The sequence below is a fragment of the Mus musculus genome, chromosome 6 (assembly GCF_000001635.26).
Source record: "Mus musculus strain C57BL/6J chromosome 6, GRCm38.p6 C57BL/6J".
Classification (NCBI taxonomy): Eukaryota; Metazoa; Chordata; class Mammalia; order Rodentia; family Muridae; genus Mus; species Mus musculus.
Window position 1 is genome coordinate 124,542,693 of NC_000072.6, and position 52,467 is coordinate 124,595,159.

The 52,467-nt window shown below is 43.7% G+C and overlaps 1 protein-coding gene and 1 pseudogene across 1 annotated transcript; both read left to right on the top strand.

Moving 5' to 3' along the window:
• Gm18840 (predicted gene, 18840) lies at window positions 18,430-21,053 on the top strand (annotated as a pseudogene).
• Window positions 27,738-38,352, top strand: C1rb (complement component 1, r subcomponent B). The gene is made up of 11 exons (NM_001113356.1): window positions 27,738-27,766; window positions 28,664-28,889; window positions 30,521-30,713; window positions 31,565-31,711; window positions 31,809-32,005; window positions 32,214-32,361; window positions 32,546-32,667; window positions 34,315-34,393; window positions 34,684-34,839; window positions 36,935-37,009; window positions 37,559-38,352. Coding segments are annotated over exons 1-11 (2,121 nt in total). The 5' UTR covers window positions 27,738-27,764; the 3' UTR covers window positions 38,335-38,352.
• Window positions 38,353-52,467: the final 14,115 nt, after the last annotated feature.

Here is a 52,467-nt window from a genome sequence, read left to right on the forward strand (position 1 = left end):
GAAAACTAAACTCAGAAAGTCCAACCCTCTGTGTGATTCATGAATCAAAGGAAGAGAGTCATCAGAAGTAGAAGCCATTGTCTGGAGGCTCTAGGAGGCAAGATAGCTCAGCTTAGAAAGGTACCTACCTCCAGGCAGAAAGACATGAACTCTACATCCCCTGGGACCCACATCATAGGTGAACCAACAGTTCCTGCAAGCTGTCTTCTGAGAACATGCCAATGCAATTCTTTCTTTAATTAATACATAAATGCAACTCATCCTGCCTTCGAGACAATTTACACCTAGACGGCATGTGCACTCAAAGTTTCTTCGTCCCGAAAGTCCCATCTCAAGGCTGGGCAAGGTGGTTAATGCCTGTAAGTCCAGGAGAAGAATTTCTGAGAATCTGAGTCTAGCCTGGACTACATAGAGAATATCAGGCTGGCTAGTTCTGTATAGTACATTTGTTTCTTGTTTAATTTGATGCACAGCTATGACCTCAGTACTTAGGAAGTGAAGCCAGGAGCTATCAGAAAATCAGGGACAGTCTTTCTTTATATAGTCATTTGGAGGTCAACCTGGGCTACCTAAGATCCAAAAAGGCTTGCCTAATGTTGTTTCTCCAATTCTAATACATTTGCCCTCAAGCATCATTCTAAGTCCATTTGGAAATTATTTATTAACAAAGACATGAAAAGATGGTTCTGAGGTGAAGAGCACTGCTGTTCTTCCAGAGGACCCAGGTTCAAGTCCCAGCACTGGCATGGTGGCTCACAACATTTTTTTCTTTTCTTTTTTAAAGATTTGTTTATTATTATTATATGTAAGTACACTGTAGCTGTCTTCAGACACACCAGAAGAGTGCATCAGATCTCATTACGGATGGTTGTGAGCCACCACATGGTTGCTGGGATTTGAACTCAGGACCTTTGGAAGAGCAGTCAGTGTACTTAACCACTGAGCCATCTCACTGGCTCACAACTTTCGATGTAATTCTGGTTCCAGGAAACCTGACACCTTCTGGTCTCTATGGCCACCAGGCATTCATGTCGAACACATACATATATGCAGGCAAAATGCTCATACACATAAAATCAAATAATTAAATCTAAAAGAAAAATTTTAAATAGTAATGAACGTTGCTCTTCCTCCTCCTCCTCCTCCCCCTCCCCCTCATACACAGAAAGAGAGACAGAGAGAGACAGAGACAGAGAGAGACAGAGAGACAGAGTGAGACAGAGACAGACAGACAGACAGACAGAGACAGAGAGACAGAGAGAGAGGGGGAGAGAGACAGAGAGATATGGGGGCATCATCCCCCCATTAGCACACTGCCCTTTGGCTACTGAATATCATTCTTTAAAAGAAGGGTATCCCTGGGAAGAAACATGGAGGGCTATGTATCTCTAAACCTGCTGCCAAGCCTGCAGTAGGGCCCACTTCATCCAGCTCCAAGTGTGGGACAGGATGGGGCTCATGGGCCTGCCTGTGGAGTTAATGTGCTCAAGTCCTGGGAGAGCCCAAGATGCTCATGCCTGCGTTCAAGGCGGTGGCCAAGACCAAGACCAAGCCACAGATAAAAACTGCTAGGTCTTCACACAAGAAGAAGAGACTACCAGCGAAGTCCTAGTCACAGAGCTCTCATGGTGGGACCACCCTGGGAGACATGACAATGTTAAAAACAGAGACTCTTATGACAGATCACAAGGACAGCAATGGCTGTTTCAACTGAGCGACCTTCCTATGCCTCTAAGCTCCACAGGTAGGCCTTTCAGCCACCCCACCACCACCACCGCCACTGCCACATGCTTGAGAGGCAAGCGTCCTCTCTCTGAGAGCTGGGAGATCAGGGAAGTCGGTTTCCCTGTCCAGTCACTGTGGAAGAGCTGGGGCTTGCACACTTTCATTTTCCCCTCTCAAATACAGTACAGTAGAATCCTCTCCATCACCCACAGCCCTGCCCCCATCCCAAACCCAGTGTCCAGCTGGAAGCATGTTCCTGCCACAAGGCAGCCATCTAGTGTTGAAAATTAAAACATGGCTTAAAAAAAAAATGCTTAAAAAGAATCTTGCATTTCTTGTAACCTAGGTTTTACCTATCAGCCCTGACCCTATCCAGTGCTAGGAAACGCAGTGTCCTCATTCGGGGTCCTGATCCACCAAAACGAGTACCTACAGCTGTGACAGACACTCAAACGTGTCTCTTCTTTGAGAAGCCCACACCTTTCTCCTTGGTGTGTCTATTTCCTTCCTCACTGCCGCTTATACTTAAAATAAGGGTTTACAAACTTTTTTTACTGTTTTTATTTATTTGTTTATTTCTTGTTTTTTGTTTGTTTTTTTCAAAACAGAATTTCTCTGCGTAGACCAGGCTGGCCTCAAATTTGGAGGAGATCTGCCTGCGTCTGCCTCCCACTTGCTGGAATTAAAGACTTGTTCCCCACCACTACCACCACCAGGGTTTGTTTTTTGTTTTGGATTTTGGGTTTTTTTTTTTTTTTTTTTTGAGTGTTCTGGATTCCTTCCTCTGTCCCTCCCCTTACCCTTCTCAACCAGGCTGCCCCAAACTCAGATATCCCTGTGCCTCTGCCTCCCACAAATCTGTGGTTAACCACCAAAATGAGCTTTAAAAAGGAAAAGAAAAAAACCACTTTTCCAAAGAACTCCGTTTCTATTTCCTGCTGTCTTGAAATTCTGATCCTCGGGGGCTCTGAAGCCATCCCCACCTCCATGGACACTCTTGGGTGGAACTTTTTGGTTTCTATTTTAACCTGGAGCCCAGTCCTCAGAACCCCATCACTGGTTGGGCAGCTCCACCTCATAGAGCATCTTCTACAAAAGAATACTCTCTTTTTTAACCTTTATTTCTGTGTGAGTTTTATTTATTTATGCCTTACCTTACTACATACATTTCAGTGCCTGAAAATGACAGGAGAGGGCAGCAGATTCCATTGGAGTTAAATAGCCTGTTGTGAGCCTCCTTGTGGGTGCAGGGGAATTGAACCTGTTTCCCTGGACGGGAAGCCATTGCTCTTAACATCTGAGCCATCTCTCTGGCCTATTGGACAGTCATTCATCGACTCTTTCCAGGTATTTCAGATAGGCATCTCTTTTGTGACTCCTACCAATGACTTTCATAAAATTACTGTTTTAAAGCATTTTCCTCCTAGGGCAGTCTTACACGCATTCTCGCGACCGACCAGGAAAAACGCAACAAACCGGAATCTTCTGCGGCAAAGCTTTATTGCTTACATCTTCAGGAGCCAGAGAGCAAGAGAGCAAGAGCTCTATTGCTTACATCTTTAGGAGCCAGAGCGCAAGAGAGCAAGAGAGAGGGCAAGAGCACAAGAGCGCAAGAGCTTTATTGCTTACATCTTCAGGAGCAAGAAGCAAGAGCCAGAGCAAGAGAGAGAATGGCGAAACCCCGTCCCTTTTAAGGAGAATTATTCTCCACCTAGGACGTATTACTCCCTGATTGGCTGCAGCCCATCGGCCGAGTTGTCGTCACGGGGAAGGCAGAGCACGTAGGGTGGAAAACTACCCTTGGCACATGCGCAGATTATTTGTTTACCACTTAGAACACAGGATGTCAGCGCCATCTTGCAACGGCGAATGTGAGGGCGGCTCCCCACAGGGCAGAAAGGCTTTCTCTTGGACTTCATGCTTGTCGGGTACAAAAAGTCACCAAACAGGCACTTTTTGTTTTCGTTCTAAGACAGGTTCACATTTATTCCAGGCTAACTTCAAACTCACTATTCAGGAAAGGCTCGAAAACCTTCGAAATTGTGATTCTCCTGCATCTTCTTTTGGGTGCTGGGATTATAGGTATCACCAGACCAGACTCTATTCTGCTTTTTTATTTCATTTTTTTAAACGAAAAGAAACTTACTTTCTAGTGGGAAAAAAAAGACAAAAAAAATTGTGTGAAAGTTTAATGATAACACAATGGGTTTTATTTTCCTGTGTATATGTGATTAGCTTTTCAATTTATTATCTTCTGGAGAAGTAACCATCTGGTTTGCTTCTAAAAGTGAACATATTAGTCAGTTTTTTATTTATTAATTTATTTTGCTAGCAACCTTTTCTTTTGAATGCACAAAACAAGATGACATATATAGTGGATTTTTTTTTTTAAAGTTGACTGCAGGCTGGGCTGGAAAGATGCCTTAATGGTTAAAAGCACTGACTGCTCTTCTAAGGAAGAGCTGAGTTCAGTTCCCAGCAACCACACAGTGGCTCACACTCATCTGTAATGGGATCTGATGCCTTCTTCTGGTGTGTCTGAAGACAGCTACAGTGCACTCATATAAATGAATATTTTTTTAAAAATTTTGAGCTAGGTGGGGTTTTATTTTTTGTTAGATGATATTGTTTTGAAACAAGATCTCACTCTGTAGCCCAGGTTAGCCACCAGTTCCATGGCAATTCTACCATCAGCCTCTTGAACACTGGCATACAGGTGTGTCGCCACACCCAGCAGTTTTTTTGTTTCATTTTGTTTTGTTTTATTTTGTTTGATTGGGTGGTTTGGTTTGGTTTTGGGTTTTTTAGTTTGGTTGGTTTGTTTTGGCTTGGTTTGGTTGTGTGGTTGCTGGTTTGTTTGTTTGTTTGCTTGCTTGCTTGGGACGTTGTTTGTTTGTTTGTTTGTTTGTTTGTTTGAAACAGTGTTTCTCTGCATAGCCTGGCTGTCCTGGAACTTGTTCTATAGATCAGGCTGACCCCGAACTCACAGAGACCTGCCTGTGTCTGCCTCCTGCATGCTGAGATTAAAGGCATGTGCCACTATGCCTGGCTTTATTTCTTTTTCATGAGGCCGGGTCATGCTACACAGCCTTGAACTCACAGTCAGCTTACTGCTGTTGTTGTTGTTGCTGTAGTTGTTGCTGTAGTTGTTGTTGTTGTTGTCGTTGTTGTACTGTGGGTTAAGTGTTCAGTTTTGAACGGGCTAGACATGTGCTATCCCACTGAGCCTGTATTCACAGGGTATTGGGCCACATTTTATGATGCTGTGTATACATGACAGGCCACACCTGCGCAGTGGGTATGTGGAGGTCTGAACACAACTTGTTGCAGTCAGCGTTCTCTTCCATGTCTACACCAGATCTGGGGATTGAACTCCAGTTCCGTCTTGTATGATGAGTGGTTTCCCCTCAGAGCCATCTCTGTTCCCTCCAGCCATCTTTGTACCTGTGTTTATTTCCAGACAGTGTCATGCTAAGGTTCCTGGGTAGGTCTTGATTCTGTAATCCTTCTGCATCAGCTTCCTAAGTATCTGTGATTAGTGGTCTATGCTTCCAGGCCCAGCTACAGGAGAGAGGTGGGGAACATGGGGGGAGAAGAAGGTGAGGGGGAGGAGGAAGGAGAGGGAGGAAGAGTGTCCTGAAATGGTACCCCTGTGGAGGTCTGTCAGAAATCGGCTCTCTCCTCCTACAGTGAGTTCCAGGGATCAAAGTCAGACCATCAAGCTTGTGGAGCAAGAGCTTTTATCTGCTAAGCCACTCACTGGCCTTGAGGTGGCTTTTCAATGTGCCCTAAACTCCTCCTTTGGTGACATGGAGTTTATGTCCTCTCTTCCCTTGAAGATGGCTGGGGCTCTGATCCCCACAACCAGCATAGAGTACAGTGGACTCTGCAAATTGCAAAGCCAGGTGGGAAAGGGACATCCTGCAGCCACAGCCCTAAGCGCCACAAATAATGTCTCCGAGTGCTCTGAAGGGCACTGTCCTGTCACTGCAGGCTTGCTTGCTCTTCTTTACATCTAGTTCCATCCTGTGGTCGGTTAAGTTACAACACATTTGAACTTCACTGTCCTAATGTCTCTTCTTCAACTGAACATCTTGACTGGTGGGGGTGTTTGGGGGTGGTGTGTGACTGGATTCCATTCTTTACAATGAGGCCACCTGAGAAGGCCTTCCTAAAGCACTGACACCAAGCCCCTAAATTCTGATGAAGCATCTCCCCTGTGAACAGGCACACTCAGAGTCAGAGTCTTCATTTTATTTGTGTTTTTCCAGATAGGTCTCTCTATGTAGCCCTGGCTGTCCTGGAAGAACTCACTCTGTAGACCAGGCTGGCCTTGAACTCAGAGATCTGCCTGGTGAGTATTGAGATTAAACGCTTGTTGTACCACCCCCACCAGGCCTTCACCCTATGTGTGTGTGTGTGTGTGTGTGTGTGTGTGTGTGCACAACTTGCAGGAGTGGGCCCTCTCCTTCTACCATGTGGGTCCCAGAGACTAAACTCAAATAGTCACGCTTTGCAGCAGGAGCCTTTCTCTATGAAGCCATGGCACAAGCCCAGGGGCTGCTCCACCCCAGCCTTCCTGCTTCCACCTAAAGGATGACCCTGCTGTTGCGATCAAGCTTTAACTCCTATGGTATAAAACAGGGGCTTTCCAGGTTGTCTTTAGGGACCAGGGATGCATTGTACAAGCAGTGTTGAGCTCCATTTTGAGTTCAAATGCAGAAGCAGCATAACTCTGCACCTGGCTATGCATATAGACATCACCACCTGCCCAGCACCACCCATAAGGCACAGGCTCATAAATTCATTCCTCAGAGTTAAAAAGGCACCACGCTATAATCTTATCAAAATCAATGGAACCATATGAACATATCAAGAAAAACAGGCTAAGGAACTGAGCAAACATACCAGCCCTAAAAAGAGTGACACACCCTCATCTGGCACCCATAAGGAAAAGGACTCCCAACCTCCAGGCCAATGGCCCTAAAGGACCTGTCATCTGATTAGCTGGAGACCAACAGGCAGACAACTGATTGTTCCCTTGGCTTCTGCTCAGTTGTGCCTACAGTTGACATGACTGAATCAAATTTCCACCCATCCATTTGTCCATCTACGCAATTGTTTGTCCTTCTGGAATGGTCATATGCTTTGTCTCTGCTGGGTGACTCAACCCTGATGTTCAGCTGAGCTGTAAACCTGCAAATTGCAAGTTTGGTTCCTTAGCAACCCAACAGTTGGTCATCTGATTGCCAACCATTGAAATTCTTGTCATATTACTAGGGTAGGGCTAAATATGTATGAGTGTGTTTGTGTGTGTGAGAGAGAGAGAGAAAGAGAGAGAGGGAGAGAGCATGCAAGCACTAAGGTTTGCATTTACACATGCATATGAAAGCCAGAATTCAATGAGTCAATGTCAGATGATTCCGTCTATTTCCTCCATTTATTTCTACTTTTTTGTTTGTTTATTTGATTGTTGGTTGGTTGGTTGATTGGTTGGGTTTTGGTTTTGGTGGTGGTGGTGGTGGTGGTAGCAGTGTTTTTTATGGTAATGGAGATGGTGGTAGTGATATTTTTGGTAGTGGTATGTTGGGGCCGGCCTGCGGTTCTCATGTCTGGGTTCGAGCCTGGGATGCATCTTGGAACTGAAAGAAAAGAGAGAATCTAGGTGGGTAGAGAAAGAAATGGATCCAAGACAATATTTTGATCAAGGTTTAACTTTAATGTCAGCAAACACACTTTATAAAGAAGAAGGGAGGCCCATTCCTAGTCAAGCAAAGTTCCTTTGAAGTTGTCAGATCAGCCTTTTAGTAGGAACCCACAAAAATCACAGTTTGCAGCTAACTCCAGAAGATCTTGGAGAACCAGTTCGACCTCAGGCAGGTAGCAGGTAGTGGCACATCAAAGGAGAGGGATGAGAAGCAGCACAGCAGGTAGCTCTGCCTCAGTGGCTGATGGTCTCAGCCAGCCTAGCTAGGCTGGAAGGAGGTTACATTTTCCCCCCTTTAAATAATATTAAACAAAACTGGACTGAAGCATAAAATTTATTTATGCTCTAAAGGCCTGCCTGGGAGTTATGGTGGCTGGCGGCTCCGCCTGTCTTAGGATCTCAGATCCTACCAAACCATCCAATACCGTCCTGGAGGCTACGTGCAGCTAGTTTGTGTTATATTTCACACAAACATGGCTCTGTGGTGTATTATCAACAGCCACGGCCTTTTGGCATGTACCTCTGTCTTAGATTGGCATGATTTTGTGATCTGGTTGCCCGTGGCTGACTGTCAGGCCCTCATAGCACACCATATTCCCAATTCAGACCAAAGCCACAATATGTACTAGAATGCTTCTTGATGGACAATAATAATAACTGCCACCTACATTGTTGGAAGCAAGATTTTACTCTTGCTGCAGTCAGGCTGACCGGCGTTAACTGACCTGCTTGAAAAACAAAGGTGAGACAGTAAAAAGCAACAGTTTAAAAGCTTCTTTGAAGAAATCTAGGTACTCTATTTAGTTGCAAATTAGCAATGACCAAGCTCAGGCTTTGAGCTCCCGGTGTGGGGGAGCTGGCTTTGAGAATTAGCAGAAAGGCCAGAGATCCTCTGGACATGGAGGCTGAGCTCTAAATTAACTTTGCTAGGTAATTAAGAATTTTAGCTATCGTCAATAGGAATCTCTAATATTGGACTTATTACTAGACCAGTCTAAGATTGAGTTAGAATAACTGGTCACATTGAAGAAAAGAGAAAAATCATTATGACTATATTATATGACTAATCTTTCTAAGTCAGAATATACAGTCTCTGGTGTTCTTTTAGCCATAAAGTTTAAAAGCTTGAAGCAAGGCAGCTTCACTAGTCCAAACTGGAAAAATGGCAAGTAAGGATGGATCAAAAACATGTACCCAATTTAGCTGCCTTGTCACTTCAGTCAGGGCACTGAGCCAACTCACCTGCCAGCTTGTCACACGAATTAGCCATCATGCTTCTGCAGTGTTCTGTGGAGAGAACCTATGTTTTTTCCTTCCCTAATAAGGTAGCGGTTCAGGATCAAACCATATGCCAATAAGTAGATCCTTTTAAGATACTATAAGGCATTTATTAAGTTCTTTGACATCTAAATTTCAAAATTCTAAAATAAAAATATGATTTAAATAATGTGCATGGGAATACATTAAATAATATGCACAGGGATATAATTTCCCCCTTTTTTGTCTTTTAAGAAGTTAAAGTTTTAAAGTTCCACAATACCTTGTCCTTGGGAATTAATAATTTGTTGACAAAACATCTCAAATACTTGACTGTTATAGTCAGTATTAATGAAACATGGGCAGTGACTAGTAGCACTTTCAATTGTTTCTCTTAAAGAGTGGTTGTAACTAGAAAGCTTGAAAAGTTATTAATAGTCACATGTGCATAATTTATTTATTTATTAACTTAGAAATAAGAGCATTTATTTGTAGCAATTTATTAAGTATAAGTCCTCAAGAATTACCACTATTATGTGGAAACAAGTAGTAACTGAGGACGCTAATAGCAAAGAAATTGACATGCACAATTTCCAAGTATATTAAAATATTATCTTAAATCATAACTGTTTTGAATATATAAAGAACAGGATTATATATCCAATCTATCTTATATGTAGTAACTATAGATTGTCTGAGATATAAATCTACCATGGCATTGCTTTAAGATGTCCAGGCAATCCAGAACAATTTATTAAATGTCTAAAAACAGCCTTCTTAAAAGGACAGCATTTTTTTCCTTATGAGTTGTATATGCATAAGCAATCTCAAATTTGAGAATTAATAGCATCTGAGGGACGAACAATCTTAAGCAATTGTGAGCTCTGAGATATAATATTGACTAATAATATATAAATTAAGGTTTGATTGTTCAGCATTTTAAAACACCGTTTACAGCACACAACTTAATTATCTGTGCTGAAGCAGGGGGAAGCTCAAAAGAATAAGCGTGTAATCTAATTCACATCTACTTATTTCCCATAGAGGGGTTGTTTTTAAACACAATAATTGGGATGCATGCATGCATGAATTTATAGAAGATACAGAAGCATGCATAAAAACAATTTTTAACTTATCTTTGAGATATTGATTGTCAATCTTATTTAAAATGATGGTATGTTATAGATCAATTATTAATATTCTGTAATAACCAAATTAAATGCTGTTTGGAACAAGGAACAGACATTTTGTCAGGTTCCTAAGGCACAATTTTTATTATAGGTTTTCCAAAATACACGAATATATCTTACAATTCTTTATTAGCACCACAGTAGTTTTAATAGATTTTTGAAACTGTGCTTTGAAGAGAGTGTTACCTCGGCCCCGCCCACTTGCCTTGTAGTGGCTCAGCAGTCTAGGGCCCAACTTTGGCCACTCACCACCATGGCGTGCGGAGCCACTCTGGAAAGGACTCTGGGTTTTAACCCGCTGCTGAGCCCCGCATCTCTGAAGGGAAGGCGGTGCGCGCCTGACAGGTCCTCCGCCACTGATAGCACACCGCCGCGATATCAAACGGCAGCTCTGTGGCCCTGGCACTGGTGGCAGAGCACTCCCGAGTCTTAGCAGGAAAACTACGGCTACCCCAGCGGAGACAGGCGGAGGCTCATGGGCCAATGGCGAGCAAGGCCCTCCCCTGAGTTTGTTACAAAGCTGCCTGCTTTTTGGAGGCTTCTCGCGTCACCACGCCTAGGGAAAGCTGCGCAGCCCTGAGCCAAAGAATACAGAAAATAAAGGAGGTAGGAAGTCACAGCAGGCAAAATACTTAGAAGTTACCTGACTTGAAACAAAGGAATGACTTTTAAAGGATTAACATGAACCAGATAAATGTTTACAGTAAGGATAAAGCGGCTCTGCTTAAGGTTAGCTGAATGAGAGCTAAGGTTTTAAGTAAACTTCCCTTGAGAGGCATTAGCTAATAAAATACTTTCTACTTAGAACACAATATACACTGAAAGATTCAAACTCTTGGCTTCTTGTATAGAAGCAGAAATGATAAAAATTTCTCAATTAAATGTAGATCTATATTTAGCCATACCTAGAGGCAAAATTTTCCAGTTATTACAAACTCATTAGGAGCAAAACCTTTACAATTATTAAGATGCAAAGGAAAAAAACAAACTTTTGGATCTGTAATAACTATATAAAAAGTAGGCAAGCCAGATTATAATGCCTTTATAAATTTTATAGCCCAATTGGCTTTTTTATAAATTCTGAATTAAAACATTATTTCAAACATCTGGATAGATCTGCAACAATGTTTTATTAGGTGAAGGGAATTTACCCTGAAGGCAGGGAGGGAGGAGGTTCTCATAACTTCCCTAGTCACAGTTTACGATACAAAGGAGATTTCGCACCAACTTCCCCGAGACTGCTCTGAACTTGCATTAACTCAAACATAAGAAAATTTTTCCAACACGAGCATTTTGGCCCTCCTGTAATGAGGACAGATTTTTAGAACTACTAAGTTTCTTTTGCAATATTAGATTATAACTACAACCTTGGGAAAGCAAAACCCAATTTCAAAACAATTTATCACCTTAAGAGTCAATATTAGAAGCATTACTATCATATTATGAAGTTTGGCTGACAATTTATACCTATGAATACATGACAGTGCAAGCTTTAATGCTTCATTAAAGAGACATTGCTTAAAATCTTATCTTTAAGTTTACTTTCTAGGATAAGAATCACAATAAATATTATCTCAGCTAGAAGTAACTTAGGAGGCCCAGTTTTTTGGACTGCTTATGCCACGTGTTTGAAAAACTCCTGAGTTGCCACTTTAAGGCTAACCCTCTTTTACCAATGTAACAATTATTTAGTCATAACCAATAATTTATGAGCTAATTGTGAAGACACACAGAGCACAATACCAGTAAAAAACCCAATGAAGCAGCTACACTTAGAACAATCAGAAAATATTAATTTTTCTAGCTATAATTATAAAATAAAAAAGCACTTTGTAATTAGCTAAACACAATAATCATGAATGCAGAGAATTTTCTTGGGAAAAAAGTCATCTATCAGCATTTTCTGCCCCAAAATCATGAGGCTGCAGACTCTCCTTTTTAAAAAACATTTTTTTCCAGCAGGGGCCCTCCTGCTGTGCCTGATTCTTGGCTAAAGCATGTGGCCACTCTCAGCTTTGCTATACCAGCAGAGAAAGTTTTAGTCATCTTTTATCTTCCAACATGAAAACACAGAACATTCATTCATTCAGAATAGACACAAACATATGTGTATTGAACACATGAACAGACTGGTGCACCAGACATTAGACAAGACCTTAGACAAAAACACAAGGAGGGCAGAGAACTTCTGCTGTAGGGCCCAGAGAGAACAAGGCAGGGAGCCCCTAAAATTTCTCTCTGTTTCTGGGACATTTTCCTCCTGCCTGATACAGTTTCTGACTGCCACCAATCCACCTAATTATTAAATCCAAACCCTTTTATCTCTCTCACCTAAGAAACAGCTTCTGGAACCTGTGGCCAACTGCTTGTTACGTTCCTAGATTCTGATACTCTCACTGCTGAACCTAAGTGAAACCAGTGCGGGGGTTTAGCGCTGTTCCAGCTTAGACTGTACCACACCTGGCAACCTTTTTGCTTGTTACTTGTCATGTTCCAGTACAAATTTTCTTTAACTATTTTCTTCCATGAGCTCCAAACCAGTAGTGCTTCTTCCAGTGTCCTCTGCCTTTCCCAGGCCCCACTTTAGGCGCCAATTTGTTGGGGCTGGCCTGCAGTTCTCATGTCTGGGTTCGAGCCTGGGATGCATCTTGGAACTTAAGAAAAGAGGGAATCTAGGAGGGTAGAGAAAGAAATGGATCCAAGACAATATTCTGAACAAGGTTTAACTTAATGTCAGCAAACACACTTTATAAAGAAGAGGGGATGCCCATTCCTAGTCATGCAAAGTTGAAGTTTGAAGTTGTCAGATCAGCCTTTTAGTAGGAACCCACGAAAATCACAGTTCGCAGCTAATTCCAGAAGATCTTGGTCTCAGGAAGGTAGCAGGTAGTGGCACATCAAAGGAGAGGGATGAGAAGCAGCACAGCAGGTGGCTCCGCCTCAGTGGCTGATGGTCTCAGTCAGCCTAGCTAGGCTGGAAGAAGGTAACAGTGGTAGTGTGGTGATTATGATGGTGGTAATAGTGTGTTGTTGGTGTTGGTGTTGGTGTTGTTGTAGGTGGTGGTGGTAGTGGTGGAAGGCATGGTAACCACAATTTGCTTTTGAGACAGTCTCTCACTGAGACCAGAGCTTGCTGATTTGGCCAGACTGGCTGTCCTGCAAGCTCCCAGGATCTCCCTGCCTGAGACCATCTCAACAGTACTAAGATTAAAGAGGCACACCACAGCCAGGCATAGTGACACATGCCTTTAATCCCAGCACTCTGGAGAAGAGACTGCTGGACCTCAGTGAGTTCTAGGCTAGTCTGGTCCACAGAGCTATTTCCAGGACAGCCAGGGTTACACAGAGAAACCCTGTCTCAAAGAACAAAAAAATGTGCACCACCACCCTATTTTTTTTACATGGGTGCTGGAGATCCAAACTCAGGTCCTCTGGCTTGTACAGCAAGCATTTTACTGACTTAGCTGCCTCCCTAGCCCTCTTTAGCATTTTTTGTGTCCTTATCAAAGTAAATTAGAACCACACGGCATATTAAAATCATATCAAGAAAACCAGGCCAGAGAACTGATCAAACATACTATACCTAATTAGAGAGCCATGCCTTCATCTGTATCCCATAAAGAAAAGGTCCTCCAACATTGTGATGGCAATGTCCCACCCCAATGAACCTGTCACCTTCCTTCCTTCCTTCCTTCCTTCCTTCCTTCCTTCCTTCCTTCTTTCCTTTCTTCCTTCTTTCCTTCCTTTCGTTCTTCCTTCCTTCCCTCCTTCTTCCCTCCCCTCCTTCCTTTCTCTCTTCCTTTATACAGGGTCCTGTATATCCTGAGAACTCGCCATGCAGTAGCAGATGGTGTTAAACTTCTAATCCTAGGCTCTCCCTTCCAAATACTGGGATTCCAGGCATACACAGGGAAATCAGGCCCATTCTCAAATGCTTACCAAACACTGTATGCTCTGAACTACACACCCAGGCCCACTTTTTGGAGCCATTTTATAACTTACATATATATCTGCAATGACCATCAGGTACTGTGTGATCACAAAGTTAATGTTAGTAATTAAGATTGAGTTCAGTTTTTTTTTCTTTCTTTCTTTCTTCCCCTCTTCCTTCCTTTCTTTCTTTCCTTCTTTTACACAGGCTTTGTTTCTATAGAGCCCTGGCTGGCCTGAAACTCACTGTTTAGACCAGACTGGCTCTGAACACTCAAATAGCCCTCTGCTTCTGCCTCTCTCTGCTGCCTCTGCCTCTGCCTCCACCTCTGCCTCCGCCTCTGCCTCCTCCTCTGCCTGGAGTACTGGAATTTAAGGGGTGGGACACAGTGCTCAGTCTTAAGATCAGAATTAAAGTTCCTGTGTGTTTTTCAGTAACTATCTATTATGGAAAATTGGGATTACTTGGCAAATGGCATTCAACCAAACCCAAGTAGCTTGTAACTTTAGTGTTAACAAATATATTGTGATGTTGTTCACATTCAAACATGTCTATCTGTTTCTGGGGTAGCCTCACTCAGGACACCTGCCTTGCTTAAGGAAATGTCAACGACCTCCAAGAAGCAGTTGCTGGGCAAAACAATAACTAGCTCTTCCAAGTCACTCGATCACTTCTCTCTGTGTCTAGATCTATATAACTCTAGTCCCAGTAGTCCTAAAAGGCAAAGTCCAAAGGAAAATCAAAGAGAAGATACACCATAGTCTACAAGACCTGAAATCCCAGAAACAAAGGAGGCTAAGCAGCATGACCCTGGGAATTGAAACCAGTACAGACAACATGGTGTGACTCAGTATCAAAACTAAAGAGAGGGGGTTGATTGTTGTCTAACTTATATGAACAGGAAATCGAAGCATCATGTGCAGAAATAGATTTTGAGAGTATAGGTTAACAGCAAGAGACACGTGAAGGGGAACAAGCCACGTGTATGCTGTAGGCTCACAAGGAGTTCTGGGCTCCATGCTGCAGGGTGTTGCAAGTACTCCAGCAGTTGAATGAAACCTGAGCCACACAGTGTCCCTCAGGGAGTGAATCAGTGCTGGGTATGATGCTACTGTGGATGTGAAGACTGCAAGTTCCAGCCTTTACTTCCCTGCAATGACCACAGACTGGGATCATGAGCTAAAATCAATTCTTTCTCCCTGCCTTAGTTAGGGAGAAGGCTAGGACTTCTGTTGCCAAGATAAGATGCCATGACCAAAAGCAACTTGAGGAGGAAAGGGTTTATTTGGCTTACATATTCCCAACACAGTCCATGGAGGGAAGCCAAAGCAGGAACTCAAACAAGGCAGGAACCTGGAGGAAGATATGGAGAGGGGCCACTTACCAGCTTGCTCCCCATGGCTTGATCAGGCTGCTTTCTTATAGAACCCAGGACACCCAGTTCAGAAATGACACCACCCACAATGGCCAGAGCCCTTCCCTATCAATTACTAATTTAAAACATGTCCTCCAAAGTTGCCTACAGCCAGATCTTCTAGAGTCATTTTTTCAGTTAGGCTCCCTCCTCTCCAAGCTTGTGTCAAGTTGCCATAAAACTAGCCACACTCCCCTAAGTTGCTTTTGGTCAGGGTATTTGCTTACAGTGACAGAAACAAAACTAGAACACATGGCCTCAGACCACCCTCATCCAGATAATTCTGCACTGAGACCTCTTTCCCAGTGACACAAGATTGTAGTAAGTGGACAATTAAACCTAACCATCACAGTAAATCACCTTGAGTATTCCTCCTTGCAGACACATATAGAAATATATCTGTTAAATATATGTACTTGTGGTCTCCCCACCCCCTTTCCCGAGTTGGGAGTGTACATCCCAGGCACATGCCTATAATCCCAGAAAACTCAGGGAAGGTAGAGTCAGGGGAGTCAGGAGTTCAAGATTATCAGTGAGTTTGAGGTCAGACTAGGCTACATGAGATGCTGTCTCAAAATACAATATAGAAGCTAAGGAGATGCACACAGGTTAAGAGCACTGGTTGTTCTTCCAGAGCCCCCAGGTTCAGTACTCACAAGGCAACTTACAACATCAGTAACAATAGTCCCATCGAATCCAATGCCCTCTTCTGACCTCCCTGGCCACCAGGCATGAACTTGATAAACAGACATGCTTACAGGTTATTCGTACACATGAAATAAAAACAAACAAATCCTTAAAATATAAATGTGAGTTATGAGGGGGTGGCACACAACTTTAATCCTAGCACTTAGGCAGATTTCTGTTAGTTCAAGGACAGCCTGGTCTACAGAGCAAGTTCCAGGACAGCATGGATACACAGAGGGTTTCCTGTCTCAAAAACACAAAACAAACAAACAAATTATACATATACATATAATACATATGTGCATGTGAGTGTGTGTGTGTGTGTGTGTGTGTGTGTGTGTACTAAAGCTTCTAGAAAGAACCATGCCTTCCACTGCCTGAGATTTTTCGCAAGGTTGATTAACTGACTAGAATGTCAGTGGTTGTGGAGAGAGTGAGCTTGGAGTTAGGAGAACCTAATTACAGTTCATCTTAGACAATCTTCAGACCCTTCAAAAGCCATTCCTTACTGACCATGTCTGACTTAACATCCTTGTACCTATCAGGGAAAACCTTTTGGAGAGTATTGACAGGCCGCTAACTTCTACCAGCCAAATACACTAAGCATGTCATCAGACAGAATCTAAGGCCTACAGCAGAGATTCCCCTTGTGATAGTTTGAATATGCTTGGCCCAGGGAATGGCACTACTAGGAGATGTGTGGCCTTCTTGGAGGAAATGTGTCATTGTGAGTGTGGTCAATGAAACCCTCCTTCTTCTTCTTTTCTTTTTTGTTTTCTGTTTTTGTTTTGTTTTGTTTTATGTTTTTCGAGACAGGGTTTCTCTGTTTGGCCCTGGCTGTCCTGGAACTCACTTTGTAGACCGGGCTGGTCTCGAAATCAGAAATCTACCTCCCAAGTGCTGGGATTAAAGGCATGCACCACCACTAACTTCATAGAAGCCAGTCTTCTCCTAGTGGCCTTCAGATGAAATGTACTACACTCAGCTTCTCTTGCACAATTCCTGCCTGGACACTGCCTTGCCCCTGCCTTGATGATAATGGACTGAACCTCTGAACCTGTAAGCCCCCCAATTAAATGTTGACCTTTGTTAGAGTTGCCTTGGTCATGGTGTCTGATCACACTAGTAAAACTCTAAGGCACCCTTGCTTTGCTGTAGTCCACCTAGCTGATATTCCCATTCCTGTCTTTGAAAAGTGCCTTCATTTGTGGATTTCTTTGTTCTATAACTATGAAGATCCATGAAACTGATACCTCTCATTGGAGTGTAACATTGTGGTTAACCTGCATCAGTGTTCCTGGGCCATGGTCTCTCTTATTTGGTTCCAGAATAGAGTATCTCTTATTCCCTGTGAGGTGAGAGTTGTATTTGTGTGTCTGCAGTTATGGAATGAACCACTGCACACTGGAGCCATCACCCTGACCGGAGCAGGTACCAGCATAAGTTCTTTGTGTCCAAACCTGAAACCATTATCTCCTTGGGTAGATTCTTCGAGAGAACTTGCTGGAACTCAGACTTCCCTTGCTCAGTTGACAATCTGTTGTCTATTCTGAGCTTCTTGTTTTAAATCCTACTTGTTGGTTACCCTTTTTTGAGAGTATGCTTTCCAACCATGCATAAGGTTTGCTTTGTTTGCTTTAAAAGCATTTTGGTTTCCAGCCATTCAGCTTTGTTTTGTCTTGAGAAAAGGTCTCTGTTTGTTTGTTGGTTTGTTTGTTTTTATTTGTTTTCAGGGCTCTGAATTCATTATGGTTTCTGACTGTTTGGTTTGTTAATTTGCTTCCATTTGGTCCACTTTGCCTTGGACGCGCCTCCCAGATTTAAGGGGGGAAATGTTTGAAGGAAAAGATGATTTGGTTTAATGCTCGATGAGTATGTGAATTCAACCTGCCAGTGATAAAAGGAAGAACTTAACTAAAGGTAACTTGGCTCCACACCTTCCCCCAGTGGGAACATTTACATCTCGATTGCTTTGTTTTGGTGCTTTTACCAACAAATATTTTTTAAAACATACATGAGCAGCCTTTAATTAGAATTTCAAATCACTAAAAATATAAATACTAAAAGAAAAAGAAAAAAGAAAGAAAGGAAGGAAGGAAGGAAGGATGGATGGATGGATGGATGGATGGATGGATGGATGGATGGAAGGGAGAAAGGGTAATACATAAGTTTCAGGAAACTCCAGAAAATGGACAGACCTTCCATGCTTATGGATTGGAAGAACTAAGATTGTGAAAGTACCCTACCATCCTACCGAAAACAATCTACAGATTCAGTGCAACCCCAGAAGAAATTTCAGAGCCATTCTTCTAAGACATAGGAAAAAACAATCTCAAATTTAGATGGAACACAAAAAGTCACAGCTAGCCAAAGTTGTTATATTGTCTAGTTCCTGTCAGCCCTTATGTATGCATTCCTCTGTTCTGTGTAAAGAGTCATTAAGCATCCGGTAACCTCAATGTACCTTGGCTGATGTGTCACTTAATTTCTTCAGCATTATAGAGGTCTAGAGTAGTTTCCCTACCCTTGACCACCCAAGGGGACTTGTGTAAAAAATATCTATGCTGGAAAACTAACCATGATCTCCACCCCTCTTCCCATCTATTCTTAGATCTATGCTAATGGGAAGAACTTGGGTGAATTCTGTGGAAAGCAAAGGCCTCGAGACCTGACACCAGCAGCAATGCAGTGGATCTGCTGTTCTTCACAGATGAGTCAGGGGACAGCCGAGGCTGGAAGCTGCACTACACCACTGAAATTGAGAGGGTTAGGGTGGAGCAAGGCTTCCTGGGAAACTTGTGTTGAACATGCATGAGACCTGGGGTATTGTCTCTAGGCCCCCTAAACTAAAATAAGATATGTAGGTGCCTCCCTCGCCTGCCAGTAATAAGGCAAACAGGAGGGGACCAATGGCTCTGACAAGCGAATGCCCTCACCATCAGCCATCAAGTGCCCCCAGCCCAAGGCTCTGGATGAGTTCACCATCATCCAGGATCCGCAGCCTCAGTACCAGTTCCGGGATTACTTCATTGTCACCTGCAAGCAAGGCTACCAGCTCATGGAGGTAAGAGGCCAAGGCTCATGGGACAGATCCTCTGGGTGTCCCAGGAGGAAGAGATGGGCAGATCTCAACTGGAGCCATGGAGGGTGGGGCTGGAAGAATCAATCTGTCTGCCCTCAGATCTGAGTAAACATCAAAGTTCAAGGTCCACTCAGGCTTTGGAGCAAGTTCAAGGCCAACCAGGATGAGTCGGTGAGATCTCATCTCAAAGTAAAAAGTGAAAAAGAGGGCTGAGGATACAGCTCAGCAGGAGAGGGCTTGCCTAGGGTGCTGGTGGTCCTAGGTTCAAGATCAGGTACAGGAAAGAAGAAGAAAAAGAATCTACTTTGTCTGCATACAGGAAACACTCAGAGGGTTTGTTTACTGTTTGTTTTGTTTTGTTTTGTTTTGTTTTGTTTTGTTTTGTTTTCAGAACCTGATGTCTGAGCCAGGCTTAATCCAAGCACTTAGGTACACAAAAGCCAGTTAGAGGCAGGTAGATCACTGTGAGTGCATAGGCCAGCCTGGTCTACAGAGAGAGATTTACAACAGCCAGGGCTACACAGAAATACCCTGTCTCAAAAAAGAGAGAGAGAGTAAAAAAACAGAGAAGAGAGAGGGAGAGAGAGAAAAAAGGCAGGAAAGAGAGAGGGAGGGAGAGGGAGAGATGAAGGAAGACAGAGAGACAGAGACAGAGACAGAGAGAGACAGAGAGAAGGAGAGTTAGTTAAATATATATAAAGAAAGGAAGGGATGGTTGCCTGGTAGGCTGGTGAAAATCAGTGTCATTGTATACCCCAGGCTAGATTTAAAATCTTTATCCTCCTACCTCTACCTTCTGAATGCTGGGATTACAAGTCCCCTTAGATCCATCTGATGGTTGTTCTTGATAAGTTATTTATATCCAGGGGCAGCAGGTACTAAACCTGTAAATCATGAGGAAACTCATGCAAGAAAATGATGAATTTGAGGCCAGCCTGGGCTACATAGCTAATTCTGGGACAGTCTAGGCTATATAACAAGGCCTTGTCTCAGGAAAAAAAATCATATATTCCAATATTATCAAATTAGTGCCAGGCACTCTTTGACCTTTTGCCAACTGTCCTCTCACCTGCCATGTCACCATGTTAAACACCTATGAAAGTGGCCAGATAGCTCTAGTAGTTTAGGGAAAGCCCTGGACTTTAAGAAAACTACAGTGTGGGAGGGAGTATGATGGAGACCTTGGCTGGTAGACTGCTCAGGAAGAGAAAGAAGCCTAACAGCCTGGGACTGCTCTAGAAATTGGTCTTTGGTTTGAAAGAAAAGTACAATCCTGACTTGTCTTCATTACACTTTGGAAGGGGGCAGGGAGTCGAGTGGAAACAGTCCAGGGTCTAAAAACAAAGTTATTAAATCTACCAAATATCCTTGCTGTGAGTTTCTGGTTTGAAATTCGGCATCCCATCTGCCACCCTAGATTGAGAGCACTAGCTAGGGAGAATGGGGAGGAGGGAGGAGGAGGCACATCTGTGAGGGAGCTGAGGTCTAAGAGATGGACACAGCGGCCATCACATTCCCACAGTCGTTGTGCACCTTGGAAATGGGGGTCCTGAGTGCTGACTGCATGTCTAACTTCGGCTTAAACAGGGAAATCAGGCGCTACTGTCCTTCACAGCTGTTTGCCAGCATGATGGCACATGGCATCGTGCAATGCCCAGGTGCAAGAGAAAGTCACAAACTGGATGTCTGCCATCTCTTAATCTTGAGACTTGAGCTGGGAGGGAGAAAGACCCCTCATCTCCAAGGGTCCTGCCTCCTGGCTTGTTCCTTAAAAGCTGTTTAGACCTCATCTCTGGCCTGATGGGCTCTGCCAGATCTGAATTTTACCCCATCTAGTGCAAGTGTGCACCCTCTCTGAGGTCCCCCGAGACCCCCATTGCCCCTACTGAAGTCTCTGCACAGGTGTCCTCCACTTCCTTACAACCCTGTGTTCTCTCTAAGTCAAGAACTTTGGGCAGCCCTGAAGCCTGTCTAATGGGGACTTCTGCTACATCACCACAAAAGGCTTGAACACCTATGAAGCCAGTATCCAGTATTACTGCCATGAACCATATTACAAGATGCTGACCAGACCTGGCAGCAGCGAGTCCCTGTGAGGTAGGAACTGAGGCCCATCATGGTCCTTATTCCTTTCAGCTCTGAGGGACATTTGACATTTCTTCAGTGGAGTCCTGGGTACCAAATGAAGGATTCAACATTACAATGCCAAAAAGAAACAAACAAACAAAAAATCCAAAACAACAACAACAAAGACAATAAATATAAAACAAAAAAATTAAAAAAATAAAAAAAGAACACACGGTTTGAAGAGAAGAACACCAAGCCAATGGAAAGCAAAGTATCAAATCTCTTAAGGAACCACTTTTCTCTCACCACCACAACCATTGCCAACATTACCACTACCAGTAACAATGCACTAATCACCGATAGCACCCATACTAGCACAATATTACCATAACTACCACTGACACACTACCAATAACAACATCATCACCATCATCACTTACAACACCAACAATTGCCACCACCAAACCAACAGCAACAACAGCAAAGCCATAGGCAACACCAACATCACCACCATACTGATATTACCACCACCTACATTGGCAATCTCCAGTACACATTACCATCACTAACACCATTACCAAAATCAGTATCACCATCACCACCACATTACCACCATCCCTGTTATCATCACCACATCAACTCTGTCCCCGCCATACTCAATCATTTGCGAGACCAATAAAAACGTTACCATCCATTCTACCATCACTAAGAACCCGGCACCACCATCACCACCACCACATGTAGGGTGACATTCCCCCTCTACACTCCCATTCTCAGGCTGCCACGCTGTGATCTTTTGCATTCAGGTTTACTTAATGATTCTCAAACTCATCTGTGAGTTGGTTGATCTGCTTACTGTAGTCATGGAGATTGAATGTAGGATCTTTCTCATGAATTCAAAGCATGCACTCTTTTTTTTAAATTTTTTATTAGGTATTTTCCTCGTTTACATTTCCAATGCTATCCCAAAAGTCCCCCATACCCACCCCCCCACTCCCCTACCCACCCACTCCCCCTTTTTGGCCCTGGCATTCCCCTGTACTGGGGCATATAACGTTTGCAAGTCCAATAGGCCTCTCTTTCCAGTGATGGCCGACTAGGCCATCTTTTGATACATATGCAGCTAGAGACAAGAGCTCTGGGATACTGGTTAGTTCATATTGTTGTTCCACCTATAGGGTTGCAGTTCCCTTTAGCTCCTTGGGTACTTTCTCTAGCTCCTCCATTGGGGGCCCTGTGATCCATCCAATAGCTGACTGTGAGCACCACTTCTGTGTTTGCTAGGCCCCAGCATAGTCTCACAAGAGACAGCTATATCTGGGTCCTTTCAGCAAAATCTTGCTAGTGTATGCAATGGTGTCAGCGTTTAGAGGCTGATTATGGGATGGATCCCTGGATATGGCAATCACTAGATGGTCCATACTTTCGTCACAGCTCCAAATTTTGTCTCTGTAACTCCTTCCATGGGTGTTTTGTTCCCATTTCTAAGAAGGGGCAAAGTGTCCACACTTTGGTCTTCATTCTTCTTGAGTTTCATGCGTTTAGCAAATTGTATCTTATATGTTGGGTATCCTAAGTTTCTGGGCTAATATCCACTTATCAGTGAGTACATCCCAGCATGCCCCACTGGTATCTTTAATATTCTGTTCTCCCTCTCTTCTCTTCTCTCCTCTCCTCTCCTCTTCCTCTCTTCCTCTCTTCCTCTCTTCCTCTCTTCCTCTCTTCCTCTCCCTCTCTCTCTCTCTCCCTCTCTCTCTCTCTCTCTCTTTCTCTCTCTCTCTCTCTCTCTCTCTCTCTTTCTCTGTCTTTCTCTCCAAACTCTCTGTATAGATGAGGATGATTTTAAACACCTAATCTTCCTACTTCTATATCCCAGGGATTACAGGTACATATCACCACATCTAACTAAAATTTCTCTTTAAGTTATTAAAAAAATCAATACTGAGGACTTGCCTACCATGTGAGAGACCCAGAGTTACATATTCAACACTGGAGATAAAGAAAGAAGGAAGGAAGGAAGGAAGGAAGGAAGGAAGGAAGGAAGGAAGGAAGGAAGGAAGGAAGGAAGGGCTTAATCTTAGTTTTCTCATTTTAAAAATGAACTTAATACATGCTTGAAAGTGTCGCCAAATTTAAACGAGATAATGCAGATAAAACACTCAGTAACCAAGAGGGCAGAGTGACAGCAATCAGACGATGTAGCTATTTCTGGATGTGGTCCTGCACTCCCAGAATACCAGCATTTGTGTTACTATAGCTGAGGATGGAGAATTCATGGCCAGCTTGGGCTATATAGCAAATTTCAGATCAGCTTGTTCTTAATAATAAATCCTGGAAAGAGTTATATAGGAAGGAAGGCATGGCATTATCATCTATAATCCTGCTGTCAAGATGCAGTCAACTCAGATGGCTTCCTTCCAAAGTGGACAGTGGATGATGTTGACCCTTTGCAGGGTGTCCTCCAAATATCCTCTGCTGGACTTGAAAGGACTCGGTGGGTACTCCACAGACTTGGAAGGAATGAGAACAAGATATAGAGATGCATCGAACGATACTGACCTAGAGAAAGTTCAGCCACTCAAATGTTCTACCCAATGGGTGGCAGAGTTCTTCAGCATGTCTTAATCAATTTTAGTCAACTACCACCATATCTGACTTTTCCTCATCTCACCAAAACACCTCCTTTGCTAATGCCAAGCGGACTTATGGAGGAGACTGGCTCAACAGGAGGGTTAAATGAATGACTAAATCCAAATGAGCTAGTACTTTACAGTTCACAGCTTGACCCACAGCCCCTCTGAGGTATACTTCATGCTTAGCCCATAAGGTCAAAAACCCAACTAGAGCCAATGCTGAGAGACTCTTCACCTCACACAGATAATGGCAGCAGGCTTTCTGCCTTCAACTGCTACTCAAATGAAGTCCTTATCTAGTGTGTGTGGTGCAGGGGTGTGAGGTCTCACTATGTAGTCCAGACTGGTTTCCAGATTGGTAAGGCTTCTACACAGAAGTGCTCAGTAACATAGATTGGATAAAGTGGGTGATTGAAGGTAAAGACTGACCCCAGGGGACCCGAGGAGTGGCCAGCCAGTGCTGTGGAGGTCCCAGCTAAGAACAGGCAGGAGTGTGGATCAACATGAAGCCAGGAGACCCTGTTTAAGTCCCTGTTTCAGCAGGACAGTGGTGGTCCATGCCTTTAATCCCAGCACTTGGGAGGCAGAGACAGGTGGATTTCTGAGTTCCAGGTCAGCCTGGTCTACAGAGTGAGTTCCAGGACAGCTAGGGCTACACAGAGAAACCCTGTATCAAAAACTAAAAAAAAAAGCCACTGATTCAGCAACCCACTGCCAATAAAAAGCCCCGCCTCCCCAGACCACGCTGTCCCAAATCAGAAACAGAACCTTCTGCTCTCCTGGGTTTTATACCAAGCAACCTTTGCTCAGAATGTCTTTTTGTTTGTTCAAGGCAGGATTTCACTCTGTAGCCAGGCTGGCCTTGAACTCACGGCAATGCTCCCGCTTCAGCCTCCCAAACACTGGAATTACAAGCGTGTACACCTGCATCATCACCATGTGTGTCTTTTTTTAATTCCCCGACCTCAGCTATGGACGGTTTCTTCTGTATTTACTCATGGTCTCTTGTGTTTCTGAAATATTCTGAAAACCCTTACAGTGAGCTTCAAATATGCCTCCTGTCCCAGCTTCTCCAGACAATCGTGGCAATACTCGATTCCATTTTACATCTACTGTAAGCCAGGAGCATCGCCTGTTGTCTCATCCAGTCCTCCCTCCCTGTTGGCAGAGGGTGTGTTTTCTGTCATTCATGCCTCACAAAGAGGAAACGGAAGCTCCCACAGATCCCGTGGCTTGTGGAAGTTCCAAAGCTGGTTCTCCACTGAGGCTTCATTCATCCCAGCATGTTTGCCCAGCATGCTCTGTCTCCGGGATTCCTCCCAGTTGCCCCGCAGACCTGCCTGAGCACCCATTTCACCTTCCGGGCTCCACCGCTGTACAGACTCCATCCCTGGGAAGGCCTGTTTCTATGAAGATTGTACCACCAGCTCTCACTTTCCTGCTGGCCCTCATCACCCAGGGCATTGCAAACCTGAGAAGATGAACTCTTTAATTTGTAGGGAAGATTTGGAGTGATTTATACTAAAAGACAAAAATAAAACACACGCGTTCAGTGATAATAGAAAATGAATACCATAAAAGAGAGGGGAGAAAAGGAAGTGCGTTAGTGTTGAGATGAACGTGCTGTAAAGTCAAAGGTTAAATTTATCTTTGAAATAACAGCAGCATCCAAGCTAAGCCGTAATACACACTAAAATCCCAGCCACGCGGGAGGCTGAGACAGAAGGATCATAAGTTCAAGGCCAGCTTTGATCTCATTTCAAAGTTAACAAAAAATTAAAACATAGTAGTGGTGCCTTATGCCTTTAGTCCTAGCACTGCGGGAAGTTCAAGGCCAGCCTGGTCTACAAAGTCAGTTCCAGGATAGCCAGGGCTACACAAAGAAACCCTGTCTTAAAAACCAATAAATAAACAAATAAATTAATAAATAGTTGGCAGGATATAAATATGGTTGATTCTACTTTTTAAACCCTATGCACAATTCAAAAGACTATTAAAAGTAGTCTAGGGGTTTGGAGAGATGACTCAGAGGTTAAGAGGTCCCTGGAATGGAAACACACACACACACACACACACACACACACACACACACACACACACACACACACAAATAGCTCACATGTGTCTATAACTCCAGGTCTGGAGTTTCCAACACCCTCTCTGGCCTCCACAGACACTGCGTGCACAGGTGCACACGCATCCACCCAGGCAAACAACTCTGCACATAAACTACAAGTAAATAAATTCTTAAAAAAGTAAATAGGTTTAAAGTAAAAGTATTCTAAAAATGCTAAACAGAAGTTATTTTAGGTGGAGTGATTTTAACTGATTTTTCTCTTATTTTCTACTGACTACATTTTAAGTAATAAGCATATATCATTCTTATTCTTATTGAAATTTTATTTTTTATAAAAAATTACATATTTTTATTGACAAAGCAAAATACATATATTTGTCCATATCTATGTAATTTTTTATCTCTAGATGCAGATTTAAACTTTATTTGGATGCTTAAACAGAGTGGAAGTGGGGCAGGACCTGAGGTGGTAAGGTCCAGGTTTGGCATTTTTTTTGGTCAAGTCACATGACATCAGAACAGAACTCAGAATCCCTAGAAGCAATGTAGATGAGATTTTTCAATTGACTTGCTTTCTTGGACCACACCCTTCCATCTGATCCTTCTGCCGCAGTTATGAACAAGCCACGCACACACACACACACACACACACACACACACACACACCTACTTCTTAGGATACCAACATGCAATTCACTAGGCTAGATTTCCTCTTCCTTCTGTCTTCTGATCTAGTCCATTTCCTATCCCTCATCATTGGTCTTTCCCGACCTTATCTTACCCTGATAAAATCTTGGAAGCCCTCCCCACCCCTCCCTCTCTCCTAGCCACTACCTTCATTCAGGCTTCTGCCCCAGTGCTGGGAAAATCTTCCAAACCTCCGTGCGTTTCACATCTTGTGTGTGCCTGCTCTCCGGCCTCATGCCAAGGTCACTGTCAAGGGGAGACTGCCTCCATCGTTGTGGATCCTTTAAGTTCACAGGCTGACCCCTAATACGAATTATCCCATACGTGGACAAGTCGGGAGAGAAGAGCGAGTAGAGGGAGGAACGTTTCCTCTAATCAGGAACAAGTTACAGGAACTGGCATACCTGCTCTGTAGTCAAAACCTCCACAGAACAAGGTGCCATAAAATTTTTGGTGGACATAGGAGCAAAATTTTTAAACAGGACACAATGTCCTTGTGGACAGCACAGCTGTCTCGGGAACCTGGTTTCCCTTCTAAGAAGAAAGAGTCACTCTCCCTCTGCGGCCACACCCTTTGCTTGAAGCACTAAGTACTTGTATCCCAGAAGACTCAAGCTGACCAGAGGTCCAGGAAAAGATGTTTCTTCCACTCTGCAGCTGCCCTATCTTCAACAAGATCTAAGTTCAAAAGGCGGGAGCTCAAAGCGGAGCCTTGCTTTAGTGTCCAGCGACATTGCACCTTCCCCACACTCATATCCACAGCCATACACCCCGGTGCCCTCCTCAACCCAGTTCTTCTTCACCTCACCCTGTGCATTGAAACCCCAGCCCCTTGGCTTCCAGGTGATTGTGAGAAATGAGCCAATGAGAAAGCAGAGCCTTTAAGTGTCTCCGCAGTCTGCGATGCCTGTGGCGAGGATCCTGGAATAAAGGGCAACAAGCAGCCCCCGGGAAAGTCTCCCAGAAAATGTTAATCCGATTTAGAGACCCCAGAGTCTGTCCCTCCAAACAAAATGTTTCCAGGTCCCTAAAACTTCAGATCCCATCGCCTCAGCCATTCCCCACATTGACCACCAGATGGCGCCATCAAGCAACGAGGATTTCAAGACCAAACCTAAACTGGGAACTCAAGATTTTTTTTTCCTTTATGCAAATGCTTCATTCCCTGAAACATTTCTCCAGGAATGGTCACCCCCTCCACTGCCACAATCCTTCCCTCCCCTGTATGCCTACTCCCTCCTTCAGCTTAGAGTGCCTGAAGACTCTGTCAGGAGAGCTGAGGACCCAAAACAAACTGGCCTTGAGACATGTGAGTAAGACTGATGGGTACCAAGGGAGGAGATAGGAGTTGGGCATAAGTGGCAAACATGCTCCCATATTATGAAGAAGAAGAAGAAGAAGAAGAAGAAGAAGAAGAAGAAGAAGAAGAAGAAGAAGAAGAAGAAGAAGAAGAGGAGGAGGAGGAGGAGGAGGAGGAGGACGAGTAGGAGGAGGAGGAGGAGGAAGAGGAAGAGGAAGAGGAAGAAGAAAAGAAAAGGAAAGAAAATAGAAGGGGAATAAGAACAGGAATACAATACCCTTCTTTCCATACTGCCAGCTCCAGAGCACATACTTCTCAGGGTCACTCCTCAGCCCTTCTCCCAGGGTCCAGACCCTTAGACATGAGCTGAGCTAGCCTCTCCTTTCTTGACACTGGGTTCATAGCAGGGTAACAGTGAGGGGAGGGAACTCTCTGAGAGAGGAGAAAATCCCCCCACGTGTGTTTCTCAGACCCCACATGTGTTTGTCAGACGCCAGAAGGGTTTCCCCGGGGGCGAGGGGCTTCTTGCTGAAGCCTTGGGAAACTTTGCAGAGCCATCACTGGAAAACTTCACTCTCAGATAGCTGGTCCCATGCCAGTCCTACCCCTGGAAGGAAAGGACATGAAAGAGAAGGACAGAGAAGGCAGCTCAGGGGCTATGGGGAGTGCTATAGAACCCAGTGACCCCTGGACTGGGCACTGACCTACGAGGAACTCAGCTGCAGCAGATGCAGAGGCTGCTGATGCCCCCAATCACAGAACCACTATGAAGTCTACAATGGGCATGGGGGAAGAACCAAGCAGTTTAGTCATCCTATTCCTGCCTAAGGCAGTTCAAATAGCAAGGGTGCTACACAACACCCTTGATCCTCCAGCCCCACAAACACTCGCCTCTCTCTTTGACAGGTGGCTCTTTGCCCTCCTGGTGACCCTGTTCTATGGGGTGGAAGGCTCCATCTACCTCCCTCAGAAGCTCTATGGAGAGGTGACCTCCCCTCTGTATCCCAAGCCTTACCCCAGTGACTTGGAGACAACCACTGTGATCACTGTCCCCATGGGGTACAGGGTGAAGCTGGTCTTCTGGCAGTTTGACGTGGAGCCTTCTGAAGGCTGCCTCTATGACTATGTTAAGGTAGGCGTCAGAGTGGGAGGGAGGGGAAACAAAGCTGGAAATTTGTGCTCTGAATACTCTGGACAATATGCCTGCACCCCATCACTGTACAGCTCTGTAGAAATGCTGGTTTTGGGTCGCTGGTGCCATAGAGGGGGTATTCGTGGACTTTTGAGGCCTTCAGTGAGATTCATGAGGAAAAGGGGCAGGCATGGGGGTGTTTGTTCCAGTAGATTTCACTATGTATTGGAGTTAGGACACAGCTAACCATAAGGCCTTGAGAAACAGCCATGCCTCAGTTTCCCTGAATGGTAACCTACTGCATCCAAAACAAGAAGAAAAGAAACATATGAAAGGTGTCACATGTCCTTCAGGGAAGACAAGGACCTTGGTCACCCCTGTATGTACCCTTCAAAGGGTTTCTTTCTTAGCCTCATCTTTCTACATCCAGTAAAAATAAAAGGCAGGATTCAAGCAGAGCCTGTGCTCTTCCTCACACTATGAGGCTCAGGCAACAGCCAGGAGGCTAAGAAAATAACATGAAAACCCGCACACTTCCCCAACAAGGGGGACTCAACAAGTCTGCAGCGTTGAGGGAGGGGTGCGTCCCACGGCAGAGCTAGCAAGGAGAACGTCTTCTGCTTTCGACAAAGTAAGGAATCTGTGAGACAAAGCAGGGAAGACACTAGGTGATGCTGGCCGGTGCGGAGACCTCTGGGTACCATTTGTACTATCATGTTCAGCTGGGTCTATCAGGAGGCTGAGTTGAGTGTGGCTTTTCAAACAAATAAGTAGAAAGCACAACAAAATAAATAAAAATGTGGGCATAGTAGGGCAGTCCTGTGAACCCAGTTATTAGGGAGACTTAGACCATTCTGGACTGGCCTGGGCAAGCACGGGCTATATAATAAAGCACATTATCGGAAACAAGAAAGAGATGACATACCAGGCACACAATGACAGGTGACAGGTTAGCCAACAGTTGGGAAGATGGTAGAAGAATAACAGGCTCAATCCCAGTCCAGAGCTGGCAAGATGGCTCAGTGGATAAAGGCCCTTGTCTCTAAGCCTGACAACCCTGAGTTCAATCCCAAGGATGCCCATGATGGAGGGAAAACCTGACTCCTGCAAGTCATCCTCTGGGCTGACATGTATGCTCCTGTAACATGCCCCTGTAACATGCCCCTGTAACATGCCCCTGTAACATGCTCCTGTAACATGCTCCTGTAACATGGCCCTGTACCATGCCCCTGTAACCTACCCCTGTAACATGCCCCTGTAACATGCCCCTGTAACATGCTCCTGTAACATGCCCCTGTAACATGCCCCTGTAACATGCCCCTGTAACATGCCCCTGTAACATGCCCCTGTAACATGCCCCTGTAACATGCCCCTCGACACAGACAGAGACAGAGGCCTTAATTAATGCCATCAAGGCAAGCCTAGGCTACATTGTGATATCCTAACTTAAGAAAACAAACTTAATGAAAGACAGAGATGGACCCATAAGCATCACTTGAGGGTGTGCACAGCAGCCAGATCTGACAGATAGTAACATTAGATCAGGATTCAATCCAAGGAGGGTCTCTCTGGCTGCCACACGGGACCAGACTCCTTAGCAGGGCTTCTCTCCATTGTCCTCCCTCCAACAGATTTCTGCTGATAAGCAAACACTGGGGAGGTTCTGTGGGCAGCTGGATTCTCCCCTGGGCAACCCCCCAGGAAGCAAGGAATTCATGTCCCAAGGAAACAAGATGCTGCTGACCTTCCACACAGACTTCTCCAATGAGGAGAATGGGACCATCATGTTCTACAAGGGCTTCCTGGCCTACTACCAGGCTGTAGGTGAGTGCTCCCCACAGCCAGCCCTTCACTCTGGCCTCAGCCATGGGAGTGGGGCTGGGGCATGTTTGAGCCCTGTTGTAGTAATTTCTTAATCTCCATCGGGGATTTCTACCCTTTGATCATTCAGTTCCCAGATAAAACTTTTGTATTTATAATAAGCCTTCATCAGTGATAGAGCTGGGCAGATATCAACTCTCTATGCTCTTACGTCTACTTCCCCGTTAACAACCCTGAGATATGATTGGCTGTATTCCATCCAGGCAGCTCTTACTCAGACTGGGCAGCTCTCATGGGCAATTCTCATGATTGCTCTCCTCTTCTCTCCACCTTCTATCTTGTCCATCGTGGACCTCCTTGGACCCCAAGCCTGGGAACCAAAACTTTACCTACCTCTCTTCTGGCCAGCTATAGGTTGCCGGTATCTTTATTCAACCAACAGTTCTAAATTAAAGAGCAAGTCACACAGTATCACTTGGTGGATGTGAGGATTCTCTTACCCCTAATGACAACCAGACCTCGGGGACCAGTATTTAGCATTGCAATACAAAGCAACAGACCAAACCTCAACAGAGCCCAAAGAAGCCAGAAGCCTAGCTTTCCTTATTTCTCTCCTCAAGATGGGGTCTGACCATCTGGGCTCTTCTACCACCAAGCAGCTCCCAGAGAACATAGAGAGGCAAAGGGGCCAGAAGTGGACTTTGTCTCCAGGCTTCTAGTACATGACTCTTTGAGGGGAAAAAAAACCCGCACAAAATATTCTGAACATAGGAAGAGATAGCACAACAGTAGCACACCTCGCCCCAGAATTCTGTGGAGAGGGATGTAACCCTTCCTTCTGGAATCCCTTCCAGACCTTGATGAATGTGCATCGCAGCCCAACTCAGTGGAAGAGGGTTTGCAGCCCCGATGCCAACATCTGTGTCACAACTATGTTGGAGGCTACTTCTGTTCCTGCCATCCTGGCTATGAGCTTCAGAAAGATGGGCAATCCTGCCAGGGTGAGGCTGAGTGGGAAGGGTGGGAAGGCAAAGGCAGAGCAGAGGCTTGCTGGGCCAGCCTAACACCCTAACAGCCCCTCTGATTCTGCATTTATAGCTGAGTGCAGCAGTGAGCTCTACACAGAGCCCTCAGGCTATGTCTCCAGCCTTGAATACCCTCAGCCCTATCCACCGGATCTACGCTGCAACTACAGCATCCGGGTGGAGAGGGGCCTCACTGTGCACCTCAAGTTCCTGGATCCTTTTGAAATTGATGACCACCAGCAAGTGCACTGCCCCTATGACCAGCTCCAGGTAGAGCTAGACTTCAAACTTTCTTTCCATTACTCGAGTGGCTCCCCAGGTCCCTGCTCCTTCCTGGGATCTCGAACTGAGTGGGACAGGGACACATTGTTCACCAGGATCATAGAGGTCTAGAGTAGCTTCTCTACCCTTGTCCACCCAAGGGGACTTGTGTAAAAAGAAGAGAACTAACCATGATCTCCTCCCATTTTCCCATCAGATCTACGCTAATGGGAAGAACTTGGGTGAATTCTGTGGAAAGCAAAGGCCTCCAGACCTTGACACCAGCAGCAATGCAGTGGATCTGCTGTTCTTCACAGATGAGTCAGGGGACAGCCGAGGCTGGAAGCTGCACTACACCACTGAAAGTGAGAGGGTTAGGGTGGAGCAAGGCTTCCTGGAAAACTTGTGTTGAACATCGATGAGACCTGGGGTATTGTCTCTAGGCCCCCTAAACTAAAATAAGATATGTAGGTGCCTCCCTCGCCTGCCAGTAATAAGGCAAACAGGAGGGGACCAATGGCTCTGACAAGCACATGCCCTCACCAACAGCCATCAAGTGCCCCCAGCCCAAGGCTCTGGATGAGTTCACCATCATCCAGGATCCACAGCCTCAGTACCAGTTCCGGGATTACTTCACTGTCACCTGCAAGCAAGGCTACCAGCTCATGGAGGTAAGAGGCCGAAGCTCATGGGACAGATCCTCTGGGTGTCCCAGGAGGAAGAGATGGGCAGATCTCAACTGGAGCCATGGAGGGTGGGGCTGAAAGAATCAATCTGTCTGCCCTCAGATCTGAATAAACATCAAAGGGACTGAAGATCAAGGTCCACTCAGGTTATGGAGCAAGTTCAAGACCAACAGTGGTGACTCAGTGAGATCTCATCTCAAAGTAAAAAGTGAAAAAGAGGGCTGAGGATATAGGTCAGAAGGAGAGGGCTTGAAAAGGATGCTGGTGGTCCTAGGTTCAAGGCCAGGTATAGAAAAGAAGACTAAAAAGAATATACTTTGTCTGCATAGAGAAAACACTCAAAGGGTTTGTTTTTGTTGCTTTGCTTTGCTTTGCTTTGCTTTGCTTTGCTTTGCTTTGCTTTGCTTTGCTTTGCTTTGCTTTGCTTTGCTTTGCTTTGCTTTGCTTTGCTTCGCTTCGCTTCGCTTTATGAACCTGATGTCTTAGCGAGGCTGTGGTGGCTCATGACTTTAATCCTAACACTTAAGGGCATAGAGGCCAGTAGAGGCAGGTAGATCACTGTGAATTCAAGGGCAGCCTGGTCTACAGAGGGAGTTCTAGAACAGCCAGGGGTACACAGAGAAGCCCTGTCTCAAAAAAAAGAGAGAGACAGAGAAAGACAGAGAGACAGAAAGAGACGGGGGGGGGGGCAGAGACAGAGAGACAGAGACGGAGACAGAGAGACAGAGAGAGTTAAATAGATAGAGAGAAGGGATGGTTAGTTGGTAGGCTGGTGACGATCAGTGTCACTGTATAGCACAGGCTAGATTTAAACTCTTTATCATCCTGCCTCTACCTCCTGAGTGCTGGGATTACAAGTGCCCTTAGACCCATCTGATGGCTGTTCTTAATAAGTTATTTATAACCAGGGGCAGTGGCACCTACACCTGTAACTCATGAGGAAACTCATGAGAGAAAAATCATGAATTTGAGGCCAGCCTGGGCTACATAGTTAATTTAGGACAGCCTAGGCTATATAGCAAAGCCTTGTCTCCAAAAAAAATAATAATAACCATATTTTTCAATATTATCAAGTGAGTGTCACTCTTTGATGTTGTGCCAACTGTCCACTCACATGCAATGTCACCATATTAAACACCTATGAAAGCGGCCAAGTAGCACTAGAAGATTAGGGAAAGCCCTGTGCTTTAAGAAAACTGCAGTGTGAGAGGGAGTGTGATGGAGACCTTGGCTGGTAGACTGTTTCAAGAAGAGGGAGAAGCCTAAAAGCCTGGGTCTGCTCTAGAAAATGGTCTTTGGTTTGAAAGAAAAGTACAATCCTGACTTGTCTTTATTACACTTTGGGAGGGAGCGGGGGTCTAGTGGAAACAGTCCAGGGTCTAAAAACAAAGTTATTGAACCTACCAATTGACCTTGCTGTGAGTTTCTGGTTTGAAATTCGGCATCTCATCTGCCGCCCTAGATTGAGAGCACTAGCTAGGGAGAATGGGGAGGAGGGAGGAGGAGGCACATCTGTGAGGGAGCTGAGGTCTAAGAGATGGACACAGCGCCCATCACATTCCCACAGTCGTTGTGCACCTTGGAAGTGGGGGTCCTGAGTGCTGACTGCATGTCTAACTTCGGCTTAAACAGGGAAATCAGGCGCTACTGTCCTTCACAGCTGTTTGCCAGCATGATGGCACGTGGCATCGTGCCATGCCCAGGTGCAAGAGTAAGTCACAAACTGGATGAGTAAGTCACATCCCTTAATCTTGAGACTTGAGCTGGGAGGGAGAAAGACCCCTCATCTCCAAGGGTCCTGCCTCCTGGCTTGTTCCTTAGAAGCTGTTTAGGCCTCATCTCCAACCTGATGGGCTCTGGCAGATCTGAATTTTACCCTATCTAGTGCAAGTGTGCACCCTACTGACCATTCTTCTCTGAGGTCCCCGAGACCCCCAATTGCCCAACCGAAGTCTTGCAAAGGTGTCCTCCACTTCCTTACAACCCTGTGTTCTCTCTAAGTCAAGAACTGTGGGCAGCCCCAAAGCCTGTCTAATGGGGACTTCCGCTACATCACCACAAAAGGTGTGACCACCTATGAAGCCAGTATCCAGTATCACTGCCATGAACCATATTACAAGATGCTGACCAGAGCTGGCAGCAGCGAGTCCATGCGAGGTAGGAATTGAGGCGCATCACGGTCCTTATTCCTCTTTCCGCTCTGAGAGACACCTGACATTTCTTCAGTGGAGTCCTGAGTACCAACTGAAGGATTCTACATTACAATGCCAAAAACAAACAAACAAACAAATACAACAACAACAACAAAAAACAAAATAATAAAAACAAAACACTTAAGAAACAAAGTAATAGTTTGAAGAGAAGAACACCAAACCAATGGAAAGCAAAGACTTGAATCTCTTGTGGGGGTTTTTTGGGGGTTTTTTGTTTGTTTGTTTTTTGTTTTGGTTTTTCAAGAAAGGGTTTTTCCGTGTATCCCTGGCTGTCCTGGAACTCACTCTGTAGACCAGGCTGGCCTCAAACTCAAAAATCTGCCTTCCTCTGTCTTCCCAGTGTTGGGATTAAAGTGTTGTGTGCCACCAAGCCTGGCTAAGAATTGAATCTCGTAAGCCACCCTCTAACCACCACAACCATTCCCAATACTACCACGACCAGTAACAATGCACTAATCACCAATAGCACCCTACCAACACAATACCACCATAGCCACCACTGACACACTACCAGTACCAACATCATCATCATCATCACTTCCAACACCAACAATTGCCACCACCAAACCAACACCAGCACCTGCAAAGCCATAGGCAACACCAACATCACCGCCATACTGATATTAGCACCACCAACATAGGCAATCTCCAGTACACATTACCATCGCTAACACCATTATCAAAATCAGTATCACCATCACCATCATCTCTGTTATCATCACTGCATCCACTCTGTCTACACCAAACTCACTCATTAGAGAGACCAATAATACTGTTACCATCCATTCTACCATCACTAAGAACACAGCACCACCATCACCACCACCACCACATATACAGTGACATTCCCCCTCTAAGCTACCATTCTCAGGCTGCCATGTTGTGATCTTTAAGCATTCAGGTTTACTTAACGATTCTCAAACTCATCTGTGCGTGGGTTGGTCAGCTTACTGTAGTCATGGAGACTGGACCTAGGGCATCTCTCATGAATTCAAAGTATGCACTATTACCATTGAGCTATAGTCCCAGCATGCCCCACTGGTATCTTTAATATTCTGTTGTCCCTCTTCTCCCTCTCCCTCTCCCTCTCCCTCCCCCTCCCCCTCCCCCTCCCCCTCTTCCTCCTCCTCTCCCTCTCCCTCTCCCTCTCCCTCTCTGTCTCTCCCTCTCTGTCTCTCCCTCTCGCTCCCTCCAAACTCTCTGTATAGATGAGGATGATTTTAAACACCTAATCTTCCTATCTCTATACCCCAGGGATTACAGGTACATACCACCACATCTATCAAAAAATTCTCTTTAAATTATACAAAAAAAAATTCAAGATTAAGGACTTATCTACCATGTGAGAGTCCCAGAGTTACATATTCAACACTGGAAATATGGAAGGAAGGAAGGAAGGAAGGAAGGAAGGAAGGAAGGAAGGAAGGAAGGAAGGAAGGGTTTAATCTTAGTTTCCTCACTTTAAAAATGAACTTAATACATGCTTGAAAGTGTCACCATATTTAAACGAGATAATGCAGATAAAATACTCAGTAACCAAAGGGCAGAGTGACAGCAATCAGACGATGTAGCTATTGCTGGATGTGGTCCTGCACTCCCAGAATACCAGCATTTGGGTTACTATAGCTGAGGATGGAGAATTCATGGCCAGCTTGGGCTATATAGCAAATTCAAGGTCAGCCTGTTCTTAACAATAAATCCTGGAAAGAGTTATACAGGAAGGAAGACATGGCATTATCATCTGTAATCCTGCTATCAAGATGCAGTCACTGGTAAACTCAGATGGCTTCCTTCCAAATATATATAGCTAAGTATTCTGCAGTTTTTATTTTTTCACTCAACAATAAGACAAAATACATGTACGGAGTCTTTTTAGCATTATATATCTATATACATTTGAACCAGTTAATTTTGATCCTTGACTATGGTGTCTCCTTTCTCCAACTCCCTCTATAACACCTTCAGTGTCCAATGGCCTCTGCTGCCTGCTTTTCTGGCCCACCACCTCCAGCCTTGACACAAACTCTTTTAATCCTCAGGGATATATACCTGCACAGCCCAAGGCATTTGGAAGAATGAAGAGGAAGGAGAGAAAATGCCCCGGTGTCTGCCAGGTAAAGAGTGGATGAGCCAGATGTCATTTGCAGTATGGGGGTGGGCGGGGGCATTCTACAGAGAGAGATCAAGTAAGGTGATGCTTCAACTCCAAGGGAAACACCCGATAAGGAGTAAGGAAAAGGAGCGAGAGAGTGTGTGCCAGGAAAAAGAGAGAGATACAGAAAATCTAAACTAGTCCTGATGGTCTAGTGCTCCCATGAACAAGGAATCAGAGAGTAAAGTCAAGAGAAATTCCCAGAAGGAATTAGTAAGAACAGGGAGAGTTAGCCAAGAATGGGTGGAAGAAGGGACTATGGGAAAAGGAAGACAAAGGAGGGAGAGAGAGAGAGAGAGAGAGAGAGAGAGAGAGAGAGAGAGAGAGAGAGAGGGGGGGGGGGGTATAGGCAGAGGAAAGGAGAGGAAGGCTAGGAGTTAGGAGCGGCAGCAGAGGAGGGGGCTGGGGGGGGGGAAGGTTGGGGGTGTGGGGGATGGGGGAGCGATGAACAAAAGAGGGAAGAAGGGGCTGGAACCTGCAGCTGACAGGTTCTCATCTTGTCTCTCTGCAGTGTGTGGGAAACCTGTCAACCCTGTGACACAGAAGGAGCGCATCATTGGAGGGCAGCCAGCCAGGCCCGGCAACTTCCCCTGGCAGGCCTTCACCACTATCTATGGGCCAGGGGGTGGGGCCCTGCTTGGAGACCGCTGGATCCTCACAGCAGCCCACACCATCTACCCCAAGTATCCCAACAAAGGAAAAAACACCAACCCCAGAACGCTTGTTTTCCTGGGCCACACAAACATGGAACAGATCCAAAAACTGGGACATCACCCAGTCCGTAGGGTCATCATACACCCAGACTACCGCCAAGAAGAACCTGACAATTTTGAAGGAGACATTGCTCTACTGGAGCTGGAAAACAGTGTCACACTGGGCCCCGAACTCCTCCCCATCTGTCTCCCAGACAATGAGACCTTCTATGGCCAAGGCCTCATGGGTTATGTCAGCGGATTCGGGACAACAGGAAATAGGATACCTTTCCATCTCAGGTTTGTCAGACTGCCTGTAGCTGATCGAGAGGCATGCCAGAGATGGCTCTGGACAAAAAAGGATACTTCTCCATTTTCTCAAAATATGTTCTGTTCTGGGGACCCAGCTGTACAGCAAGACGCCTGCCAGGGGGACAGTGGGGGTGTTTTTGCAGTCAGGGACAGAAATCGTGATATCTGGGTGGCTACGGGCATCGTATCCTGGGGCATTGGGTGTGGTGAGGGATATGGCTTCTACACCAAGGTACTGAATTATGTTGACTGGATCAAGAAAGAGATGGGAGACGAAAACTGAACCCAGTGTTCACTGGGTCAGAATCCAGGGTATAGTGTATTAAAAAAAATGTATCTGACCAATTGTTGATAAGCACTATGATTCTCATATAAAAATCACAGATGCAGACCGTGTATAGAATAAACTCTCTTTTCTGTAATCCCAACAACGTTATGGCATTTTGTTGTGTTTTCAACATAGTTTGATTGTGTGGCCCAGGCTGCCCTAAAGTATACAGTCCTCCTGCTGAAGCTCGGGATTAAAGCTTACAATGATGAGTTGGAGGGTTGCTCCCCAGTTAAGAGTATAGACTGTTAGAAAGGCAGGGGTGGTGCACACCTTTAATCCCAGCACTCAGGAGGCAGAGACAGGTGGGTCTCTGAATTTGAGGCCAGCCTGGTCTACACAGTGAATTCCAGGACAGGCTTCACAGAAAAACCTTGTCTCAAAATACCGAGAGGGAGAGGGAGAGGGAGAGGGAGGGGGAGGGGGAGGGGGAGGGGGAGGGAGAGGGAGAGGAGAGGGAGAGGGAGAGGGAGAGAATGGACTGTTCTTGCATAGTTCAAACATCGTTTGATTTCCAGCACCCTTGTCCCATGGCTCACAACTGTCTCTAACTCCAGCTTCAGCCTTCCAACACCTGCACATACCCATCCATACACATATACATAGCTAAAATACTATTCTATATTTTGTCTTAGTTGTACAACATAAAGAAAGCCATGGTTTTTCTTTTTAACATTTTTTAAATGCATTCCCTTCTTATTAAATCTTCTGGAAGGGAAGAATATTGTGAATTTATGTCTCTAAGTTCAGTCACTAATCATTTGAGACAGGTTCTTACTGTTAGGACCTAGGTAAAATATTAAGGCCTAGATGGAATGTTAAGGCCTAGGTAGCTGCTCCTGGACAGCCTGCCAGGAAACTTTCTCATATGTTCTGCTGACTAGGACACTGGATGATGTTTACCTTGGCAGGGTTGTAGAAGCCCTTCAGTAGAACCAGTATATATATATATTTTTATGTGACATCAGTAGACTCCTCTGTTGATAGATGGCCCCATGGATGGGGGGCTGTGGCAAAAGCGTACCTGCTATCCGTGTAGATGCTGAGTGTTTTTCCTTTTCTTAATTCCAAGGCTTTAGTGTGGGAGATCAATTCTTCCTTTTGAGCTGATGTGTTCTCTGGCAGGGCCTTGTCCAGCTCCCACAGCTGTTCTGACATGTTTTCTTTCTTCTTTTGGATAGCTGTTCCAGTCTGTGAACCAGGTAATGTCTGCACCCTCTAGTAACTGGTCTGTTAGATTTTCATGCCACTATTGTGTCTCAGTAAGAAATCACATACAGTCTGGGTCTATGAGCTGGGTAGCTGAGTTCAGACTTGCAGAAGGCAAAAGTGACTCTATCAAAGTTGAAAAACAGAGTCTGCTAAGGAGTCATGTGAGCATTAGTCAGCCATCAATCAGGGGGCTAAATCACACTTTTTAGGGCATGCACCAAGTTCTGTCCCAGAGTCAATTTATCTTTGTCCTTGACCGGTAAGGTCACAGCTGCCACTGTGTGTAGGCAAGCAGCCATCCTATAGCCACAGGGTCTAATTTCTTTTTTTTTTTTTTCCATTTTTTATTAGGTATTTCGCTCATTTACATTTGCAATGCTATACCAAAAGTCCCCCATAGCCACCCACCCCCTCTCCCCTACCCACCCACTCCCCTTTTATGGCCCTGGCGTTCCCCTGTACTGGGGCATATAAGGTTTGCGTGTCCAATGGGCCTCTCTTTCCAGTGATGGCCGACTAGGCCATCTTTTGATGCATATGCAGCTAGAGTCAAGAGCTCCGGGGTACTGGTTAGTTCATAATGTTGTTCCACCTATAGGGTTGCAGATCCCTTTAGCTTCTTTGGTACTTTCTCTAGCTCCTTCATTGGGGGCCATGTGATCCATCCAATAGCCGACTGTGAGCATCTAATTTCTTGGATAACTATGCCACAGGGCCCCAATCTCTGAATAAGAACCCTTTTGGCAATATTTTTGTTCTCAGTCACCTCCGGGAGGCCTAAAGCTGTAGCCGACATTAGGGCAGTCTTAATGGCATACAAGGCCTGTTGTCCTTTATTATTTTATACAAAGGGTTGTTTATATCTTTAATTCAGCAAAACCTGGAATCTCCAATCTGTACAAGCCAGCAGTAGCCAGGAATTTTTTTAACGTTTTTGCAGTGGTTTGTGGGTGAATAAGAAAAACAGTCTATTTTGTAGCTTCTTCAACAGGTAGGGCACCGACCTCTTTAAAGTACTCAGCTTCTGTGTTAGCACCCCTTTTGCTATCCTTTTACTTTGAGCCAGGAACAGTTGGAAGTGTTTGGTCATGTGGGGGGGCTCCTCCTCTTCTTGTTGGGGCAGTCTCTTGCCCAGTGTCCTTTTTTCTTTATAGTAAACACATTGATCTTCTGTTGCCAGGTTCTATCTTGACTAAGCTCTCTAGTTTTTCTGACTGTTGTGGCATGCATTTTATATAAGTTTTTTTTTCTTGTCTCTTATTTCTTTTTAATTTCTTGGCTTTTTATTACTTCTGCTTATCATTTTCAGGTGCTAGCACTATCAGCATGAGCTACTTTGCTAGGGTCTAGTCTTTGTTATATGTTTTCTTACAAGCATGTTAGAAATATACATTGTTTTTCATAACAGATAATCTTGATGCAACATGAAAAAGCAGGTTACAGACAAACAAAATCCCATGATTCACATGTCACAAACATATCATTAAAATGTACATAACAGTGTCTTTTGGGGTAAGCAACCCCGGGTAAATATCCTGGTGCAAATTCAAAACAAAAGTCTGTAACTCCTTGGAAAGTCTGTGGAGAGTCATCATCATATTTTCTGACATGACCCACATTTATAGCAAGGGATGACCAAGTGGAAGGAAAAAGAGCTTTAGTCTCAGGGGAACACGCAAATTCAATAATCTCTTGATAGAACACAAACTAGTGATGCCTAAATATTAAGTCACCAGAGGCCTGGTTCATCACTTAGCTACATAAACACCTTTTGAACAACACCAAATCTACACACATTTAACATAAGCAAGTTATACACACCATTGGTAACTGGACATTTTTCATGTGTTTATCTGTCATACATATACCTTCTTTGGTGAAGTGTCTAGTCAAGTCTTTTGTCCACTTTTTTAAAGAATTTTTACATTTGGGTGTTGGAAGTTTTTTACACAAATCTTTTTTTATCAGATAGATGAATGAAGTCATGAAGTGAGATATGCTGCTAAACTCAGAACTCAGGAGCGGAGGCAGGAGGACCAGGAGTTCAAGGTCATTGGACCATACAGGGGTTGTGAAGCCAATCTAGGTTAGACTCTTTTAAAATAAACAAACCATAGCAAAACCACAATGGGCAACAAGTCAGACACATGATTTAAAAGTATCTTTTTTAATCTCTGTTTGTCAACTAGAAACCAACAGAATGACAGTATACCTTTAATGAGTAACACTCTATTTGTCGGCTTACCATTTGAACTGTTAAGGACAAAACTCTGTTTTAAATGTAAGCATTAGGCATTCCACAGGACCTCCGACCACCAAATGGAGTCTTAAGGTACATGGCATGTGTCTTATGGTAACCGAGGTAAAAAGAGATAAGTCACTAATTTTTATTAAAGATCATGTACAAAAATGAGTATTCCAGAAAAGGAAACTTCAAAATATTTTATTGGTATCAGGAAATAAAAAGCAAACAATAACATTATTAGGAGACACACTTTTATCTGATTAATATCACTTAGCTAGAAATTATTTAAGATATGACAAGAAAAATGCTAGATAACTGTTTAGGGTATTTTAAAACATGTGCCATGTTATATGATAATTTTAATCTCAGAATGAATTAATCTAATATGTAGGATGTTCATTTTATAGTTAGTTTTTAACTACTAGGAAACTGTTTATGTTTTTCACATATTAATAAATTATCATCACTGATTTTTACTGAGTCAGAAAATGTCTCAATGACAGAATGATGAATGCTCACATTGTTAAATAAACAAGGACAGAACACACAGCAGCTCATGTCACAAGGGCTTTTTTCCTCATGCACTGTAGGACAGTATTTGGCACCTACACGAGGGAGGAACACTGGCACCACTGATGCAAAGGAGGGCTAGGGAACCGTTGATGACGGGCAGAGCCTGGCATTCTGTGAGATCACATATGATATGAAACTATGTTTAGCAAACCAACTAAAATGAAAATCATAAATAAATTATCACATATTAGCAGGGCATTATTGCTTTTTATTCTTTTACTAGCCTTGTGGCTCTAGAATGTGTCTCTCCAGAGATAATTTTAATTTAGCAGAAAACTCTGTCAGCAATCAGCAAGGCCAAAGCAGTTTGTAGTTTTCATCGGACATTAGACTGAAGTGGGGTAGGGAAGTTTTTTCAGAGATGGTCATTCCTGGCAGCTGTGGTCTTGAATTTGTTTACACTGACAGGGAAAAGGAAAATTCTTTATTTGCAGTTCCAGACATTAATCTCTAAGGCTCGGTGTACACCTTCTGTAAAACTGGGTCTCTTATCTCTGAAATCTCTCTGATCTCCTTTATCTCTATTTTTACTTTTCCTCACTGCTAATCTCTTTATTTGTCACTGTCATCTATGTCTCCTGAGTCTACTGAAGCTTTGCTCTTTAAACAGTCTTAACTCACTTCCTTCCAGACCTCTACTTCTTTACATCTGTCTTTCTCATCTTCGCTCCTTTTTTTTTAACTCTTGTTTTTAACCTGTTACCTTGGTCCTATCAGGTGTGTGGCTGGGCCTTGTGGCCTTTTGTGAACTCCCTCTACTGGCTCCACCTTAATAATCCAAGGACAGCCATGCACCACACTCTCACATCATACAGCCTTGAAGGGGGCACAGGGGAATAGGAATGGGGGCCCTGTGCCAGCACTGTTCTTAGCTGGCTGCACTCCCAGGAGCTGGACATCAGATCAGTGACCTCAGGGAGCCAACCCCAAAGCTGGGCTCAGGGACCCAGCCACTCTTACAGCCTCCTCTATTTCACTTTCAGCAGTTTCAACATCCAGGGCCACGGCCCGACAATCACAATATTAAAAGGGGAATAAGTAGGAGTTGTCAGTCTAAGTCCAAACACAAAGAGACACACAAAACACAAATGAAAACATTCCAGATAAAGTGTCACAATAACACCAAAAGAACAAAACAAGTTAAAACACAGAGAGACACACACAGAAAACTTCCTCCAGGTGACCACCACAGAATAAAAATCAGACTGCCAGGAACGATTACTACCCAGCCCAGATGGAGAGAGACCTTTTAAGGGTCCTTCTCCCAGAAGGATAGACCAGAGTGTCCTCTGTGTCTCTTGGGCCTCGAAGTTCTGGCTTGTCTGCCTATCACCATGTCAATTCACATGGAATTCTCTCTATGAGAAGGCCACGAGAAAGCCAGAAAACAAAAACTGAGCAAACCAGAATCAGAGGTCACACAAGTGAACAGACAGTCAGTCAGACAGACAGACAGACAGACAAGGATCCTACTTTATCTCCAAAGCAATGTGTTTGTGTCCTCATTGAGAAGGGCATACACGGCCAACTGACCAACCAAATATTGTAGTTTGTCAAAAGACCCTCACTCACACAAAGACCACAGAGACTGCTATGTTGTAAAATACGTGAGGATTTTACTTATCCAACATGTTGGGGAACCCCCTTTCAGCACACAGGTCAGAGGAGAGACCCAGAACAAAGAAAGAACACACTTTGTATACTTTTATAAGGCCAGGATTTAGGCACCAGGGCAGTTTGGCTTATTTTAATTAATAGCCAATAGCCTTTTTAGACATTGGTTGGTTTGTATAGGGTGACTCTCAATTTGTATTTCCTTGAGGTTTTTAGTGTGAGGCCGGGCAGGGGAATTGTTAATCTTGTTTTGGAAGCTTAGTAATTTTGACTGTTAAAACTACATTCCTATATTTGTTTAGTCAGCCACCTTTTTATCTGACTCTGTACTTGTCCTGTTAGTACAGTTTCAAAAGTCCTTTTGAAGGGGGAAGGTACTGGGTAGTCTTGAATTTATTTTGGATATTACATCTCCCCCTTTCTCTCTGGTACATTTCAATCTTGAAATGATGTCTCACTTGGTTGTAACTACTGGTATTATTGTCTGAGCATTAAAACTTGTATTTAAGCAATTAAGGATGTATGGGCCAAAGGTTAAGAACAGAAAACAGGATGAGAAGGGGTAGTAAACAGAACTAGGCAGGGACCCTTTTAGTGATATTTGAAGGTCTGTGCATGATGCAGGTGCACATAGATCAGATCTCTAACCTGGAACTCGTGATATGTCTTTGGGGTACCCGGCTCGTTCGCTGTAGTCAGTTGTCCTTTTTCACCACCTGCAAGTCTTTTAACTTAGCATACAGATCATTATTAAAATAACATGTGGGTTTAAACACATCATTTAAGACAGTGATGGGCAGGAGAGCCCCATAAAGGATCTCAGAAAGGTAAGACTAAATTAAGAGGGAGTATTTCTGGTTCTGAATAGGGCAAGGGGAAGGAGCACACAGTCTGCACCAGTCTTTGTGGTTAATTTTGTCAAAGACTTTTTTAGGGTTTTATTATTTCTTTTATTTGTCCTGAGCTCTGAGGTCTCTATATACAATGTCATTTTTATTTGATCTCTAACTCTTGGTCACACCAGACTTACCTGGGCAACAAAGGCAGGGCCATTATCTGACCCTATTGTTATGGGCACTGTAAACCTTGAAAAAAAATTTAATACTCTTTTTGATGACCATCTGAGCAGTCTTATTTTTATAGGGAAAAGCTTTTATTTATCTCGAGAACATATTCACAAAAGACAGGATGTATTTATACTCATTTTTTTTTTTAGCAAAGTCTACTTCCCAGTGGACACCAAGTCTACTTCCCAGTGGACACCAAGTCTACTTCCCAGTGGACACCAAGTCTACTTCCCAGTGGACACCAAGTCTATCTTTCCAGTACCATTTCTTGGATCCACTGTTTTGTGGCAGACATTAACTTCCTGGCAGGGTACACACTTGTGCACCACCTACTCTATAAGGTGTTTTAAACCTGGTACATAATACTTCGTCTTGGAAAATGTCTTGATGAGCTTGCTAACACCTAAATGAGTCCACTGGTGCATCTGTTTGCTCACAGCCTCTGCTTGTCTTTGTGGAAAGACATTCTTTTCCTTGAGGTGTACCACAGTCTCTTATTTTTGTTGAGCTGATGACTGGAATCTTTGGAAATGAAAGCGAAGTCTTCTCCTCTTTAGGCAAACTGAAGCTCCATTGCCAGGAACTACAGCAGGTCCATGGCTATAAGCGCTCGAGCCTCTCAATCTGTAATGTCCTTGTCTGTTGTTACCATGTTGTCTGTTGTTATCATTGTATCTCTCTTATGGTAACTAGGAAAGTGGATGAGGTCGTGGAAGCCCTTCAGTAGAACCAGTATTTATTTTTTCTAATTTAATTTTTATGTCAGTAGAATCTTCTGTTGTTATATGGTCTCAGGGATGTAGGCTGTGGCAAAAACATACTATCTGTGTAGATGTTGAGTCTTTTTCCTTTTCTTAATTCCAAGGCCTTAAGGTAGGCTATCAGTTCTTCCTTTTGAGCCGATGTGTTCTCTGGCAGGGCCTGTGTTCAGCTACCTCAACTGTACTTACCATGTTTTCTTTCTTCTTTTACATATCTGTTCCAGTCTGTGAACCAAGTAATATCTCCACTCTCTAGTGACTATCTGTCAGATTTTCATGGCACCTATGTGTCTCACTAAGAACTCCCTTACAGTTTGGTTCTGTGAGCAGGGTAGCTGAGTTCAGACTTGTGGGAGGCAAAAGGGAGTCTATCAGAGATGACCAACAGAGAATGGTAATGAGTCATGCAAGCATTAGTCAGCCATCAATCAGGGGACTGAACCACACTTTTTAGGGCATGCACCAAGTTCTGTCCCAGAGTCAATTTATCTTTGTCCTTGACCAGTAAGGTCACAGCTGTCATTATGTGTAGGCAATCAGGCCACCCTATAGCCACAGGGTCTAATTTCTTGGATAAGTGTGCCACAGGTCTCTTCCAGGGCCCCAGTCTCTGAGTAAGAAACCATTTTGGCAATATCTTTGTTCTCAATCACATCTGGGAGGCATAAAGCTAGAGCCAACATTAGGGCAGTTTTAATGGCATCCAAGGCCTGTTGTCCTTTGTTTTTATATAGAGGGCTGTTTATCTCTTTAATTATGCAAAACCTGGAATCTACAATCTGTACAAGCCCCCAGTACCCAGGAACTTTTTAACATTTTTGCACTGGTTGTTGGGGGAATATGAAACAGTCTCTTTTGTAGCTTCTTGAAAAGGTTGGCCACCGGTCTCTTTTAAGTACTCAGCTTCTGTGTTAGCACCCCTTTTGCTATCCCTTTACTTTTAGCCATGAACAGGTGGGTTTGGTCACGTGGGGGGGCTCCTCTTCTTGTTGGAGCAGTCTCGCCCAGTGTCCTTTTTTCTTTATAGTAAACACATTGATCTGTTGCCAGCTTCTATCTTTACTAATCTCTCTAGTTTTCTAACTGTTGTGGCAAGCATTTTGTGTAAGTTTATTATTATTTTTTTTTTGCTTGTCTCTTAACTTTATGTAATTTCTTGGCTTTTTATTACTTCTGTTTATCTTTTTTGGTTTTTTGTTTTTTTTTTCTTTTTCTTTTTCTTTTTTTTTTTTTTTTTTTTTTTTTTTTTTTTTGAGATAGGGTTTCTCTGTATATCCCTGGCTGTCCTGGAACACACTCTGTAGACCAGGCTGGCCTCCAACTCAGAAATCCACCTGCCTCTGCCTCCTGAGTGCTGGGATTAAAGGCATGCACAACTATGCCCAGCTCTGTTTAGAAGTTTTAAGTGCTAGTCTTATCAGCATGTGCTAATTTCCTAGGGTCCATTCTTTATTATATGTTTCATTACAAGCATGTTAGAGCACTACATACTGGTTTTCATAACAATCTTGATGCAACATGAAAATGTAGGTTACAGACAAACAAAATCCCATGATTCACATGTCACAAACATATCATTAAAATGTTCACAACACTGTATTTGGGGGTAAAGAAACACAGGTAAATAGTCTGGTGTAAATTCAAAACAAAACAAGCTGTAACACCTTGGATGTTTGGTTTTTTTGGTTTTTTGTTTGTTTGTTTGTTTGTTTTGTTTTGTTTTTCGAGACAGGGTTTCTCTGTATAGTCCTGGCTGTCCTGGAGCTCACTTTGTAGACCAGTCTGGCCTCGAACTCAGAAATCCGCCTGCCTCTGCCTCCCGAGTGCTGGGATTAAAGGCGTGTGCCACCATACCCAGCTATCCTTGGATGTTTGTGAAGAGCCATCATTGTATTTTCTGACATGACCCACATTTATAGCAAGGGATGACCAAGTGGAAGGAAAAAGGGATTAAGTCTCAGGTGAACATGTAAATTAAATAATGTTTTTATAGAACACAAACTAGTAATGCCTAAATATTAAGTCACCAGAGGACTTGTTCATCACTTAGTTACATAAACACCTTTTGAACAACACCAAATCTATACTCATTTAACATAAGCAAGTTATACACACCATTGGTAGCTGGACATTTTTCATATGTTTATCTGTCATACATATACCTTCTTTGGTGAAGTGTCTAGTCAAGTCTTTTGTCCACTTTTTAAAACAATTATTTCTGTTGGGTGTTGGAAGTTTCCTAAACAAATCTTCTTTCAGATAGATGAATGAAGTCATGAAGTGGGATATGCTTCTAAACCCAGAACATAGGAAGTGGAGGCAGGATAATCAGGAGCTCATGGTCATTGGACTATATAGGGGGTTTGAAGCCAATCAGGGTTAGACTCTTTTAAAATAAATGAACCATAGCAAAACCACAATGGGCAACAAGTCAGACACATGATTTAAAAATGTCTTTTTTTAATCGCTGTCTTTTAAACTAGAAACCAACAGAATGACAGTGTAGCTTTAGTGTCTAACATTCTATTTGTCATCTTACCATTTGAACTGTTAAGGACAAAACTCTGTAAGCACTAGTCAATCCACAGGACCTCTGACCACCAAATGGACTCTTACGGTACGTGGCATGTGGCCTATGGTAACCCACATAAAAAGAGATAAGCCACTGATTTTTATTAAAGATCATGTGCACAAATTAGTGTTCTGGGGAAAGAAACTTCAAAATATTTTATTGGTATCAGGAAATAAAAAGCAAGCAATAACATTATTAGTAGACACACTTTTATCTAATTAATATCACTTGTCTAGCAGTTATTTTAGATGTTACAAGAAGGATGCTAGATATCTGCTTAGGGTATTTTAAAACATGCGCACAAGTTATATGATAATTTTAATCTCAGAATGAATTAATCTAATATGTAGGATGTTCACTTTATAGTTAGTTTTTAACTACTAGGAAACTGTTTATGTTTTTCACACAATAATAAATTATCATCATTGATTTTTACTGAGTCAGAAAATGTCTCAATGACAGAATGATGAATGCTCACATTGTTAAATAAACAAGGATAAAACACACAGCAGCTAATGTCACAAGAGTATTTTTCTCATGCACTGTAGGACAGTATTTGGCACCTACATTAGGGAGGAACACTGGTGCAACTGATGCAATGGAGAGTTAGGGAACCCTTGTTGACTAGCAGAGCCTGGCATTCTGTGAGATCACATACGATATGAAACTATGTTTAGCAAACAAAAATGAAAATCATAAATAAATTATCACATATTAGCAGGGCATTATTGCTTTTTGTTCTTTTACTAGCCTTGTGGCTCTAGAGTGTGTCTCTCCAGAGATAATTTTAATTTGACAGAAAACTCTGTCATCAATCAGCAAGTTCATTGCAGTTTGTAGTTATCTTCAGAATTTAGACTGAAGTGGGGTCGGGAACTTTTTTCAGAGATGGTCATTCCTGGCAGCAGTGGTCTTGACTTTGTTTACACTGACAGGGAAAAGGAAAATTCTTTATTTGTAGTTCCAGGCATTAATCTCTAAGGCTCGGTGTACACCTTCTGTAAAACTGGGTCTCTTATCTCTGAAATCTCTCTGATCTCCTTTATCTCTATTTTTACTTTTCCTCACTGCTAATCTCTTTATTTGTCACTGTCATCTATGTCTCCTGAGTCTACTGAAGCTTTGCTCATTTTACAGTCTTAACTCACTTCCTTCCAGACCTCTACTTCTATACATCTGTCTTTCTCATCCTCTCTCTTTAAAAACAAAAACAAAAAAACTCTTTGTTTTTACCTGTTACCTTTGTCAGATCCAGCACATGGCTTAGCCTAGTGGCCTTTTGTGGAACTCCCTCCACTTGCTCCACCTCAGGGATCCAAGAACAGCCTTTCTCCACTGCCTGGCACCACACACCACTGAAGAGAGCACAAGGGGAATAGGAATGGGGGCCCTGTGCCAGCAGTGTTCTTAGCTGGCTGCACTCCCAGGAGCAGGACATCAGGTTGGTGGCCTCTGAAAGCCAGCCCTAAAGCTGGGCTCGGGACTGCGGCCACTCTTTCAGTCTCCCCCATTTCACTTTCAGCAGTCTCAACATCCACGGCCATAGCCCCACAGACACAATAATAAAAGGGGAACGAGTAGGGAGTCGTCAGTCTAAGTCCAAACACAGAGACACACAAAACACACACAGAATCCTTCCAGATAAAGTGTCCCAATAATACCACAAAAACAAAACCAATCCAAACACAGAGAGACACACACAGAAACCTTCCTCCAGGTGACCACCACAGAATAAAAATCAAATCAGACAGCTGGGAACAATTAATTCCCATCCCAGATGGATAGAGACCTTTTTAGGGTCCGTCTCCCAGAAGAGGAGACCAGAGTGTCCTCTGTGTCTCATGGCCTGTGACGATCTGGCACTTCTGCCTCTCACCTCGACAATCCAGATGGGATCCTCTCTACGAGAAGGCCCCCAGAAAGCCAGAAAGCCAAACCTGAGTAAACCAGAATCAGAGGTCACACAAATGAACAGACAGACAGACAAACACACAGGGATCACACTTTGTCTCTGATGCACTGTAGCCGCCTGCAGCCACGTGAACTCGGTTCCCCTGAAAGGCGGGCTGGGGCTTAAAGAGATCAGATGTCGAGAAAAGAATGAGACCAAAACAAACCTTTCTGTTCAAAGCCTCTGAAGTTTACTGAGAGTCCATGCTTATAAAGAGGGTAGGCCCATCCATCGCCAGCCCATTTTTGGTGCCTGGAGCCAACCGGAAAGCAATCTACAGGGTGTGTCTCCGGAATGTCTCAAGGACCTTTCAGTAGGAAACAGAGTCTTGGAGAAAAGCAAATAGAGCCATCAAGGTCAGAAGGCTCTACCCTAGGTAAAAATCTCCTTCTTAGTGGCAGCAAGGTCAAAGTCTGGATCAGCCTGCTTCAAGAATGAGGGAGGCTACAGTTCTTCCCTAAATATATAATAAAAATTAGTTGGACTGAGGCATAAAATTTATTTATGCTCCATAGTCCTGCCTGGGAATTATGGTGGCTGGCGGCCACGCCTGGCTTGAGGACTCAGGTTTTTCCCGAACAATTCTTTTCCGTCAAGGAGAATATATGCAGCTTGTTTGTGTTTATTTTGTACAAACATGGTTCTGTGGTGTATTATTAATAAACCACAGCCTCTTGGCATATACCTCTGTCTTAGATTGATATAGTTCCAAAATCTGGTTGCCTGTCATTGACTGACCAGCCCTCATAGCACACCTTGTTCCCAAATCAGACCAAAGCCACAATATATACTTAAAATGCTTCTTCATATCGATGAATTTCTGCCACCTGCTTTTGCTGGAGGTAAGCTGTATGATTTCTGAAAACAGGCTGTAAGGCATTGACTGACCTACTTGAAAAACAAGGTCGAGAGTGTTGAAAAGCAACAAAATAAAAACTTCTTTGGGGATGTCCAGGTACTCTATTTAGTTGCAAAATAGCAACAATTAAGCTTAGACTCTGACCTCCCAATGTAGGAGAGGTGACTTTGAGAATCAACAGAAAGGCTGTAAATTCTCTGGAAATTTAGGCTGTGCTCCAAATTAACTCTTCCGGCTAAAAAGGATTTTTAGCCATCATCAAGATTGGAATCATACTTACTAGAAGATTCAAGATCAGTGTCCACTTGACAAACCAATCTTTCAGGCAGCCATCGCACTCCACCTTCTTTTTCTGAAAAAATGCAGACAGAACCTCTTCCCCCAAATTAAAACAGGGTCTGGACCATTCCACGTATTAGTTAATGGATCTTGCCATTTAACCATGGCATAAGAACTTGAAGTAACTGGACGCCAATGGCGATCTGCTGCAGAATGACCTTTAACGTCAGGTTGAAAAAAAAATCTAAAATGAATAAGACAAAAGTAAGATGTGCTTTTGGTGACCTTGGGGGAGGTATAATTGCCCCTGTTTTGTTTTTAAAAGCCAATTTTTCAGAGTGCGATGAGCACGTTCAACAATTCCTTGTTCCATGGGGTTATAAGGAATTCCAGTTTTATGTCTGATACCAAATTCCTTACAAAATGAAATAAAATTGTTGCAAGTATAGGATGGCCCATTATTTGTCTTAATGACTTTAGGCAATCCCATAGCATTAAAGGCTTGTAAACAATGATCAATTACATTTCTAGAGGCCTCTCCCATATGTAGAGAAACAAAAAGAAATCCTGAACAAGTGTCAATACAAACATGTATATATTTTAATTTTCCAGATTCTGCATAATGAGTTACATCCATTTGCCAAATATGATTGGGTATAAGACCTCGTGGATTCACTCCTAAATGAGGAACTGGAGATAATGTAATACATTTAGAGCACTGTTTTACAATCATTCTTGCCTGCTCTTTAGTGATCTTGTGTCAGAGCCTTAAGGTACAGCTAGAGAGATGAAATTTATCATGATCACATCTAGCCAATGCAACAGGATCTGAAATTAAGGCCTCTCCTATTAGAGCTCTGTCAATGCAATCATTGCCTGCAGCTAAAGGTCCAGGAAGACCAGAATGAGCTCTTTATGACCAATATAAAACGGATGTTTTCGAGCAAGAATGATG

Coding starts and splice junctions, on each gene's coding strand:
- C1rb (NM_001113356.1), top strand. Junction 30,714..31,564: donor GGCCTACTACCAGGCTGTAG/GTGAGTGCTCCC, acceptor AATCCCTTCCAG/ACCTTGATGAATGTGCATCG. Junction 32,362..32,545: donor GCTGCACTACACCACTGAAA/GTGAGAGGGTTA, acceptor CCTCACCAACAG/CCATCAAGTGCCCCCAGCCC.